At 46.5% G+C, this 71,680-nt stretch overlaps 2 protein-coding genes across 2 annotated transcripts in view; one reads left to right on the top strand and one right to left on the bottom strand.

The window, feature by feature from the left end:
* Nucleotides 1-19,867, top strand: part of PCSK2 (proprotein convertase subtilisin/kexin type 2) — a 266,931-nt gene extending 247,064 nt beyond the window's left edge. Inside the window, exons 11-12 of the mRNA XM_059406505.1 lie at nt 5,319-5,546; nt 16,691-19,867. Of these exons, the coding sequence (XP_059262488.1) occupies nt 5,319-5,546; nt 16,691-17,177 (715 nt within the window). The 3' untranslated portion in view covers nt 17,178-19,867. The remainder of the gene's footprint in view (nt 1-5,318; nt 5,547-16,690) is intronic.
* Nucleotides 19,868-28,016: 8,149 nt separating this feature from the next.
* BFSP1 (beaded filament structural protein 1) lies at nt 28,017-68,631 on the bottom strand. The gene is made up of 8 exons (XM_059407898.1): nt 68,246-68,631; nt 62,089-62,149; nt 51,967-52,062; nt 48,717-48,809; nt 43,717-43,824; nt 32,765-32,985; nt 30,142-30,227; nt 28,017-29,134 (listed from the first exon to the last, which is right to left on the bottom strand). Exons 1-8 carry the CDS (start codon nt 68,617-68,619, stop codon nt 28,179-28,181), a joined length of 1,995 nt encoding a protein of 664 aa, XP_059263881.1. The 5' UTR covers nt 68,620-68,631; the 3' UTR covers nt 28,017-28,178.
* Nucleotides 68,632-71,680: the final 3,049 nt, after the last annotated feature.

Below are 71,680 nucleotides of genomic sequence, written 5' to 3'. Positions count from 1 at the left end.
TGCAGGTCTGTTTTGTTTTGGAGCAATGGTCATGATTTTAATTCTTTCTTGCCATAAACAGGAAAAAAGTGATACCTGACAGGTAGTGGTTCAAGTCCATTGTAGGATCTAGTCCTAAAATTCCTGAGAACACCAACTGCCTGATGTTAGCGACAGCCCCGGAGACAAAAGTTGGCACAGGCAGTTTATTAAAGAAGAGCTTTCCAGAGAAACCAGGTTAAAGTAGAGGATGCAGGCTAAGGATGGGTGAAAATCCAAGCAAAGAAGCAATTTCAGAAGTTCTGGCCTCAGCCTGATCCCATGGGGAGCTCTGGAGTGTAGATGATGCCTCAGGACTTGTTCTTCCTCAAGGCAAGGATGCTGGGCTGCTATGTTCTGCACTGGTCTGTCACCAGCTGAGAGCAGTGCCCTGGGAAGGAAACTCCAAGGGATTTATGGCTTTCTACACCTGTAACAAAGCGTCCCTAGCAGAGAGCAGTTAAAACCAATGGTCAGAACAAAGCAGCCCTAAAAGTCCAGAGGGAGCAAGAGGGAAAGCCAATCCACGAACAGTTCCTACAGCTAATCTCTCGTTATTGTGATACCAGAAAGCTAGGAGTTCTTCACGACATAGGACAGCTGTCGAGGGCTGCTGGCCACCCAGAGGTCCAATCAGAAAGCTTTTCCAAAGCAGTTTGAATACAATAAACAAATTATTCCATGTAAATCTATACCCATCAGAACCACAAAAGAGGAACAGGCACCCCCAGGACTCCGAGGGGAAAAAAGGGAAGCCATTATTCCTTTGTCCCACCCAGTCACTACTTTCATAAAGTACTTTTCTGACAAATGCTTGAAAACGACTTCTTGAGTCCCAGGGAATATTGCTTACATTTCCCAGTGTGATCAACACTAGAAAAAATTTCAAGTGATTTCTTTGCCCCAGAGGGTGGGAGGCTGAGGGTGGGGTGGGGTCCGTCTGGGACCCAGAGCTTTCTGTTTCTAGAGGGCTGAACTAGGTTTGAGGGGTTGGTCATAAAGAGGCCGATTTTTGGCTTGAGAGAACCATCAGTAAAGTGACCCACATACGGGACTAAAATAATGTTTCCAAAACTGACCTTTAGAAAGATAGATTTTTTTTATATGCTCTTTATTGAAGTACAATAGACCCAGAGGAAAGGGCACAAATGTTAGATACAGCTCAATGACTTCCTACAAAATTAATAGACCCATGTAACCAGCATCCGAATCAAGCAATAGACCATTACCTAAGCACCGGGTGTGCTCTTTTGCGTAATAACACACCTGAGAGATTCCTCCATACTGTTCTATATGGCAATAGGTTGTTCATACTCATTGTGAATTACTCCACTGTATAAATGAATCCTTGGGTTGTTTCCAGTTGAGGGCCATTATGAGTCCTATTGCTATGAACATGCTTACACATCTTTCGGTGAACATAGGGATGTGTTTCTGTTGGGTTTCAAAAGGTTGAGTCATGAGGTATACATCTGCACAGTTCCTGTAGATACCCAGAAAGAATTTTACACAGTGGGGGTAACCATTGACCCTCCCTCTGGCAGTGTGAGTTACAGGTGCCCCACATCCTTGCCAACACTTAGTATTGCCAGTCTTCCACACTTTAGCCATCCATATGAGTGTTCAGTGGAATTGTATTATAGTTTTAATTTACATTTCCCTGATAACTGGGGAAGTCAAGCACTGGGGGTGGGGGCTAGTTTTGAAAATAATACATTCCTACATCTCAGCTAAGAGTCACTGAATGGAAATCTCTGGGGCTGGATGGCTCAGGAATCTGTCTTTTCAAGCCCTGTTCCAGGGACTCCAGTCCAGGGCATCCAGTAAAGCAAGAACTCTATGAATCTGTAAATCCGGATACTGTTGTATGGCAGGTGAATGTCTGCCTCTGGCTAGGTCAATATTGGAAACAAAATCCCAGATAACAAGAGCTAAACTGAGACAGGGTTTTATTTTTTTGTCATGGGAAAGAAAATACAGAGGTTGGGAGCCCAGGGCTACCATGGGGGGTGCCACTGGGAATCCAGCTCTTCCTAGATCTCTGCTTTTCCACCTTCATGTTCTCCAGATGCTGTTGGGGCTCTAGCCATCAAGTTTACATTTCAGATAGGAGAACAAGAAAAGCAAAGGGAAAAAGAATTCCACCAGCTGAGTCAGCCTGGTTTTTCAAAAAATCCCCACCCAGTAGCTTTTGCCTACTTCTCATTGACCACAGTCTTCAAGGGACCACCCCAGACTACAAAGGAGGCTGGGAAACGTAGCTTCGGAGCTAATGATATTGCTATTCTGAATAAAATTGAGGGTTTCTTAATAGGGAAAAGGGAGGATATGCATGAGGGAGACAATAGTTGTATCTTCCAGCATCTGAGTGGGTGATTATCTTATCTTAAAAGATAAGATAATCTTATCTTATAATAATGTGTTGTCTTATCTTAAAAGGACATGGGGCAGAAATCTAAATTTGTCACTAGTCCCCACATGATTCTGATGCAAACAGCTTAGGGTCACAGACTGAAGCCCCCTGGCTGGGATAACACAGGGACCCCACTGGTGGTTTTCTTGCCATTGAGAGCTCCCCCATCGTGACAGCCCTCCCTTTTAAAATATTGAGTTGTCTCTCTGTCCCCCTGGGCTATAGGTTCTGAGAAAGCAGGGACCTTCTTAAGGAGGACCTTCAACCAAAACAGTGCCTGGACCTGATAGACGCTTAATGGACCTTCATGGAATCATTTCACTGTGCAGTACCTTACCATATATCTGTGCCTTATTCTCCAAACTACTAAATGCTTGAGAATGGGGAAGAACATATTATGTTATTAGTCCTATAACACTGTTCACAGTGACCTTTATATTGCAGATAATCTGTAAATTTAGTTTTTTTTTTTTTTAAAGATTTACCTATTTATTTGACAGAGAGAGATTACAAGCAGGCAGAGAGGCAGGCAGAGAGAGAGAGGAGGAAGCAGGCTCCCTGCCGAGCAGAGAGCCCGACGCGGGACTCGATCCAGGACCCTGAGATCATGACCCGAGCCGAAGGCAGCGGCCTAACCCACTGAGCCACCCAGGCACCCAAATTTAGTTTTTTTATTATTTAATAAGTATGACCTATAATTCTTGCCCTACTATGGTAAGAATAAAGCTTTATGCAGATGGAAGAAATACGGTTTCACACAGTAGTGTATTCTGTCAACTTTGAAATTGCTCAGAAGGGGGAATGAGTATGGAATTAGTTTTACCTCTCAGACATACGTAAATGGCTGGCCAAACTGTGTCATCAACTCAATAGCATGAGAATATGGACTACCTCTGATTAATTCCAGAAGTGAGAAGATCTTGGTTCTGACTGGTTCTCTCTATCTCCCTCATGGGCCCCATGAGAATAAAACCACAGAGAAACGTCTACCTCCAATGTCTAACATCCCTCTCCAAGCTCCAGGAAGCATAGCACGTTTTTGTGGCCAAACTCTTAGCAAAGATGGTAGATAATTCACCTGTCAGCCAGATCATCTCAACACTCATTTATCAACACTTCTGTATTTAATGAATTCAGAATCCCACTCTGGCAAAACACTCACTGTAATCAACTTCTTGAAGTTTCACACCACCATTCACTTGGGTCCTAGGGACCATATATCCAAGATATGTTTATAAATTTCTCAAATGAGCGGTGGCCTTCCTTGAAACTTTCTCCTTAACCGCTGAAGGTCTACACTGCAAGAGGACATGAATCATTGGCGTCTTTTGGTTCTAATTCAAAACTTCAAACCACTGAATGCTGCATATGCTGAAATTTTATCAAATGAGTTATGTTGTTCCTAGTCTTGAATTATCTGACTTCCAACAAGAACGACAGTGCAGGGTTGTTCCAGCTTTTTGATTTGAAATAATTTTTGTGTTGCAACCCACAACACACACATACTCACACACAGAGTTTTATGAAAAATATTTTCTTGTATTACATGCAATCCACACTGTTACTCTTTTCTGTTCTATTCTGCTCATTTTTTAATGATAGTCCCATTCATTAAATCACTGGTTCTCAAGCTTAGCTGTCTGTCTACTAGAATGACCTGGGAAGTGTTCACAATTTCCAAAGCCTGGGTCCCACTCCCTGAGGTTCTGACTTAACTTGTCTAAGATGTGACCTAAGGAATAGGATTTTAATGTCCTCATCAGGATATTTTAATACACAGCCCACATAGATAATCTATGCAATAAATTGATTTCCTGTCCCATAAATGGGTCCGACTTGCTCTTTGAAAAACACAGGCAATGAATAATACTAGACACTGATTTCTCAAAACAGTGGCACCTGCAAACAGATTTGTTTATCCACTGGACAGTGTACAAGAGAGGCTGCTGTCCTGGGCGCTGGGGATGAATATATACTGAAGGTACAGTCTTTGCTGTTGAAGAAATGACAGCCTCATTTTCACAAATGGAGCATATCCATGTAGCCAACATCCAGATCAAGAAACAGCAGTGCCAGCACCCAGAAGCTCCCTTGCACCACTGTCCAATCCCTCATCCCAAGACTAACCACTAACTTGACTGCTAACAGCATAGATTACTTGGGTCTGGTTTTATACTTTAAAAAAAAAAAATGGAATGATACAATATGTTTTCTACTAGGTCTGGCTTCTTTAGGTTGACATTCTATTTGCAAAATCCATCTGTATTATTCAGAGTAGCTGTAGTTCATTTGTTCTTATGGTAGAACAGTATTTCACATCCTACAAATACATCTCCATTGGTTTATTCATTTTATTGTGGTTGGACATTTGGGGACATTGTAGTTTGGGCCCATGAACATTCCAGTATGCATGTCAGGTGGATATATACACACATTTATGTGAGATGCATACCTAGGAATGGAACTTCTAGGCCACAGCTTAGACACTTGCACAACATGAGAAGATACAGTCAAGCAGTTTTCCAAAATGTTTGCAGTAATTTACCTATCCATCTACAAAGTATGTGAGATCCAGATGCTTCACATCCTTGCCAACACTTAGTATTGTCAGTCTTTTTCAGTTCAGTTCAGCCATTCCAATGTGTGTTAAAATGTGCATTTGAAGTAAATTTATTTAAGTAAGAAAAGCAGGATTTTGAAATTTATATGTATAATGGTTCTAAATGATGTGTGGAAATCCTCCCCTTACTTGCAGGTTCATAGATGTTCCAAAATCCTACATGGGGTCTATATTCTATCTTAGTCATTGTGTCTCTTTCCCTCTCTCTCTTACCTTGTGCGCTCCCCCCTTGCCATGCTCTTGAATCTTTCTGCCTCCGGAATCCAGCCTGGGTCTGACCTGGAGAGACATGCAGCATCTGACTGTGCTCACCTCCAAACGGAATCAGCTTCACGATGAGGTCCATCAATGGCGGAGGAATGGGGTTGGCCTGGAGTTTAATCACCTCTTTGGCTACGGGGTCCTTGATGCGGGCGCCATGGTGAAAATGGCTAAAGACTGGAAAACTGTGCCTGAGAGATTCCACTGTGTGGGAGGCTCCGTGCAGGATCCTGAGTAAGTGCATGTGGAAAATATCCCAGAGAGGGTGCCATGGCCTGGGCAAAAGATTCCCTCTCTGTCAGCTTGAGATGCACTGGATTTGAATCAGAGACAATCAGCTTCCAGGCAGAGCTATAGAGAAACATAACTCCAGAGGCCCCACATACATAGAACACCATTAGGGGACTCAGAACCCCTACTCTGAAGTATGATCCTTTACTGTTTCAGTGGCTTATACCGTATTTTCTTTTAAATTTAAATTTAATTTTTTTTATTATACCGTATTTTTGAGTGCACAAGTCATCCAGTGTAACCAGGTCCCAGATCAGTAAACAGACCATGATCATGACCAATATCCCAGAAGCCCCTTATGTCTCCTTCCATCATTGTCTCCCCAAGAGTAACCTTAAAACTCCATAGATTATTTTGCCCATTTTATACCTAATGTAAATGGAATCAGACACTATCTTCTCCTTTATATTTAGATTCTTTAGCTCAGAACGCTTCAACCATATTTAGTATGTAGTCGTTTATAATCATTTATAGTCATTTATAATCATTTATAATCAACTACTTGTAGTCATTTATAATCGTTGCTGAATAATATTCTATTGTATGACTATAACACAGTTTACTTATTCAGTCTACTTGTGGGGCAACCTAAGGACTTAATTTGATGTTGAGTGAGTTGGATAGCCATCTGGAGGGAGGTGAGTGAGGCATTCACACAGAAGCCACCATGCTGGTCACCTGCACCTACTTTTCTTTTAACATCTCATCATGGCAAGAGGATTGGACAATGAGGACCCCTTTGTATTTCATTTCTCTCCTCATTGATTCATCAGTGAGATGGAAATATCAATGTTTATCACTATTTTCAGTTGAGATATTGTTTACATACGATGAAATGCACAGAACTTAAATGTATTACTTGAGTTTTGTTGTACACATCTGGGTAACCACCACCTGATCAAGTGTTGGAATGTTCCATCGCCCCAGAAAGATCCCATGTGCCCCCTTCCAGTTAGTTAATCCCCACATGTTATAGACACCCATTGTTTTCATTCCTGCCCCTATAGATTAGCTTTGCCACTTCTTGGACTTTATCTAACTAGAATCACCCAATAGAGATGTGTCCGGTTTCTCTGACCCAGCGTTATGTTTATGAGATCCATTCACGTTCTCGTGTATAGTGGGAGTTCATATACTTTCACTGTTGCATAGTGGTACGTTCTGAGAATACACCTGTGCTTCTGTCATTTAAACAATGATAAAATGCATCTCTCTAACCACCCCACACCAGCCTCATTTCTGTTGGTCATCTGAACTTGGCCAGAGTCAGACTGTCACCGTACATCCTCCCTCTCCACTCACCCTCAGTCTTGGATCCTCGGGAGTTGTGTAGTCGGTTACAGACCTAGATTCCAGTCTTGATTTCACCAAACTGGACGATACTTTTTACCTCCCTGACCTCTCTTTTAACAATTCTCAGCCTTTGTACCCTGGCCTCTGTGGCAGGATAGGTGATGTCTGTGGACCCCATCTCAGTATGAAATCTTTAGATGCACTAGATAAAATACATAGTACCACAGAGGAAGCCAACAATACTGAAAAACAGGTATAAAAGTTTTGGAAAACCAAATCTGTGATGAAGTAATACATGTCCTTTCTCTTAGCAACACAATACATAAAAAGCTCCCAGTGGCAAGCCTAATGGCCACAATCATTTCAGACCAGGGATGATGACCGAAATGTCACTGTAAGATACTGTCAGTCATTGTAATGGGATATGAATATCTCTGGGCTTTTCAGTGAAAAACTCTGAGGGAGTGCTGATACTGCTTTGGCAAGTGGCCTGCATTCAGAATCAAAGGAGAAGCTACGTTTTCCTTATAAGTTAGGAAAGTTAATACTGGGGACAGTGGGGGGGGGGGGGTCGTTCTTCTGTCTAAATTCTTACACCAACTGGAATTCTTTCCTTATGTCCCCAAAGCAAAAACCTCTTCTCTCTTTCCTCACCAGTAAAATGGAGCTAATAACTCTTTTCTCACCAAGATGCTGAGAGACCTTAGTGAGACAACAAATGTTAAACTGGTATCTAGTAGGCACTCAACAAATGTAACTTGGCCCTTCCTTCTCCTCCATGACTTTGGACGCTCCTAGTTCATGCTCATGGGAAAAGGAAAGATGATAATCTCCTGGAATTTTGGATACCGTAATTGATTCCTATCTGAATTCAAAATTGTGAGTCCTTGGGACCCACACTCTCTTCCCAATGTCCCACCCAAAATTGGACCAGCATCCTCATTGTTCACTTGCCAGGCTCCCAGAAAGGGGTACCAAGTGGGTGTTACAGAGCTGCATGCGTTTTCCCTGGACCAGACCATGACCTCATAAGCAGAGCTGCTGTCAGCACTAGGTGGAATAGGAAAGCATCAGAGCAAGTCCTTTCTCTAATAACTTTTTAAACAGGGCTGCATGGCATTTCATGTGCCAGTAAAATCAGCAGCTTGGCTACATTCCTGTCCCTTTTCCCAAGGCTGCCATGCACCTACGAAATTTCTGTTCATCCTTGTGCCCCTCTGTCAGGTCAGACAGTTTTCACTGTGTCCCAGACAAATTTGACTAGGTCAAGGTCACTTGGTCAAAGTCAAGGTTGATTCAGTCAAGGTCAAGTTTAAGTGAAAGAAGCAATTAGCTTTTATTGGGCACCTACTGTGTGCCATGTGCTTTACATCTGCCTAAACTTCCTAGCCAGCCAGCCTGTTGATGGTATGCCTTACCTCACGCAGGCAGGGTATGAATATTTTGTGGTATAAATGGCAGTGGTTCCATGCTGTGTCTCAGGGAGAAGTGTCTCCTAAGTGGCTGGTGGGAGGCCTTTTACATAAACTATGAGTGTTTCATCCTTGTAAGTCCAGAATATATGTATGATCATTGTTACCTCGAAACAGGGGAGGAAGCCAAGAGGCAGAAAACATGAGAAATGTGCTCAAGGTTACAAAGGTCTGACCAGGACTTGAAACAAAACCCATCTGCAAATCCCAGTGTGTTTCATTAGATGACATTGGCCTTCAGGAGCTCCTGCTGTGCCCTTGGGCCCTACGTTAGGCTCTACATCAGAGAGCCCTCCTCTCAGCTGGACAGTGTTATTACAGGTGAGGAAAGGCTCAATGATTTTAAGGGTATGCCAAAGAAGACCTAGCTATTGAACAGCCAAACTGGGATTCGAACCTAGGCTCCCTGATGCCAACACCCCACCACTTGAGGGGCCTCTCAGTATATCTCAATGATCCCCCACTGGAGAGGAAGTGAGGTTCAACCCACTTCAGAGGGTCTGAGGGGCTTCCTGCAGTAAGACCTTCCCTGGGGACTTTGAAACCCCTACCTATCGGGTGGTCCCACTCCCCCCAGACTCCATAACTGCTGTCCTAGAGACCTTATCACTGCCAAGGTCTACAAAAAGGGTGACAAAAAGAAGACAAGTCTGGGAACTTCTGTCCAAATAGGAAAAGGAAGGATAAATCCAAAGTCAACATCCAACAGGCATTGACCACTCTACTGCCCTCGTTAGAGTTCAAAACAACCCTTTACATGACTGGGAAAGCCCAGGAGACCTGGAACGATGGTGGAAATGTTCTGTATCTGAGTGTCCAGTACAACAGCTCATGGCTAGGGAGCACTAGAAAGGTGGCTCATTTGACCTAACTTGAGTTTGAGTTATAATAGCGACATATGGCTGGTGGCTGCCGTCTTGGACAGCTCAGCTCTGACGCCCATCTGGTAGTTACACCATCCCAGGAGGGATGCTACATAGTGCAAACAGAACAAGAAATGTCAATTGAATAACAATTCTTTGAAAGTGTGTCCAGAAGTTGAGCCTGAAAGAGAGCCGGGTCAGTCCGCTTAGACTGTGCCTCCCCCCGTGTCCCCTGCACACGGGTCCACCACTTGCTCCCCGCACACTGATGGCAGGACACTCCAGCAGCCCTGAGGGCTCCTTGAGGTGGCCCTGGGAGCTTGCAGGCACAGTAATGCCACTACTAAGGGCAGCTCCTGGACGGTCGCCTGGTCAGGCAACACTCTTCTCCCATAGGAGGCTGGTGTGGCCACTCTCCTCCACAGGGAGAGAACAGGAAGCTCAGGAAGATAGAGTAAATGGTTCTAATTCCCAGAACCAGCAACTCCAATGTCCGCCAAAGCCCTGGGCCCAGGACCTCCTTCCATTGTTGCAAAGAGGGAAAGATTTACAGAAAGGGACTTGGCAAGAGGGAAAAGCTATGGTGTTTGCTACTCTCCAGAAGCTCAGGTAGGGCCCATACATTGCCCAGGCGCCATGTCACGGAGTCACGACCCACAGTCAGCTGCATACTGGCTCCATCCACAATTAACAGAAAGGAGTGAACCGTTGCAGTGTTTAAGGCAACGGTCAGCTCAGTCAAGATAAATGTTGATGGCTGACCTTCTCTTCTGAGGTCACGCCAGGCAAGGGTGGATCGTTGACGATCTTTTTAAGTTCTATGCATTTGTGAGGCGGGGGGAGGGAGGGGAGCGAGGCGGAGAACATGGGTCTCTCTCAGTTTCTGAGCACTTGCCATAATCCCCATAAATGTTGAATTTGGAGCCAGAGGCAAATCCTTCACGTTATAGTTAGGGTGCGTGAGGCCCAGCAGCTCACAGCTCAGTAGAAACTTTATCTAATATCAGCAGCCCAACTTTCAGTGGAAGGAAACTGGGAAGCCAGTTGAGCACAGACCAGAATTGGGACCCCCTGCCATCCCAGGGACAGGAACCTAGTGTGTCTTGTTCACTGCTGTGCCCTCAGTGCCTAGAATTGCCACCTGGAAGTCATATGGGAGATATTTTCTGAGTGAGTGACTGTTTAGCCAACAGCACCTGGGTACAAGGAAGATGGCTAAGTGGTGGCAGTGAGAACCGGCAGATCAGCCAGGAGGATTAGGGACAGAGGCCAGCCTTGCTGGAAGGCCTCTGTGTCATCCTTGTCCACCCCATACCTGAATTGCGTTCTCAGACCCAAGTGAGTGAGCCCTAGGGCAGGTGGGTGTGTTGCAAAACTCAGAGGCTGGTAAGGTTGGTCCTTAGGGTGGCACCCAGGCTCTATGCAAAGAAGGACCTGGTCACTCTGAACCACACTCCTGCGGGACTGGGGTAGAGGCATCAGCAGCCATTTGCTGAGACGTGCAGGACTGCTCAGAGTCAGCCCCGAGTGGGGTGAGTGCCAACTGTCCAGTTTATAGGTTTCCTTGACATTCATCTTCCCAGAGAAGCAACCAATTTGAAAACCAATTTTCTAACGCGACTTTATCAGCCGAGTCGGTGAAGGGTGCTGAACGAAAATACAGAGGAAAAATACAACCTGCCGTGAGTGTCTACACAGAACCAGCCGGGTGCGGTGAGCAGAGCAAAGCCAGATCCGCTCACCAGCCAGGGGCAGCCACGTGCCCTCCCCCAACTCCCAACCCCTGGGATGCTGAAGCCTGGCGTGAGCTGTCTGGTACAGACCGACCCCATCCTCCCCTTCACTCTGTGCCGTTGAGGCTGTGGCAAACTGTGAATTTTAAGTGACTTTGGGAGTGGGTGTTAAAACCTGATAGGAATTCCAGTTGCAGCATGGTAGAGAGAGAAGTGGCTGTGCCCTGCGTCAAACCAGCTGTGGGACCAGGGACAGGGCCACGGCCAAGCCACGATTTATCCTGTGTCGGTTAATGTCCACCCGCCACTGTTACCTGGGAAAGAGAAAATATCGCAGAGCCCACCTGCTGAGTGTTCTTCTGTGATGGCCACAGAGCACAGATCTTAGACCCTCCAGGGTGGCCATTATTAGTACTATCATTATTAGTCTAATAAAGCAACTGCCGTGTCATAACTAATTATTTTTATCATACAGTTGAGGGTTGAGAACACAGAGAGCATTACACAGCTGTCCTCCTGGGAAGCAGGGCCCATTTCTAGACACGAGGCAATTAACCACTTATTTGCAACAATGTGCAATGAGTATAAAAGACAACCTCTGGTTCCCAAGTGTGTCTTTGATAGAACTTGAACACAAGGCCTCTGTACATATTCTCTAAAAGTTCGGAGAGTAACTCACACCTCTTGATGGGTTCCTCACTTTTTTGTAGCAAATGAGTTCTGGAATGTGGTCTGTGTCACTAAGGATCTAAGCAGAGTCTCATTTGGTTCCATAAACAACCATCTCCTATTTCAACCTTTTCTTTTTTTTTTAAGATTTTTTATTTATTTATTTGACAGAGATCACAAATAGGCAGAGAGGCAGGCAGAGAGAGAGGGAGAAGAAGGTTCCCTGCTGAGCAGAGAGCCCAATGTGGGGCTTGATCCCAGGACCCCGAGGCTTTAACCCACTGAGCCACCCAGGTGTCCCTTTTTTTTTGAGAGAGAGAGTGCAAGAGAGAGCCCCCAAGTGCACTTCTGCACACACACCAGGGTGAGGGAGGAGGAGAGAGAGAGGGAGAGAGAGAATCTCAACCAGGCTCCATACCTCACATAGATTCCAACACGGGGCTCCATCTCATGACCCAGAGATCCTCACCTGAGCCAAAATAAAAAATCCAGTGCTTAACGGACTGAGCCACCCAGGGACTCCCTATTTCAACCTTACAAATTGACCTTCCTGAACAAAGAAGGATATGCTTTTCTTCTAAATAAGGATTACATTTCTTTTCTTCTTTTTTTTTTAAAAGATTTTTATTTATTTATTTGACAGAGAGAGATCACAAGTAGGCAGAGAGGCAGGCAGAGAGAGAGAGAAGGAAGCAGGCTCCCTGATGAGCAGAGAGCCCGACGCGGGACTCGATCCCAGGACCCTGAGATCATGACCTGAGCCGAAGGCAGCGGCTTAACCCACTGAGCCACCCAGGCGCCCCATTCCTTTTCTTCTTGTAAAAGCAAAATATGATCACCGTAGGAATATCAAAACATACAAGTGAACCAAAAACAAAATCAAAAACAAAACAAAAAACAAAAAGAGAGAGAGAGAAAGAAGGAGTAAGAAACACCTGGCAGATACGGTCCCTTCGCTCTCCCAGTTGCCTTGATGCCTGCTGAGAAGTCTTTCTGAGAGAGGAGCTTGCCTCCTCCTAGCTTGCCTCCTCTGGAATTCACTCAAGCCTTTTAATTTCATCTCAAAGTGCCTTAACATTCCAAGAACTCGTGCTCTCTCAGGGGCTTGCTCACCCCACATTCGGTGGGCAGTTTGCACGCAGGGCAATGATGGCAGAGTTTTGCCAGGGGGTGATACCTCCACAGCTCGAAACAAGCCAGACCCCCCCCCGGGTGTTTGGAATGGCCTCCAACCCCTGCCCACACCCCAACCCCAAGGCTACGGGGACAGTTGATGAATTCTAACACAAAGTGGTGTATTGGTGCCCACTCCAATCTGGCTTCTGCTTTCCAGGATAAGGACAAAATGCCTATCCTGTCTCAGCTTCCTTCCTTCATCCCTCCCTCCAGACCTCTCACAAATGCATTCCCTCATCCCTTAGGCCAAACAACAGGCAGACTGGGCTCTAGTCTGCTCTTCTGCAGGGAAAGGGGCAGCCAAGAGTCAGTAGTCAAAGCTCAAAGCAGCTCTGGAGGGAATCTGGAAGAGAGACTGCGTCCACTGAAGCCCCCCAAAAGCTGTGTGTGTGTGTGTGTGTGTGTGTGTGAAGGTCGTCTCCGGTTTGGTCCAAAACAGATTTCTCTCCCTCTATCATAAGAGATCATCTCTGCCCTCATTCCTTTACAGGACCCCCCCCCCCCACTCTGCATTGCACATGGGCTGTGGATCTCATTCCCAGCTACAGTAGCCGTCCCATCTCTGGTTCTTAGCCAATGGAAGAAATATTTCCAGTTTTCCCCCTGAGGGAAAAAAATGTCACTTTTCTGCCAGAGATTCCACAAACTGACTTGTAAAGGGACTGTTACTTGGTTAACGCCAGCGCATAAGTGCCCTGAATGCAAATAGGGATAAAAAAAAAAAAAAAGATTTTTTTTTTTTTTTTAGAATCCTACTTGTGTTTTGGATCCTTGTCATAATAGGGAGTATTGCATTTGACAATGACTAGCGATGCTCTGTAATACCTAAAGTGACTAGTACCTGAGTAAGAGTCTTTAGTTATTGGCTTATGAATTTGCTTCTTGAATTTCTCAAGGTGGCCTGGCCTGAAGAGTAGGAAAGGGGCTCAAACTCAGCACAGTGTCTCTTCCTGCTGTGGGCTCTGTCATCGTCTGCTCTCCCTCCAGCTGTGCTCCTTGGAGAGTTCCAGATTCCCTGAGGCTCTATTCTAAAAAGAAAGCCTCCATTCTGGACTTGCCTGCCTGTTTGTGTAGAATCTCAACAATAGAACATGGCATTTCACTCATTCCTGAGGTCTGGATGTTCCAGAAGCTTCCAGCAAGGTTGCCAGAAAACCAGCAGTTTTCCTGGCTGCTTTTCCCAGAGCCTGTGAACCATGACAAAAACGGAATGTGCTCACCACAGAACCCCAGGAAATTTTCTAATGGGTTGGGGTTGGTGGCGTCAGGTTCAGATTGAACATCTGCAAATAATTTAGATATGTGCTATCCAGTAGAGAAGCAACTAGCCACAGATGGCTATTTAATAAAATTAAATTTAAATTAATTACTAAAATTAAATGTAATTAAAAATTCAATTCCTCACACTCATGACGTTTCAAATGCCCCATAGCCACAGGTGGCCGGTGAGTACAATATTGGACAGTTCAGATATAGAACATTTCCCTCATTGCAGAAGTTCTATTGGCCAGCTCTGGTCCAGACATTTGTGAATATGCGATGTATTTGAGTGTGTATGTCTATTTTATCTTCAGAGCAATTCTTCAGTATAGGAAGTAATATCTCCATTGTATGGGTAAAGAAAATGAGCTCAGATGGTTCAAATGCTTTGCCCATAACTGGACCTTCATTCTGCCCAAATAGCTCTCTACCTATGGGCTAGAGCCCGAAAGATTGGTGGTCACGTATCAGTTCACCAGTTACATTTCTGACCCTGCTGAGAAGAAATGGAATCTTTTTTGAGAGATCTAGCTAGGATCTTTGCATACTCTGACTTCCAGAGCCGGCCTAATGCTCGCTCTCCACCAAACTGGATGATTTCCCCAGAGCATGGTACCGCACCTCCACCACCACCACCACTAGATCTCCGTGGCCAATGGGTATTGCATGCATCAGTCGGCATCAGCATCCATGCAGAGGGCATATAATGGCAGCACTCCATGAAACTATTAAAGCATATATTTTGAAAGTTCCTCAGGAGAGTATTGACTTTCCCAGTGAGCCACCGGGTAAGTTTCAACGAGCCTTCCCCTCCCAGGTCTGTAGCTTTGCTTTCAAGGGCCATGCAGAACCAAAGCTGGGCTCTGAGCTGGGTGTGGGATCATCTTTTCATAAATGGGCTCCACAAGACGTGTTTTAAAATACCCACCATGTTACACTCCAAAATAAAATATCGTGTCAAGGAAGGATATTCACATAGTTTTTCCCTATGTGAATAGGGAAGGACCCCAGAGTACTAGGGGAGTACTAGGGGAGCTAGTACCATGATCCGGGCATTATGCTCCATGTTTCCACACGTGGTCTGATTTAATCTCACAAAACCCACCCACAATGACAGTGAGACTTCGAAGTATGCCAATAATTTGCCCAAGCTCTCCTGACCAGTAAGCATAGAAGAGAATTCTAACCCAAATGGATTTATTCCCAAAGTGTGGAGTCTTTCCATTACACATGCAGTTTAATGTGGTTTACTTTGTTATGTTTCTCACGCAAGAACCTTTAAGTATCTTGCCTTCAAGGGAGGCCATATCCAGGAAGGAGATCGGTTGTGTGGAAAGTCAGCTGAGGAATGCTTAGGCTGACCCTCCATGGGGCTCCAACTCTGTGACCAGAGAGGCTTCTAAATTCCCCTGATTTTTCAAGGGATACTCCTTCGCTAGGATTAATAACCCCATTTCAGCTTTTTCTGTGACAGTGATAACAATCACAATAGCAATAATTTTTTTTTCTTTTTATTTGTTCATCTGACAGAGACCCAGCAAGAGAGCGAGCACAAGCCAGGGGAGAGGCAGAGGGAGAGGGAGAATCAGGCTTCCCGCTGAGCAGGGAGCCCGATGCAGGGCTTAATTCCAGAACCCTGGGATCATCACCTGAGCTGAAGGCAGATGCTTAACCGATTGAGCCACCCAAGTGCTCCAGCAATAATTTTTATTTATCAAGATACTTAACACTTCAAAAGAAAGGCCTTATGAGGTCCTGTCTCAGCTCATAACTTTGGGACAACTTTGGGTTGTCCCAAAAGTAGACTCAGGGGGCACCTGGGTGGCTCAGTCGTTAAGCGTCTGCCTTCGGCTCAGGTCATGATCCCAGGTTCCTGGGATAGAGGCCCGCATCAGGTTCCCTGCTTGGCAGGATGCCTGCTTCTTCTTCTCCCTCTGCTGCTCCCCTCCTTGTGGTGCCTCTCTCGCTGTGTCTCTCTGTCAAATAAATAAATAAAATCTTTAAAAAAAAAAAAAATAAGAAAAAAAGTAGAGGTGAGATTTAAGTGCTGACAATTTTTTGAGAGAAGCTCCCAGGAAATGCCAATGACAATTAGAGATGTGAGACAGGGAGGAGGAAAAGAGCCAGACAGGAGTGCATTGATAAGCAAGTTGTCACCATAGGCAACAGGGTGGACACTGAGGTGTCCCACTGAGGGATGGATGCCAGGGTATATTCCTCTGTCGCTTTCTATTCAAATCACTGGTAAGGGGTGGTCCCTGAGGGGTTCATTCCCTGACACTTTGGGGCTGCCCTGCACATTGGCTGAGCTAGCTCTCATGATGTGGGCTAGCCAATACCTGAGGCGCGAAGCGGTCAGAACACATGGGAGCCACAGCTGCAGATAAACTCAGAGAGGGCGTGGAGGGAGGAAGTGAGAAGGGCACAGGCAGCCTCTACTCCATTTCCCCTTCACACAGAAAGTATGGGTAAGGGCCATAGGTAAGGAGCTCAGGCTCACGCTGCTGGTCTGTCTGATTAGCTCCAAAGTCCCTACTCTTTCTGGCACCTGCAGCTACCTTCAAAACCCCAAGTATAGTGTGTCTACCCCTTACCATATCTCCTCATCCCTTTTCCCTCAGGAAAATACCATCCACTGGCAAGTTGGTGCTGAGCCTCACCACCGACGCATGTGAGGGGAAAGAAAATTTCGTCCGCTACCTTGAGCACGTCCAAGCTGTCATCACAGTCAATGCCACCAGGAGAGGAGACCTGAACATCAACATGACTTCCCCGATGGGCACCAAGTCCATCTTGCTGAGCCGGCGCCCAAGGGATGACGACTCCAAGGTGGGCTTTGACAAGTGGCCTTTCATGACCACGCACACGTGGGGAGAGGACGCCCGAGGAACCTGGACCCTGGAGCTGGGGTTTGTCGGGAGCACGCCCCAGAAGGGGGTGCTGAAGGAGTGGACACTGATGCTGCATGGCACGCAGAGCGCCCCTTACATCGACCAGGTTGTGCGGGATTACCAGTCCAAGCTGGCCATGTCTAAGAAGGAGGAGTTGGAGGAGGAGCTGGACGAAGCTGTGGAGAGAAGCCTGAAAAGCATCCTTCATAAGAACTAGAGCCGCAGCCGGGCCTCGACTGCCTCCCTCCCTCCCTCATCTCTGCCTCTCTGTCCTCGGTCCACACTCTGTCAGGAACCTAGCAATTACTGTCACTCTCTCATAAGCAATTTCAATCTCTCGATCTGAAGCTTCACTCACTGTCAATGATTTTTTGTTGTCACAATGGACGCAATCTTTTTACTTCTGTGCCCCAAATACAGTGTTCCCACCAAAACCTCTGTCCTATTTGTGACTCTAAAGTTCTTTATTTGTGTCATTCGAATAGGCGATAGCCAGCAAACAAAACTGGGACAGCTTTCCCCTCCATTTTGTTCCTATCTGAGAAGAGAATGCATTTAAAAAGCCACATGCAGTGACTCCAAGAGCATTTATTCGTGGTCTCAGCTGAGGACCTGCTACATAAAAAGGGAAAGATAATAACAGAAGGTAAGCTCTGAATTTCTAAAGCACAAAAGATGCTATAGGTCCTTTGGGGGAAAATGTTTGGAACTTAGCAAGATTTTTCTGTGACGTAGATGAAGGTAGGGTGATGTACAATTCGCCATCCATGACAGCCCTAATCACTGGCTGGGGAAGAGAGGGTCAAAAAGCATGACGGCTGGAAATCGTTCCACCAACACCAACAGCATAACTTGTCCTACTCAGCCAGTGTGATCCATGTAAAACCTCAGTAGCGTGGCTGTCCTTTTCACCAGCTGCTCTTCTGTCACGTAGAATCTGCTAGAGAAGCCCAAATCATTCTGTGTGTATAGAATTCATCCCAGCCCCAATTTTCTGGGGTTCCTCACATAGCTATCCAAAAGAAAAAAAGGCAAGAGAAATCTGACAACGCGCCTAGAAAAGAATATCTCGGTGGCTTAGAACACAGGAACGTTCCTCTTCCTCAATCACTTTGGAGCTTCTGAATCTGATGTGAGTAGTGAGATGAGTATTTTGGGTGCACATACACTTGGGCTTTGATCTCTAAAACATATGGTTGTGGTTCTTTGATGTGTTGGGGAAATGGCCTCCATTCTGGAAGAGGTGTGTGAAGGGTGGAGGGGATGTGTCTGAGGATGCAGACCGTCATTTGTGTGGAGCCTCTTCTGCCAACGGGGGGACATGCTGACCCGTCCCCTAGCAACGGGGGGCTGAAGGAAGCAAGAGAAGACCTCCATAGGGAAAGCACACAGTTACCATCTCGACAACTGAGCAACCCCTGAAGATGTTTAACAGGCAACCCAAAGGTGACACACTCCTCCCCCTGCCGACCCCACAAGACACAGCACCATTTCATTATCAAATAGAAATGCTTTCTATTGCACCCGTCATCGCTTTGTTTTTTTCCCCAAGGATTGGCCCCTTTGTGGGTTTGATTTGATTCCGGAGAACTGATCGACCACTTCTGGCTGCATTTCTCCCTTCTTGTGGGAGCGTGTGGCTAAGCTCAGAGTTCCTTTCCTTAAAGCCAGCAACGCAAGGGCACTAAGTTCCATTCCTTGGAGGTGGCGACTTTAAGAAAAAACTCTGGAAAACCCATTTTCTTTCTTTTCTCTGCCCCCCATATTGGCATGTATGTCTGTCTTCTCGAACACCATATGACCTTCTCTCTATAATGCTTTAAAATGTAATAATATTTATGATTTTTAAAAGAAGTTTATTACCTGTTGCGAAGGTCTTTTTAAACCAGTTTAGATTTAAAGAAAAAATTAAGGGAAACCATCAAAAATTCATTTCATATTAACAGTCTGAAAATAAACCAAAGGACATTATGTGTGCATATGTGTATAAGTGCACACAGAAATATATATATATATATGTAGACTGTATACATGTGTGTATGTATGTGTGTGTATATATACACTTGTATAAATGTAGATACACACATATGCCTAAAATGTGTGTATGTGTACTTATTGAAAAAACTGACACCATATTCATCTCTAAAAGAATATTCAGAGAATATCAAGATGATTCTGGCTGAAGAAAAAAGCCGGTGGAAATTCAGGTGAAATGTTCATTGATTCCCATTGCCTCACTTCTGTAATTTTGCAGCTTTCTGTATAAACATTAAATGTCTTATATAGCAGCAAAAATATAAAATAGTTGTCCATATTTTCACAGCTGTGGTATAATTTATGAAATTAGAGAGTAACTTAGCAGCTTCTTAATAGAAATGGCCAGTTTTGATATGAGGATACAATATATAAAATATATATATAGTGCTATATAAAAATATTTGGTCTCTATTTCATTTTTTGCACCAGTATTAACGCAAAAATATGTCTGGCTAGTGAGGTTTTTATGATATCCCTGATCCTAATGCAAGAGACAGTTATTTATAATAATTTATTTTAAAAAATGAAAATAAATGAATTAATCGAGTTAACATTGTTACTCCCTGTGACAAAATTTTATAAGTAAATTTAAAAAGACATGTTGTAAATTAGGAAACTCAACAATAAAACATTACCTTCCAGAAACCATGTGGGATGTGATACATATTACTTAAAAACACTTTTATCTATTCCGAGAGCAGATAATAAAAAGTTGCCAAAGAGAGATCTAAAAAGCCTGCTTTCACAAATAAGCCTGAGAGATTTATAATTAGCAGATCAGTCACATACAAATTATGATCTACAGCAGCATTTTTCAAACTCTGGTTATATGCCGTTAATAAGTTGTAAAAAATTTTTTGGGAATCAAGACTAACGTTTTGGAATAGAATAAAACAGAATAAAATAGAAGCAAAACTGGAATAGAATATATCATGCATTTTAGTGAATATTGTTTCTTGAAATATTTGTTCTGTGTGTGTGTATAGAAAGCGAGAATGTGCGTGTGTGTGTGTGTGTGTGTGTGTGTGTATTGGCTCACAAAGTAAATATTTCTTACTGTGGGTCATGGTCAACAGTCTTTTAGAAAGACTCTTCTAGAATGTATTCATCAAGCTAGACTGAGTTATGCCGTAGTAACAAACAGCCCCCAAATTTTAGTGGCTTAACACTGCAAAGGTTTACTTATCATTCACATGAGTTCCTCTGAGGGTTCAGGAGACTCCCTGAGACCACAGACTCAGGGACTCAGGGTGCTTTAATCTTTGGTATTGTGGTTTGTAAAAACAACACGAGACTGCTAAGTGACCACACAGAAGAGAACCCACGGAGAACCCTCATCCTCTCTTTATGTTCAGCCTGAAGGAGATACACAGGCCATTTAAGCTACTCTGCATTGGCCAATACTGGTCAGTGACCCTGCCTAAATGCAAGGCAGCTGGGAAATGCAGGACATCTAATGGAAAACCTGATGAGCTTTGGAGAGAGCTTGACATTCTCTTAAAATATACTAAGTACTGACTCACATGGCCTCCTCTCTTCATCGACAGTAGCGTGAACAGTACTGTCACCCATATGACCACAAACTTTTCTAGCAATCTTAACAGTTATAAATAAAATACTAATGCATTGTATATATCATGCATGGTTCATTGAGAAAACAATGTTTAATTTTTTCCTAAGATATAAAACTTATCAAATCCAGTTAGTAAAATCTTAAGAGAGGCTATGACCAGAAACAGACATTGAAGGTGTAAGGTCCAAAGTCCGAGGTTGTGACCGAGACACTGCTTTTCTGTACTTAAGTTCAAAAATCGATTTCCAAAAGATAAGCTAAAACCGATCATTTTTCTAGTGTTATTAGTGTACTGTCATTATTAATTATCCCTTATAAGTTGACAAGAGTTGTTTCCATGTGATTAGTGCCTTTATTGTTTGGACTGAAAACCACATACTACAAATCCTGGGAAACATAGCTCAGCCTTTTAAGGGTTAGAGAGGGAAATGCTTAATTGGGGAACTGGCGCTCTCATAGCAAGAGCACGTTCTAGCATGCGAAGAGTTTATTTTGATAGAAATTTCTAAAAATCAAAATGCCAAGATTAAAGACAGTGGTTGTGAGAGAGAATAAAGGGTTCTAAAAACTCTTGAGAGTCTGAAATAACATCAGCACAGAATGTGACCTGGACCAAGAAAGATGATTTGGCTGCAACCAGCTGGGTGGTTCTCTGTATCCAAAGAAGGAATGACTCAACAGAAAAGGTGGGGAGAGGGGCAAACATTCAGCATGTGGGAGCTTAAGAAAATGGAGAGTCAGGGGAACAAAAGTTGGCAGATGGGATCTGGAGCTGTTAAAGGTAGGGAACCACAATAGGCTTGGTACAAAGGGGAATTCCAGTCTCAGAAGAGCTGAAGTCTATTGAGGACAGAGCCCAATACATGGGAAGCCAACCTCAGTCAATACCACCCACCTGCCAACAGTCAGATTCCATGTCTACCCATAGCCTCCTGAGCCTTATTTGGCTTCCAAGGGACATTAACACCAGGAGAGGGGATAACCAGCATGAGGGACACCAGTACCTGGATCTCTAGGGGGAAAGAGATTACTTTCCATTGCAAAGTAAGTAGTTCTTCAGTTTTTCCACTAGTCTCTTATGTATCTAGTTGCTAAGAGACCCTTTCCTTGGGTTCAAAAAACATCAGTTGACTTTGCTTGTGAATCATAAGGGACTGCGGAATCAAAGTTTAACCTGAGGCAAGTTCACCAAGCCAGCCTGCCAGCTTCATTTTTCTCTTAGAAGAGTCTCACTGCTTTGAACCTGAGGATAGAATGAACTGAGGGTGAGAAATACACTTGGCCCAAAGGAATGAAGACTTTGTATTGCTAAATTCTGCATGTTCAGCACTACGTGGTTTGGGGTAGGGTTGGGGTGATTGGAAATCTTGGACCACGGAGTTTTAGATGCCTCAACAGCCAAATGATTCTCAGAATTCCTTTGGTTGGATGTTAACTGATCCTGATTTCCAACATGAGGCTTCCGACCAACCTGCCCTCGCCATCCCAAGTGTGGGTGACCCACCTCACAGTGCCCTTCAAAGATGTCCCTTTGCACCCAAGAGGATACCCCAACAGCTACTCCAAACTGGACAGAAGGCAGGTGCTGCAACTTGTTTCTTTCTCTGGAGCTGCTGACTGGCCACAGGTGACAGATAAACTTGCTAGGAAGCTCCTGATCACAAGGATACAAGTTTGCAGGTGAAGGGGCAGGTGTGACTAGTGAGGGTACTAGCACTGCAGAGTTATTGACCAGGGATGTATCTCATGGTAGAACATACATCTCGGGGTGCCTGGGTGGCTCAGTGGGTTAAGCCTCTGCCTTCAGCTCAGGTCATGATCTCATGGTCCTGGGATTGAGCCTGCATCAAGCTCTCTACTCACCAGGGAGCCTGCTTACCTCTCTCTCCCTCTCTCTCTCTCTCTCTCTCTGCCTGCTGCTCTGCCTACTTGTGATCTCTGTCAGTCAAATAAATAAATAAAATATTTTTTAAAAAAGAATATACATCTCAACCCCAAAGCCCTGTTTGTTTGGATAAAATATAAGTCCATGTGGCTTTTTGTGGCATTTATTTGTTTTCATCCATCATGAGAAATTGAAGTCAAGCATTGGTACTAATCAGGGTACCTGAATGACTCCTTTATCATCAATGTGCCAAATGTCATGAGTTTTGAGGGAACTTCATTCGCCAACACTCCAACTATGAACTTATGGTACAAAAATTGCAGGAAAACTAGATTATAATGGGTGCTTGGAGATATTTTCTTACAAGCTTTACGTTAAGGAGAGAACCAGGTGGAATGTTCCAACATGAAAGGGGAAAGAAGAAACAAGTAGAGAAGCCAGGTTAGACATGTCTTCTGATATGTAAATTCATTTTATGATAGACCCTGTTGGAGCATGCCCTATATGGGGGCTCAGCAAACTACAGTCCAGGAACCCAATCCAGCCTCTGCCTGTTCTTATAAACACACTTATATTGTAATAACAACCATGCATGTTGGCTTTTGCATTGTATTTTACCATGTTTTCATGCTAAAGCAGAAGGATTGAGTAGTTATAACAGAGGCCGTACAGCCTATAGTCTGGCCTTTGTAGAAAACGCTTGCCAATCTATCTCCTTGGCCTCTCCGGGAGGTCACCTGTAGACAGTTTCTGCACCTGCCAAGGATGATTTGCTGGGGGTGTTCTCAGACTGCAGAGACGCCCCAGACCTAATGGGCAACAGGCAGAAGTGTCAGGGAATCAAGGCCCCAGGGCTGGAGCCACCCTGACCTGAGCGAGAATGGGAGCTGGTGCATACATATCCCAGCTTCCTTGCCTCCTGTTGGGACAATCTGAAGATTTCCTACCTGGTCTCTTCCGGGGTCCCCAGTGGAATGGGACCCCAGGTTCCCAGAGCATGGCTGGTAGATTCATGCAGCCCGTGCCAGTGCCTCCCTTTCCTGCCTCAGACCCTCTTCTGTACCAGTCAAAAAACAGGAATCCGACCCGTGATGTTAGTAAGGAAGAGTGACATAAGCACCATAAAGTGAGTATGAAGAAATATCACCTACTTAATTAGAAAGGCAAAAGAGACCACTAAAGGACACGGACAAAGCGATCTAATACATGCAAGTCAAGGGCACACTGTGAAGGAGAAGGTGGCTCTCTGGGACCATGGTGGGATCCCTGAGAAGGGCACCACCCACCCAAGTCCCTCGCATGCCTAGAGCGGATGCTTGAGGGCAGGTGGACGGCCTGGAAGGCCCAAACTTTTGAACAGAAGTATCAACAGTTTGGTGAAGGCTTCTCTGGGGAGACTGTAATGAGTCTGGTTCTGGAAATTTTGGAAAAGTTGAAAACTGGGCCATGGCAGCGGCCATGGGAAGGAATGGCTGCTGCCCGGGGTATGAGGACAAACAAGGAGCAGGTCCCTTCCCCCACCTCCAGCCTTGCCCTCTTCCACTCCCAGGGAGACACTGGCAAAGCAGGGACATGGTCACAGGGTGCAGCTCCAGCACCAGAGTGTGGGGAGGCAGGCTTATAGCTAAAAGATGGGTGCTTCCTAATAGCCCTATATGTTCCTGTGATCACAGCTCTAGAAAACCCCCTGCACCCAGGACCCTGCCTAGGGGCTGCTTCGGGATCTCTAGGGTTGGATCTCTGAAACCAACTCTGCCTAATGGAAACAAATAAGCAATGTGTGCAAAGCATGCAGAGTAGCTCTCAGAACTCAAGGGAAGTCTGAAGAACCAGCCTCAAGGAGCCTAGAGGAAGAGTAGAGATAGGAGCAACCCTAGGAAGAGAGAGACAGAGGGAATGAGTGATGGGGACATCAGACCCCCCCTCCATCACCAGCCAGCTCCAGCATTTATTTCCAGCCTCGGTTTTATTGGGCTCAGATTTCCAATTCCAACCGTGGGTTTTGTTTGAGACACTTGCCCACCCCACAGCCAGAGGCAGACAGGATGTCTTGACAGTGTGATCAAGGTTGTATCTAGTGTAGGAGAAGCAGCCCCTTGGTCCAAAGTCAGGACTGCCACCTGAGGACTTGGGGCTGTTGCTGGGCACATGCCAACCAGGCAGCAGTCTTAGGTTGGGTCCTCCCAGATGCTGAGTCTGAAACAAGGTCAAGTCATTTACTGGAAAAGAGCATCTATATATAGGGAACAGGAAAGTAAGGGATGGAAGGAGACTGATTTGGGGCATATGGGTGAGTGGGTTTCTTTGGGGGTCTCTAGGGCTCACTGGGGAGAGTAGAACACATGAGAGTTATTCCAATGGAGGGGAGAGGGAACTGGGGTATTTATACACCAGGTCCTGTCTCTCCTGGTTGAGGGCTGCTCCTGGGAGCACCAACGCCGCAGTGCTCCCAACATGCCAGGTGTATAGACTGAGCACATTCCAATGACCACAGCAGCCCCTGACACAGACTCACATGCACTTGGCATGAGAAGCCTGGGGAAATAGAAATGAACCAGATCAACAAGGATCAGGGGATCTGGGGAATTAGCACCCAGGGCAGCTCACATGACAGCAGTTACTAGTCACTGACTGAAATGCTTGGTGAATGGGAGGAGGGGCAGCTTGGATTCAGTTTCCTTAGGGGGTAGATAGCTTCAGGAGACTCTCAGTCCCGGACTTGAGGCTGAGTCAGGGAGAAGGCAGAGTCTCTCTGGTGCAACAGTTCAGACCAGCCTCCTGCAGCACTGGTACTTAGGAACCTCGGGGCTTGTCAAATCTCTGGTGTTCTCTCATCATCGATGCTACAGGGAGGCCTGCACTAAGCCCCCACGTTCACGACAAGAAATACCTTTCATCAGATTTAAGTGCTTGTTTCCAGAGACCTCAGGGAGAGGGCAAAGCTAGAAAATGACCCCATTCTGCAGCTCCCTGGGGAAAACAGAACCAAGCATGGAAAGTGGAGAGAAGCAGGTAAAGAAAGAGCAACCAGGATTCTGGGGGACAGGGGACAACTAGCCCAACTAGACCCCAAAGTGTCCATTGCAGGCAGCCCCACATTTCCCAGGGTAAGCCTGGTTCAAGGGTGAAATGAGGCTGCCGAGAAATGGGTGTTTTCTTGGTTCCTGCCTCCCTCCTTGACCTCACCTCCTCCATTGTCCCTCTACAGTCCCTTTGATTTCTCCTCCTTGAACAGGTTAAGTTCATTCCTGCCCCAGAGCCTTTGCACTTGCAGTTCCTCTGCCTAAGATGCTCTTCCCTTGACTCTGCACATGACTGGCCCACCTTGTCATTCAGATCACATGTCACCTCATCCATGGGGTCTTTGCTTGACCACCCAATCCAAAGTGGACCCCTGGTCACTCTTGCATGTCACCCTGTTGTTCCCTTCCTAGTCTCATCTCCCCAATGTTCTTTTATTTAGTTATCTATTTGTGCATTGCCTTCCTCTCCATGCCAAAATGTCCTGTCTGTGAGAGCAGAACCACATCTGATTTTCTCTGCTGTGTCCCCAGTGCCCAGAACCCTGCAGGGCACAGAGCAGGTTCCCCAATCCATTTTTGATGATAGATTAAATATAATATAAAAATAAACTTTCTTTTCAAAAAGATGTTCCTGCCTTCTAAAATATGAACTGAACATACAGTCCACACATAGTCTTATGTGGTTGTCATGTTGAATATAATATACTCCCTGATCCAAATTCCTAGTACATTCTGGGCTCCAGCTAATGGTTTCCATCATTCTCTTTAGCTTTTAAATTATAAATATTTCAGAAGTGTGTAATGGAGTGGGTCCTCCATTCTGCTTTTGGAAAGAACAACAAAAGCATATTTCTTTCTTGAATTCAAAACCTCAAATGAATTCAGAACAAGATTTTTTTAACGCTCTAAATAGATAGGAAAGGTAACCATTTAGTATTCTTCCTATTATTCATAACAAAGAAGTAATAGAACATAATTTACGACTCCATCAATTTTCTCGAAAAATGTATCGCCGTCCTGCCAGATACTTTTGTTTAGGTATATACAATAATCCATATATTTAAGCACATTTACCAGTGCCCTTATGAGCCTCTAAACAGGGAAGGAGGAATTTCTCAACTGGTGTAAGTAAAAAAAAAAAAAAAAAAAAATGCAGAAAGTTAGTAGAAAAACAGATACCTAGAGGCAAAATAGAAGTTTCTGTAAAGATTGTAGTTTGAGGGCACCTGGGTGGCTCAGTCAGTTAGGTGTCTGCCTCCAGGTCAGGTCTCGATCCCAGGGTCCTGGGATGGAGCCCCACATTCGGCTCCCTGCTCAGTAGGGAGTCTGCCCCTCCCTCTCCCTTTGCCCCTCTCCCAGCTTATGCTCTCTCTTGCTCTAGCTCACTCTCAAATAAATAAATAAAATCTTAAAAAAGAAAAGAAAAGAAAAGAAAAGATTATAGTTTGAAGTAATTTGTTTCCTAGGAAGTGACACAGTAAGTACCAGAATGCACACGTGTATGAGTCCGTGTGCACATGTGTGCAAGAGAGTGTGCAAACACACATATATCACGGTGTACTGCATTACAGTCACCGAGATCATTATAAATCTGAGAAATCTCCCCTTATCAGCACAGCACGCTGTCTGGCACACAGCATATGCTCCATAAATGGTGGACTGGAGGAATCAATTTAGTAACTCCCCCACAAGGAATGTGTCAATGACATTTGATTCTGCTTTTTGGAACCTGACCCAGGATCGCAATTTCTGAGTGAGAACATTTTCACTGACTCTGACACCGGGACACTGGGGACATAAGCTGGGGCAGCTGGCACGGGTGCCCCACTTCACTTTGGTTCTCATGGCCCCTTACCATTGCCGAGTATCTCCACACCTGAGGTCCGAACACCTGCAACCCTACTTCTGCACCTGTGGGTTTTCTCGGCGCCTCCCCACCCCCTGCACAAGCTAGCGCCCTGCAAGCAGCCCTCCGCACTGGCTGACAGGAGTTTATGGCTGGTGAGCCCCGCTCCCTCACCAGCTCTGAAGCGTGTGTTCTACTCCGTCTCCCAGCATCCCTCGGGGCGACTGAGCTCCACGTGCCCACAACGTTAACTGATACAGGAGCGCACAAGTCTTACTGGCTGCCTTGCCGCCCCCGTCTTCCTCTTGCACTCCCTTCCTGGTCCTTCCTGGGATCACATCCCAAAGAAATCCGTTCAAACCCTTGCTTCAGGATCAGCTTGTCGGTGAACCCGAACGAAGACAGATACCTTTCACCCTGTACCGCCGACAAAACACTCCTACACCTGAGCACGTTTGTGCTTGAAATGCAACAGAAAACCACCAGCTGCTTCAATGAGCATGCTTCTGTGTGAAGTCCAGACACTTCCGGACTCTCTAATGAGTCTCTCAATGACCCATGGTGAAGAGCACATCTCTTTCCATAAAGGAGCAGAGTTTGATGGCCCCTTGAACGTGGCACCCTGCCCTGAACACGGCTGACCCACCTACTCTCCCAAGGCTCCTGTTAATTAGACAAAGGGTGTGCGAGCAAAGAAAACTTTTTAATTAAGGCTTCACTGGCAATGTCAGACGGGCCAACTATGGTCTAAACCAAACAAGGAACCCTCACTCTTTTATCACGTGTCCTAAAATAACAAAGCACTTCCCCTACAGTGGCCGCAAAGACATTGTCTCCCATCGAGTCCAGGCGTTTTAAGAGCTCTTCTCTCCCGATTTCTTCTTGTTTGCCTTTGTCTTCCCAATCATGGTCTCCACAATGACAGCTGTTTCCTCATAGGTCTGAATGCTCTCGGTTGAAAACTTCTCGATGGACTCCATCACTTCCACCTTCTCATATGCCAACGTCCTGGGGGGACTTCTCTCCTGTGGGCTGCTGCTCCTGGCCCCATGCTCCTCAGATCCACCCTCAGCCACCCCAGGCCTCTGAGACTGGGGTGGAGACGGTCCCTCCGGACCAGGTGTGACCACGGGACAGGGCCTCTTGGACACCTCATCCTCCTTTTGGTCCTCCTGTTTCTCCCCAGGCCCTTTCAGTCCTTCAGCATTAATCTCATTCTCCTTGCTGGCTGCATGCTGGTTAGGTGGCTGTCCGTCTTCCTTCCCCTGAAGATCCCCCTGTCCGTTCTCCAGCGGGGGCCCGGGCTGCTCAGGAGATGGCTCCACAGGGCTGCCGCGATGCAGAGAGTCATCCTCGATGGAAATGATCACTCCACCTCTGGCTGGGATAGAGGACGAGCAGAACCCAGGGTCCACATAACTGGCATCCCCAGAGACCAGCACATACCGCCCTTTGGTGTAGAGGTCAGCTGGGGGCTCGGGGTCTTGGGGGCTTTTCACTTTCTCCTTGACCTTCTTGAATAGTTTCCCAAAGGCTTTGCTTATCTGCCCTCCATCCGGTACGTCCTCTGGACACGCTTCTGGGGCTGGGGGACTGGTTTCATCACCTTGTGATTCAAGTGTACCTTCGCCGCCTTCTTTAGGAACGACCTGCTCCAGCTTTGTGTCTTCTGGACCCTGCAAGGGTAGGTCTTCCAGACTTTCGTCAGCTTTGTCTTTAGCTATGATCTCCTTTTTCCTTGGAATGTTCTTGGGGAGACCTTTTTGTCTTGGTTTTGCTGTTGTTATATCCTGCACAGCCCTAGTGAGATCTAAAAAAAGGGGAGAGTTTAAACTAAAGTCAAGTTTATCGATGAAAGAGGAAGAAAACGTATTTGTTGAAAAACAGGCTGTCAATAAATAAATTATTAATATTTAAATTAAAAAATTAAAATTAAATAAATAAAAGAAAAATAGGCTGTCTTGGAGACGAATGCCTAGCACTGGGGTAGACTTTGCAATACGCAGGGCAAGCTGTTTGGGTCTGACCCATAGCACCCATACCCACATTAAGGTCCCACCTCTACAACGAGCTGTGTGACTTTGGACAGGTCGCTTGACCCCTCTGGGCTTGCAGAGGGGAGAGAAGGTGCTGCCTGTTCTGACACTCACAGTTTCCATCACACTGAGTACAACTTACTGGAACATTCTATGGCAATAACACTGGGTGTCCATACCCCAGCCCCTGCTGAGCTCATGATTAATACCAGTTAATGGAACTCATTCTACAGAGTCATCCTCGCCTTGGACTTTTCTAAAGGAGAGACAGCAGATCTGCCTGGGTCTCCCATGTGTTCTGAATGTCTTCGGGTACTGGAATCATATTGATTTCCTTTGCTCCATATGTACTGCAAGCTAAATAAATACAAATACCCCTCAAGTGGCATCCCCTTCCTCCTGGGCAAAAAGAGCAGGCAATTATTAAATTCAGAAATAATAGGAATCTTGAGCCACCTAGACAGCTCGGTTGGTTAAGCAACCAGCTCTTGATTTTGGCTCAGGCCATGATCTCAGGGTCCTGAGATTGAGCTCCACATCAGGCTTAGCACTCAGCATAAAGTCTGCTTGAAGATTCTCTCTCCCTCTGTTCCCTCCCCTTTTCTCTCCCTAAAATTAATAAATAAAATCTTTAAAAAAAAAACAACATAGAGAGAACATTTAATTTCCAGATGGATCAGAAGAAAGCATGAATGCCAAGTTCAGGAAGAAAGACATTTGACTTTTTTTTCTTGCTCTTCTATGATGGAAAACAGCAGAAGCCAGGGTTGAGGACCATTACCTTTCCCACCAACCCGAGAGCTGAGAGAGGTTCCATGGCTTGGGGTGAACAGCGTGACGGGAGTTTCAATGAAGGCAGAGCTCAGCCTGGAGAAAGAACCAAAAAAAAAGGATGGTCACCAGCTTTAATTCATCAAACTACATAGTCAGTCAGGGCAAGGAGTGACTCTCTGATATGAGCAAAAATGAGGAAAGCTTTCTCTGGATCAGACTATTAATGAACCACATATGTACTTACACACTAGACGAGCATGGGAAGGATTTCTTTGAGCTGAAGTCATAAACTATGAAACACACATATAGGAGAATTGTAAAATGGGAATTGCTTATAATCTAAAAAGGTCATTTCTCTGTTCAAAAGAGTTTTTGTTTTGTTTTGTTTTTTAATAGAACAGTAGCCAGCCCAGGGTGAAGTATTTAGGGCAATCAAGATATGATAACTCCAACTCTTTTTTTAAAAAAAAAATCATATGCATTATATAAATAGAGAAAAATTGATAAAGCAATGGAGATAACATTTAAACAAGTGGTGAGTCTGTGAAAACAGTGTTCAGGCGTTCTGTGTTCTATGCTTGCAACATTTCTATCAACTTGAAATTAGAACGAAATTAGAACTCTGTGAACAAACTAACAAAAGGGCTATCTGATGAACTTTCTGTAAAGCCTTGCCTCCAAAACAAAAATTTTCAGTCACTTGTGCTAGTTCAAGATTTATTTTCATGTGTGCATAATGCACTCACTATAACATAAATATAATTTAGGACTGTGCAATAATCCATGGATGATAACTGCAGAAAGAAAAAGAAAATCTTGCTTTCTCTGCTCAACATCTGAGCACTGGCAGTCAAGATAGAGCATCCAGAGTGAAGAAAAGAACTGCTCCTCGTGGAGTAATACTGGGTGCTTCTTTTTAAATTCAATCTAGTCCCCCCAAATCAGCAAGACTGAATCAAAGAATCCATACTTAATAGAGAGTGAGAGTCCTTCTACGAAGTAACTTCTGTGAGTCCTCAAACTGATCTCTGAACAGTATCTACAGATACAGACATGGACACAGACACATATAGATGATGTAGGTGTAGACCAACATAATACAGATGCAGACGGAGATAGAAACGCACATGTACCTGACACAAGTGTGCATGACAATGACATCGGCGCAGGTATAAGGGTGCCCATACCTGAAGATGATGTAGATCTAGATGACGTAGATGCAGATGAAGAATAGGGGTAGGTATCGGTGACAAAGATGTAGACGGCATTAGATGTAGGTGTACGTGGTATAGAAGTAGATGATGTAGATGTAGTTGTAGATGAGGTAGATAATGCAGAGATAGGTGTGGATGAGGTAGGCCTAGAAGGTGTAGATATAGATGGTGTAGATGCAGATCATGTAGATGTAGGTGTGGGTGGGATAGACGTAGGTAAGGTAGGGATGGGTGTAGGGATGGGTGTATGTGTAGATGTTATACGTGTAGACACAGATGATGTTGGCATAGGTGTAGATGCTAAAGAGGTAGTTGGTGTAGATAATGTAGCTTTCAGTGTAGATGTACGTGTTCCCATGGATGATACGGATGTAGATGCAGATGTAAGTGCAGGCGTCAGTATATACAGACGTGTAGAGCGATGATGAAGACTGTAGGTGTAGGTGATAGAGACATGGAGAGAGAGATTGAGAGAGGGCTAGGGTATTCAGGATAGGGACAGGAAATAGAGGTAGGGGACAGCAAATAGAGATAGGGATGGGGTAGGGTGAGGGATAGGGATTAGAGATGGGGATAGGGATAAGGAATGGGGACAGGGACAGGGGATAGGGATAGAGATGCTTTCCCTGCTCTCCTAAAGTTGATGGAGCTCAAGTCACAGCTCCATGATGAACAAGACCACCCAGTGCATCGACAGTCACACTACTGACCCAACCAGCTGATGAAAACGATAGTGGGGCGCCTGGGTGGCTTAGTGGGTTAAAGCCTCTGCCTTCAGCTCAGCTCATGATCCCAGAGTCCTGGGATCAAGCCCCAAATCGGGCTCTCTGCTCGGCAGGGATCCTGCTTCCCCCTCTCTCTCTGCCTGCCTCTCTGCTTACTTGTGATCTCTGTCTGTCAGATAAATAAATAAAATCTTTTAAAAAAAAAAAAAAAAGAAAGGAAGGAAGGAAGGAAGGAAAGAAGGAAGGAAGGAAGGAAGAAAGAAAACAACAATAGTAGCAGCAGTAACACCACCACCTCCAAGCTCTTGCTGAGTGGGGCACTGTGCTACGCACCCCACCTGCCTCATCTCATTGAGTACTCCTTGTCATCCTACTGGCTAACATGTCTACATTCCCAGAGGCTTGAGGAGCCAAAAGCAAGCTTCTCTGTGAGGTCTTTTGCGACCACCCTACTAAAAATTTCAAACACCCCCACCATTGCCCTCTGGCCAGGCCCTCTCTCGGGTCACCAGGTACTCCATGGTGCTTGTCTTCTGCTCCAGAGTCATCCATCAGCTGCCTCCCCAACTAGGATTTTAGCTCCACAAGGCCATGGAGCCTGACCCGTACCCATCACCTGGCACACAGGAAGCAAGTGGCTGGAACAGGGAGAGGGATGCAGTCTCAGAGCGGGGCCCATCTGTGACCTCACCTGTTGCCTTCATTCTCAATGATCCGATGGTACCGCTCCAGCTCGTTCTTCAGCGTCTGCTGGGCGACCACCAGCTGCCGGCAGTCGTAGGAAGACCTCTCCAGGCTCCTCTCGGCCTCCTCAATCTCCTTCCGCAGGGTTTCAATCTGTTCATTATAGAGCTGAATCTCATCATCGTAACACTCGTGGGCATCTTTAATAGCTTGTTCCAGGGCCGCAGTCTGTGGGCAAAGACATAGTCATGAGGAAAGCCCTCCTGCCTCTCCTAAAGACACAGGCTTGGCAGGAAGAACCCAGCCTCAGGTACCCCATTTTGTTTGCTTTGCTCCTTTGTTCCTCCTCCAGTTTCACTGTCAGCAATGAATCACTTTGGAATCCTGGAGCCAGAAAGGAACCTGAATGCTAGCCCTGTCTGAAATCTGCCCTTAACGGAGCCCTCACCAAAGACAGGCAGGCTAAGGATGGCAATCCTAGGGAAAAAAAAAAGAAAACTGCTGTCCCCGGAATCAGATGTACAATTTGGATAAACTGTATTATTCATATTCTGAGTTAGCATAAATCTGCCAAAAAAAACAGAAGCACACATACTGAATAGATAAGATGCTATTTTTGCTAAAATAAGGAAGAAGGGGTGTTCTTTGTCCTTATTTAATCACTATGACACTTTACTTTTGTCCTGATTTCTAGTTAGTAGAGTTATATGTGTGGGCAGCTGAAGTGTACAGAGTTACACTATTAACACACTGACACAGGGCAAGTCAAAAATAAGGTAAGAAAATAGAAATATGATAAATGTGGACTTATATTCACTTTAAGAGCGTCTAACAAGAGTCATGGGTGTACTCACTTACAAGCTTAGAATTTGTATAGTCGTGACGCTTTTGCAATCTCATTTTCCGAGTAGAAAAGAATTCACCATGCATTATCAGTCCTCAAAACAAAATGAAACACACCAAAAAACCACTTCTACCTAGAACGGTGCACCCCAAAATTAAAGGAGTCATGGGGGCTGGACAAGTATCGGAGTTCAACTTCCTATACGTCTGCTAAAGGCATTTCCTGCACGCAGCTGAATGTGCTTATTGAACAGTCTAGAGGATGAGAATTCCTACGACACCTGATTGCCTTGAACAGTGAAGTTTCCTAACTGGTGACACTTGAAAACTTAGCTTACAGTGGTTTCTGGAAATGTGTCTGTTGTATCAGCAAGGAAGGAAGGAAGGAAGGACAGCGGGGCAGAAGGAAGGAAGGAGAGCAGGAGGGCGGGGAAGGAGGTGGGAAGGAAGGAAGGAAGGGGAAAGAAGGGGTACGCCTACTCCACACTTCGGGAAGTCATCTGCCAGCCCGTGTCATCCCCTTGTCTGATGTCTGTGCCGTCTCCCTCACTGAGGGGTCCCAGCAGTAGTGTGACCCCACTCTCCTGACCAGAGCTACAGAACCGGGGCTGGGTCAGACACAGACCCGCCTATCACATGCTTCCTCTCTGGGGAATTTGGAAAAGGACCTCAGAAATAGCAGTGAGCTGGTGGCAGGTTCACAGAACCCTGGGGCTGCCATCCTGGAGTGGCCATCTTTCGCAACGTGCATGAAGAAGTTAAGAAAAGCAGTTCTTCAGACAGGCAAAGAAAGGAAGCCAAAGGGCAAAGACAAACAGAGATGAGAGAGTTTGTGGGAGAGAAGGGAGACAGACGGTGAGCAGCTACCCCAGATCTAAGTTCCTGGTTCCTGCCCGGAACCCTGCTCTCAAATTTCATAAACTGTATTTTATATCCTGCTTCTCTGGGGGGGACAAGGAATAGAGTGGAGAAACCTGGCAGACACCACCTTAACCAAGTGACCCCAGTTACATGCCCACAAGATGTTCCCCTGATGAGAAGCGCCGAGAAGGACACTCACTTCTATGGGTTCCAGCCAGGAACGCACAGCCACAGCCTAATCCTGAAAAAAATATCTGGGAGCCCAAAAGGAGGGTCATTCCACAAAATAACTGGCCATCAGGTCATAAAAGACAAAGAAAGGCAGGAGCTATATCCCAAATTGGGGTAGACTAAGGAGTCACAACACATAAATGCGAGCAGTATCCACAGAAAAAAAATGTCGATGGGGTAATTGGTGAAATTGTTGCCAAGTCTATTACAAGGATGGTATCATCGCTAATTTCCTGGTTTCAGGTTATTAATTAAGGAGCTACCATTTGGGGAATCTGGGTGAAGATATGTGGGCAACCCATGGGCTATCTTTGCAGCTTTTGAGAAGTCTAAAATTTTTTTCAAAATAAAATTAAAGCGTTCTGTTTCCTGCTTAAGCTTGCTTGACTGGGTTTCTGTTCCTCCGAATAAATGAGCATATTAAATTCACAGTTACCTGTCATGTCAAATACCAAGGTCTCCCACTAATTCCCGGTCCGGCTACGTGTTCCGACTTCATTTATAGTGTTCACACACTATAGGGAACGCTTCCTAGAAATAAGCACTTTAAAAGACCCCTTCAAGGCTAGAGGCTCAGAGACAAGAAGCCATCCAGGAATGGAAGAAACCCAAGGTCACACATTCCTTTTCTACAGTGCAGCCCTGAGCACAAACCTGGGGGACCCTGGCTGCCCTGGGGGCCCTGCTGCACAGGCCAGACCGCCCAGGGTCCCCCGGGGCAGCAGGGAGGGCTGCCTTTGATCAAAGCTTACCTTTCTCCAGGGACAAGAAAGAGCCTGTGCCTGCAGCACACAGACTTTAAAAGTATGCATTTTCCACAAACAAATATCAAGGGGGGGAAAAAAGAGACAGAGAATGGATCAGAGAGACTTAAAAGACACAGAAACCAGTTACAACCTGTGGACCTTATTTGCATCCCAATCCAAACAAAGGCTAAAGAATGAAACTGTGGGAAAGAATCTCCACTGGCTGATTCTGTATAATCTGGAAAAGATCAAACCAAACAGATGGAGACCAATTCAGTGGTTGCCTGGGAGTTTGGGGAGAGGTGGGGGACGAGGCTGGCCAGGACGGCAGCCCCTGGGAGAGGGGACTATCCTGTATTTTGATTGTGGGGATGGGTAGAGCTCTGCGTGCCTTTGTCGAACAGATAGAACATGTACGGAAAAGGGTGACAAGGGCTGTTTGCAGACAGCACTTCAGTTAGTGATGAGTTGATCGGAGATCAGATCCCTGATTTAGTGATGCTAAGGAATTATCGTTAATTATTACAGGTGGGTTCACGGACTCATATTCTATAGAAGGAGCTCTCATCTGTTCAAACACGGCTGGATCAGACGATTGGGTGTCGGATTGTTTCAGAATTACCTGGGGGTGTGTAGGGGTGTAGGCGATATAAGAGGGACCATGTGTTTCAGGGCATGGGGACCAGGGGCTCATGAGACTGTTCTCTCACTTGTATATACTTTTGAAGCATTCCAGAATAGAGCAAAAACAAGAAAAGATTATGTGTACAGCGAGTCTATGGCCCACTTTGGGTCTGGGTTCCCCAGCCCCAGGTGGGAATAATGGTTTGTGCAGGCACGTTCTCACCCGCAGCAACTCCCCTGCTGCAGGACCGCCTCCCGGGGGACGGGGCGATTATGACTTCTGCTTTACAGAACAGACCCTTAGGCAAGGTGACCTGCCAATCAATACAGGATTCAGAGCCACCTTGGCAGGGTCTGAGACGCTTCCTGAAACTATGGACCCTCCTGGGTCAGCCACCTCCCAGCTGCAGGAGAACAGGACACACACGCACATACACAAAACACACACGTTCTCTCCCCCGCACCCTCCGCCTTTGGAAGACCCCCCACCCCCCCTGCCAACTTCCACAGAGCAACAGGCAAGCATCACCAGCATGTTCTCACTGGAGACCTAAGGGACTCGGAGTAACCCCCCACGCAGACTTCTTCCTCCCTGGCCACATCCACCATCCACTTGACAAACTTTTAAAGGTAAGTAGGATAGCAACACATTGTCATAAACTGGGAAATTAGAAACTAGAAACTTCTAACCTTCAAGGGCAAGTGTGATTGTTTTCTATAACTCACGAGCAAACCCGGTTTGCTGGTGGGAGTGGCTGGGTGGTTGGCTGGTGACTGTCCTCTGGTGGAATCTGCGGAGGAACACCTGACCTAGGACAAGGCGCTAGGGACGACTGAAAGGTGTCTTCCAATCTCTGACGGGCAGTGGTGCTCTGCCTGAGTCTGCTTGTGTCCACCAAGAATCCACAGTCTCCAGCGAAGGGCTGACTGAGTTTATAAAACTGGATTTACATCTACGTCACTGTGGTTTTTACAGATCAATAATTTAAACTCTTCATCACAGGACACCTGGGTGGCTCAATCAAGTAAGCATGTGCCTTTAGCTCAGGTCATGATCCCAGGGTCCTGGGATTGAGCCCCACATGGGGTTCTTTACTCAGCAGGGAGCCTGCTTCTCCTTCTCCCTTTGCTGCTCCCCCGCTTGTACTCTCTCTCTCTATCAAGTAAATAAAAATCTTAGAAATGAAATCAAATAAGTAAATAAAATCTTAAAAATAAAATATTCATCAAAAGGAGGGATATTCAAGAAAAATATTAAGAGCCCCACTTTCACCAGCATAAAGGAGGCCAAAGAGAGGTCTCTGCTACGAGCAATGTTGGCACCAGCGTGGCTGCCTGGGAATGAGACGCGACTCCTCCTAGGACCCCGCAGGCCAGGGTGGGAGGTGGCTCACTCAGAGACACGCCCAGGGCAACACCAAGCACAGGGAGGCCCTCGGGTGCTGGAGGATGTCAGAGAAGGCCAGTCCTGGGTACCGAAGAAGAGAAAGTTCTTCTGGAAAGAGGAGAAATGGTGAGCAAAGGAGCAGATGCCAGAAACAACAGGAGAGTCAGGAGAGGAAAAGGAGAGAGAGTAGCCCCCACACGATTCCAGGTTTGCTGGAGGGGAGCAGCCACACAGACACCAGAGAGAGAGGCCGGTGGAAGGGCTGGGCTGCGCTGCAACCTGACCTTCACCTTGAGAGCAAGGGTGACTGTTGTGTTTCTCCTTGGGCCGTTTACAGCCTCTGTGAGCAGCTGCAGGCAAGAGCCACACCATGCCTTGCTCAGTATTCCCTGAACCTCAGCTGGAGCTTAGTGGTCAAGATTGAATGAAGGAGTCAGTGTTTGAGCACAGGGTCCCAGAGACCCAATAGGGACCCAGGACAGTGCCTGGCAATGAGCCCCTACCCGGAGCGGTGACCTCCTGCTTCAGTCCTCTTAGGCCCCCCGAGGCCTTTGGGTCAAGTCCTTTTTTAAGCAGGAAACGGGTTCCTTTTTCTCCACATCCTCACCAACATGTTGTTGTATCCTGTGTTTTTGATTTTTACCATTCTGACAGGTGTGAGGGGATACCTCACTGTGGATTTGATTTACACCTCCCTGATTTTGTGCTCAACATCGTCTGTTGGTCTACAAAGAAGAGACCTACCCCAGTGTTCAGACAGTCTTCATCTGTCAGTCACCTGTATGTCTTCTTTGGAAAAATCTCTTTTCAGGTCCTCTGCCCACTTTTAATTGGATTAGTTGTTTTTTGGTATTGAGTTGTTTCAGTCCTTTATCTATTCTGGATATTAACCCATCATCAGATACAACATTTACAACTATCTTCTCCCATTCAGTAGGTGAATGGGTAAAAATGAATGGAATATTACTCAGTCATTAAAAAAATGAAATCTTGCCATTTGCAACAACAGGGATAGAGCTAGAGGGCATAATGTTAAATGAAATAAGCCAGTCAGAGAAAGACAAATACGGTATGATCTCCCTCATATGTGGAATTTAAGAAACAAAACAAATTATTAGAGAAATTAAAAGAACAGAGAAAACAGACTCTTAACTACAGAGAACAAACTGATGGTTATCAGAGGGGAGGTAGGGGGGATTGGTCAAACAGAGGGGATTCAGAGTACACTTGTCTTGATGAGCACTGATGCACAGAAGTGTTGCACCAGGGGCGCCTGGGTGGCTCAGTGGGTTAAATCCTCTGCCTTCAGCTCAGGTCATGATCCCAGGGTCCTGGGATTGAGTCCCACCTCAGACTCTCTGCTCAGAGAAGAGACAGCTTCCTCCTCTCTCTATCTGCCTGCATCTCTGCCTACTGCCATCCCTATATGTCAAATAAATAAATAAAATCTTTTAAAAAAAAAAAAGGAAGTGTTGCACCATTACACTGTATTCATGAAGTTAACATATGCTGTATATTAATTTTACTTCTATTTCAGTAAGAGGGAAAATTTAGTTCTAAAAAAAGGAAATGGAAGAAATCAAGTGTCCTTTGCCAAAATCTACCACTAGATGGGGCTAGGCAACTTTAATGAGAAATGATAACTGGGGGAGGTTCACTCCTTCCAAGTAATAACATGACCTTTTTCACTTTTCCTGTCTCAGAAACTCTCAGTCAATGCGATTAGGGAGTCAGAAGCGCCTGTCCCTTTTCTTCCACCTCTAAGAAGTGCCATCCCAGTGGTGTCAGGCATGGGCTATGTTTGGCTTCAAAGAAAGGGCTGCCAGCTCTAAGGGAGGGTGCTATTCCTTCCATCCTGTGGACTGGAGTTCTCAAACTTGACTCTGTACAACCACCCGGAGGGATTGTTACAACAGAGATTGCTGGGCCCCACCCCAAAGTTCCTGACTCAGTAGGTCTGGGATGGGCTTTTGAGTGTGCATTTCTGATGTTCCTCGTTTAGGGACCTCACCCTGAGGACCATGCTATGGAGGGTTCTGGAAGCATCAGATCCTCTAAACAGAGACAGAACCAAATGCTATGGTTCTGCCAGGTGGGAGCCTTCAAGCTACAAGGAGTTCTCCCTCACCCCCTCCCTCGTCCCCAGGCATAGCACTGGCTCTGCTGAGGGGCTAAGCCACCAAATCTCCCTCGGAGCCCTCAGCCTGGCTCCACTGGGAAGCCTCTAAAACCTTTAAAATCAGCAAAAAAGCCATCCATGAGCATTTCTTGAATAGGCTATGGAAGGCCCAAGCCAGGGACTCAGGTGGACCAGATGTAAAACCTTCTGACCCAATCCGGGGCCCACCCCTATACTGGTGTTCTCAAAGTGTGGTTCCTGGATCAAAATACCATCACCTGGAAACTCAGAATTGCTCATTCTTGGGTGCCTGGGTGGCTCAGTGGGTTAAGCCGCTGCCTTAGGCTCAGGTCATGATCTCAGGGTCCTGGGATAGAGTCCCGCATCGGGCTCTCTGCTCAGCAGGGAGCCTGCTTCCTCCTCTCTCTCTCTCTGCCTGCCTCTCTGCCTACTTGTGATCTCTGTCAAATAAATAAATAAAATATTAAAAAAAAAAAAAAGAAAGAAAGAAAGAAATGCACATTCTTGGGCCAAACCCCAGAACTACCGAGTCAGAAACTCTTGGGTGGGCCCAGCCATACCTGTGTTTTAATAAGACCCAATTAGATAGACTTTTGGTCCCCATGACCTTTGCCCCTTGGCTTTATGCCCGTGAAGATGTTATGTTACACAGCAAAAGGAACTCTGCAGATTAAGGTTCTTAATCAGTTGACCTTAAAAAAATAGGGAGACTATTACAGATCATTCCTGATCATATGAGCCCTTGAAAAGGGGCTCTCATAAGACAGAGTTTAGATGTCCAAGAAAAATTCCACGCACTGTTGCTGGATTTAAGGATGGAGGGGGCTGTGTGCCAAGGGACATGGGAAGCCTCTAGAACAACTCCTGGCTGACAGACAGCAAAGAACTGGGGTCCTCCATACTGCCTGCCCATAGAATTGAATCCTGCCAACAACATGAATGAGACTGGAAGATTCACCACCGAGAACCTCCAGAGAAGAAGGCTGGCCAACACCTTTCTATCACCCTTGTGAGACCCAGAGCAGAAAAACCAACCAAGCCTGCCCAGACTTCCAACCCCATGGAAATGTGGGATAAAGCATTGCAGTTTCAAGCCCTTGCATCTGTATTCATTAGATGAATAAAGACATTAGAGCAGTGAGAGAAAACTAATACAACTTGTGTTTCTTCAGACCCACCGCTAGATTTCTTTACTATAAGCACATAAATTGTGATTTAGAAAATGACTACTATCTCAACAGAATTGGTTTCTTTTTAATTATACATACTTTATTTTTATTCTATGCCCTTAACATTTCTCTGAGAAGCGGTCCATGGGCTTTACCAGGTGGCAAGGCGGGGGTCAGAGAAAACCCCCGATTTAGAAAGACAACAACAGGGCAAGACCAGTAAGTCTTGGCAGTAACCATGGGTGGGGACAGGCAGCCAAGCAGACAGACTGATTTCATAGTCTCAGCAATTATGTTAATCTGTGAAGCAAGGTCTTTCTTTTACATCTAACAAGCACATATATGTACACAGAGACAGGCACCTTCTTGCCCTGGAATTGGAACTTACCACGTCAGGCTGGGCTCTTGCATTTTCTCAGTGCAGCCACGCGAAGAGCCATAATTTACATCACAAACCATAGACGTCACACAAATGTGTGGTGTGTGTGTGTGTGTGCATTTGAACAAATATAGATATTTCAATATGCGAACGTATATATTTAAAATGCAGGTTTCAGGGCGCCTGGGTGGCTCAGTGGGTTAGAGTCTCTGCCTTCAGCTCAGGTCATGATCCCAGGGTCCTGGGATCGAGCCCCACATCGGGTTTTCTGCTCTGCGGGGAGCCTGCTTCCTCCTCTCTGTCTCTCTCTCTGCCTGCCTCTCTGCCTACTTGTGATCTCTGTCTGTCAAATAAATAAATAAATAAATCTTTAAAAAAAAAGAAAAAAAGGAACTGACAACACTAGACTAAGCTAGAAAAAGAAATAACCAAGTGCATAGTTAGTAATGGTGGGATTTGTTTGGTGAAACCTGCATTTTAATATATATTTTTTTATCTTGCTTTTTTTTATCTTGTTTTTTTTTAATCCATCCTATCACCCAATGTCTTTTTTTTTTTTTTTAAGATTTTATTTATTTATTTGACAGACAGAGATCACAAGTAGGCAGAGAGGCAGGCAGAGAGAGAGGAGGAAGCAGGCTCCCTGCTGAGCAGAGAGCCCGATGTGGGGATCCATCCCAGGACCCTGGGATCATGACCTGAGCCGAGCCGAAGGCAGAGGCTTTAACCCACTGAGCCACCCAGGCGCCCCCATGTTCCTTCTTTTTTTAATGCTCATCAATTCTACTGAATTCATTTTACCACCCAAATGGTAAAATGTTTTTTACCTTTTTACAATGTAAAGACTGGTCCACGTCTCCGGGATCAGCAGGCTTGAGTCCGCTTCTCCAGTCTCTCATTTACACACACATATGCACACATATACACATACACAAAGATACACAAATGTATATACATAGACAAATATACACATATACATACATGTATACAACATGCATACACACACACATACTCATGCATACCTACACACACATAAACACATATATATACCCACGCATACAAACATACACCCCCCCCACACACATACTCATGCTCACTCTATTCTTCCCAGGCCTCAGAGGAAACCACAAACTATCAAGTCACCAAAATGGTGTGTCTGGTCCCTCCCTGAGCCATGGTTTTTCACGAGAAGCATGAGTTTAAGGGCAATACTCGATTTCTCGAGCAGTGAGCTTTACCTCAGGAAATAATCACCAGACCCCAGTTTGCTTTCAGTGGCTCCTGAGAGTTGCTGCAAAGTGACAGGTTTGTGCAATGAGCAGTGGGACAGAAAGATTCTGGAACCCCATGGTCCCCAAATGAGATTCTGGGCAGATCTGGAGGGCACTGAATCGCTACAAAATCTCCAGATCTATTGAGGCTTTAACTTTTTATTTTGCAGGCATTGAAGGGTTAGAGACAAAGTAACATACAATGTTCTATGTTTCCTCATTAGTCCAATTTTGCAGACTTTTTGTTCTCTTGCCCCTTATGTGTACTTCCAAACCAACTATCAATTTATTTTTAGATTTTGGAAACACAGGTGCACAGTAGATGAAGATTCAGTATTTTAACCCAACATGCCCCATCAGAATGGTCAGTAATGAGAGAAAGAAAACTGGAAGGAATCAGGGGGATGAGCCATGAGTTCATTAACCAAGAAGGAAAGCCACGGGAAAAGGAGTTCTTCTGATGACTTTAGTTTTCAAATTAAGCTTCATCAAAAAAAAGGGGGGGAGGGGTGGGGAGAGGGAGTAGAAATGAAAGCTTTATGCTACAAAATTCTGAGCAGAGGCAAACACTGGCACAACCACTCTTTGCCAAGCCATAATCAAATTCCAAAGTAGAGGGCTCCTGGGTGGCTCAGTCGGTCATGCGTCTGCCTTGGGCTCAGGTCATGGCCCCAGGGTTCTAGGATGGGGTCCTGTATCGGGCTCCCTGCTCAGCAGGAGTCTCCCTCTCTCTCCCCCTGGTCATGCTCACTCTTTCTCTTTCTCTCTCAAAAACAAATACATTTTTAAAAATCTTTTTTAAAAAATTCCGAATTAGAGATTTTAAGTCATGAAACGAGAAACAGGAAGTACAGATTTGACCAACTAGAGGATAAAAATTCCAACTCTTCTTATCCATCTTTTATTTTTAAGAACAAGGTTAAACTGGGCAAAACAAATCACCTTATAGAAGCCTTGCTGGGGGAGGAGTGGCATGAGGGGAACCTCTGAGACTCCTGGAACCGGCATGACCCATTATCCCTGCTTGCCTAGGACTCTGCAGTCTGGGCATGACGGTCCTTCTTCCTGGGACACCCTCGGCCAAAGCGGGACAGCTGGTCACGCTCCTCAGAAGGGCCAGTTTCTGGCTCAGAGCACGGGACACACGGGTGTGTTGAGTTTCTGAGAATCCCCCGCCCACCCCTGTGGGATACTTACACGCTTTTCTGCACATACAGACCCAGAAATACAGTGTGTGGTAAAACCTGATTCACGTGTGGGGCGTGACTGCCCAATGGCGAGCAGCCGACAGAGGGGGAGGAGCCATACCTGGGCCTGCAGCTCCGTTCTCTGGGCCTGTAGGAGGGACACCACCTCCCGGCCCTCCTCCAGCTGACTCTGCAGGACGGCGGCTTCCCGTTCCGTCAGGAGCTTCTCCTGCACAGAGAGGCCAGACTCAGCATTCACAGACGCCTGATGTGTGAGGAAATCCAAAGGGAAAAGGGACACATTCGTGTCTCTTTGCCCAAACTCACATGCTGAAGCCCTGTCCCTCAGTGGGATGATATTAGGAGCTGGGGCCCTAGATGAGGTCCTGAGGATGGGGCACTCATGGGGGGGTTGTGTCCTTACAGATAAGGAGGCTCGCTCTCTCTCTCTCTCCCCAAGATGCACCAAGGAAAGGCCACATGAGGACATAGCAAGAGGGCGGCTATCTACAAACCAGGAAGCAGCCCTCATCAAAAACTGAATCTGCGGGGCGCCTGGGTGGCTCCGTGGGTTGAGCCACTGCCTTCGGCTCGGGTCGTGATCTCAGCTCAGCAGGGGGCCTGCTTCCCTTCCTCTCTCTCTGCCTGCCTCTCTGCCTACTTGTGATCTCTCTCTGTCAAATAAATAAATAACATCTTAAAAAAAAAAAAATACTAAAAAAAAAAAAGCTGAATCTGCCAGCAGCCTATCTTGGACTTCCAGCCTCCAGCACTGGGAGAAACAACTGTCTGGTTGTGCGGCCCCATCTGTGCTGTTTGTCACAGCAGCCCGAGCTGACTCAGACAGGCCCGTCCATGGCGGCCACCCTGAATTCATGCCTTTGCATTGTCTTCAGAGCCTGAGCCGTAAATGCTAGGAGGGTAACTCACAGGACACCCATAATTTAGACCTGGCTGTGCCATAAACAGGCCAAGAGCCTTGGGATAAGTCACTTTCTCCTTCTGTAAAAGGGAAAGCTGGGAATGCCGACACTCGCCGGCCTCTGTGGTCTGTCCATGCAGATGGCACGATCAGTCTGGGCTGTCAGCCACACCAAGGCCACAGCTGCACCAGGCAGAGGCCGTCGGGCTTCAAGGGACTACAGGGAAGTGGGGGCCCCGGGGAGGCTGCTGTCCCGCCCTGGCCACATCCAAGGAGCAACATGGGAGAAGATCCATCCTCAACCTCTCCACACCACTGAGCTGAGCGGGCGCCATTTCGCCAAGCGGCCCCTCCACAATCTGTTCAAAAACAACCAAATCCCTTGGCAAAAAAGCCTGACTCTGCTCAAGAGGAGTGCCTTCTGACACAGAGCATGCTGCCTCACCTCCGGGCACAAATCAAACTCCAAGCATGAGCCCGGGGCTCCCCTCTTCAAAGCCACATGGGAAAGGCAGCCCCCCCCCCCCCCCGACACACACACACCATTTTCCCTCACTTTGCAAAGTGGCTGGAGCAACAGCAGAGACACAGAGACAGCTACAGCAAGACAGACAGACAGACATGCACTGAGGGAGCAAGTGTGGGCCCGGAGCCACTGTCCAATCCTCTAGGGGGAAAGTGGAATCTGAGATATAAATGCAGAAGGCCCTCCTAGGCCCTCGTGGTTACTAAGTCCCTACTGATGCTCTCTACTTATAAACTTATAAAGTGAGCCCCCCGCCCAACATCCAAAGATGTCATTCCAGGACCCTGGGGGAATGAGAGAGGAACAAGACCGCCCTGTATTCGAGCACCCACAAGTATCACCAAACTTCACCTCCCCCATAACACAAGTGACGCTGCTGGATCGCCGAGTATGGACTCTCAGGTTGCAGACTCTGGGGATGCTCAGTCATAGGACCAGCCCTCTCCTGAAGGCACCCAACCCAGACCAGGGCCCTGCTTAGCAGATCCCTCCCCCTAGACCTCCTAGCACGGGCCTCGATCCTCTCACGCTACCCTCCTCCACGGAGACACCCTGCAGGTCTCCATTGGGCACCCTCTCCCTGTTGCAATGAATAATACACCCAGCTTTATTTGACCAAAGATGGTCCCCGGCAGCCTCTGGCTAGAGGGCGCAGACATGGTGCTTTACTGACACCTTACCCGAGTAACCTGTCTTCCTAGAACACTAATTAAATCCTCATTTTGCAAAGCTGACTCACACATTTTCTGGGTAGGAGTCAACAAAACAAACCTGAAAGGGACCATCTATCTCATATATAGAATTTTTAAGCGAAGATTAATAAAGAATGTGATGCTTTTCTGAATCTCTGGTTCTCCCAGGAGGGTCTTGTTAAAAGGGCAGATTCTGACTCGGAGGGTCTGGGCTCAGGCCGGAGAGTCTGTATTCCTAACTAGCTCCCAGCTGACGCCAAGATCACGGACGATCACTGATGTTCTCAAACTGAGGCCAGACAGTCTCTATAGTCTTAAAACTCAGAATTTTGTTACAAGGAAACAGATGATAGGATTAAAAAGTGTGCTTTGGAGTAAAACACCTTTGAACCAGAGGGAAAAATGAAGATTGCACAATGAAAATAAGGTCTGGAAAGAAATCTCTGAAAAAGAAAATTAAGCATCAGGAAAAGCTATTTTAGGTTTTTGTGGAAACCTCAGTTACACCAATTATGGGGAACAGGTCCCTGAAATGGTCATTGGCAGGCAATTTGGACAAGACTGTCCCCAAGAACAAACAACTTTCCTACCTCAGAGATGTTACTTGGCAGAATTTTAAAATGTCTTCTAGAGGGACCTGGGTGGCTGGGTCGGTTAAGCATCTGACTCTCGTTTTTTTGATCAGGTGAGGATTTCTGGATCGTGAGACAGAGTCCCACATCAGGTTCCAAGCCCAGCTCTCTCCCTCTGCCCCTCCTCACTGCCCCTACTCTCAACATGTGGTCTATCCCTCTCTATAAATAAATAAATCTTAAAAAAAAAAATAGTAAAGTATCTTCTACAAGCAAATGCTAGGGTCTCTTCAGCTTTGATATTAAAAAAATTAAGTTAAGGGGCGCCTGGGTGGCTCAGTGGGTTAAGCCTCTGCTTTCGGCTCAGGTCATAGTCTCAGGGTCCTGGGATTGGGCCCCACATTGGGCTCTCTGCTCAGTGGGGAGCCTGCTTCCCTTCCTCTCTCTCTCTGCCTGCTTCTCTGCCTACTTGTGATCTCTGTCTGTCAAATAAATAAATAAAATATATTTTTTTAATTAAGTTAAAACAAAAAGCCTTGGGGCACCTGGATGGCTCAGTCAGTAACCATTAACGGTCTGTCTTCGGCTCAGGTTATGATCCCAGGGTCCTGGAATCGAGCCCCACATCAGGCTCTCTGCTTGGCAGGAAGCCTGCTTATCCCTCTCCCTCTGCTTGTGTTCCCTCTCTCTGTGTCTTTCTCTGTCAAATAAATAAATAAAATCTTAAAAAAAAAAAAAAGCAGGGGTGGGGGGACTCAAGCAGCCAGCTACCCTGGCCACAGGTCCTGCAGTTTGTCTGCTCTCTGTCCTGGGAGCTTCTAATGAGGGAGTCAAGGCTCCACTTGTCAGGCAGCTAATTAATTGACTTGGTATGTGGTCTAGGCAGACATGTAGGTGAGTCCAAGTGTCACTGGGATTGAGCACCACTGTACTAAGTCATCCTTGCAAAATACCCTTGCAAAATCTTCCAGCTGACCAGTCCACCAAACCTTGTACCAGCCCACCAGAGTCTCTGGAGAAGGACCACAATGACCTTTTTGTTGTAATCTGCATTATTGTCCATTGATTTTTACATGTCTCACGTTAGGCATCTCGAAACCCATTAAACCACATTAGGAAAAAACTATGCCAGCAGCTAGAGAGCTAAAGGAAGAAGGAAGGTGGGACATTATATCAGAAATAAGGTTTTTAGGGGCGCCTGGGCGGCTCAGTTGTTAAGCGTCTGCCTTCAGCTCAGGTCATGATCCCAGCATCCTGGATTGAGTCCCGCATCGGGCTCCTTGCTCAGTGGGAAGCCTGCTTCTCCCTCTGCCTGCTGCTCCCTCTGCTTGTGCTTGCTCTCTCGCTCTCTCTCTCTGGCAAATAAATAAATAATAAAATCTTTAAAAAAAAAAAAAAAAAAAAAGGAAAGAAAGAAAGAGAGAAGGTTTTTACATCCAAATCCACATTTTTTAAAAAATCAGTTTCTGTAATCTCTATTTTTCTCCCAGTAGTTTTCATCCCACAAACTCACATAATCATTAACAGAGGCTGACTCTGAAAATACAGCCACGAATTGTGGGGGTTCCCTGTATTCAAAATTTATGGTCAAGTTGATAAGGCGAATCAGAAAATTTTTTTTTTTAATGGGCAAATGATTTGATTAGATAGCACAACAAAGAAGTTACATGGATGGCAGATAAATCCACAAAAAGACATTCCACGTCACTAGTCATCAGGGGACGCCGTTAAAACCACAGTGAGAGGGGCACCTGGGTGGCTCAGTGGGTTAAAGCCTCAGGTCATGATCTCAGGTTCCTGGGATCAAGCCCAGTATCTGACTCTCTGCTTGGCAGGGAGACTGCTTCCCCCTCTCTCTGCCTGCCTCTCTGCCTACTTGTGATCTCTATTTGTCAAATAAATAAATAAAATCTCAAAAAAAAAACAAAAAAAAAAAACACAGTGAGATATACAACGCCTGTCAGAAAAGCAAAAACAAAACAAAAACCCGACATACCCAGTGCTGGCAAGGATGCCAAGCAAAAGAAACTCTCACATTTTCATTGGTGATGCGCAGCAACAATGCAAATAGCTTTGGAAAACAGTCTGACAGTTTCTTATGAACTACACAAGCAAGAACAGCCCATAAACTCAAGAGCAAATGCCTAAGAAAATGGTCAGGGACACCCTTTGTGTCCTCAACTGTCTAGACCTCAGCATTCCCAGTCTGAGGAAAAGAACAGAAGGGTAAACTTCAAATGTGAACCCAGAGCGAGAGCAGGGGCAGTGAACCCAGGGCAGCTCAGCGCCTAGTCTGACTTGATGTCTCACCTGGGTCTCTGTTACCTGGGTCTCTGTTACCTAGGCCCGTGGGGGTGCGAGGGGCCTCACCAGATAGGGTTTCCCTGAAGCCGGGGCTCCGAGTCTTACCTCCCTCATCCCACTTGTAATGGCAGATGCTTGAGGGGTGGTCTGGATGATCTGCTGCAGGATGGTGACATAGGTCTGAATTTCCAGAAGATTCTGTCAGGGGAAGGAAAGTGTTCTCATTAAAACTTGAGCTGCTTGCAATGTCCACAATAGCCAAACTATGGAAAGAGCCTGAATGTCCATCAACAGATGAAAAGATAAAGAAGATGTGGTATATATATACATACACACACACACACACACGCACACACACACAATGGAATACTATGCAGCGATCAAAAGAATGAAATCTTGCCATTTGCGATGACATGGATGGAACTAGAGGGTATTGTGCTGAGCGAAATAAGTCAATCAGAGAAAGACAATTATCATACGATCTCTCTGATATGAGGAATGAAACAAGATGGAACTAGAGAGGGAGACACACCATAAGACACTTAATCTCAGGAAACAAACTGAGGGTTTTTGGCAGGGAGGGAGTTGTAGGGATGGGGTCTCTGGGGGGTGGACACCGGAGAGGGTGTGTGCTATGGTGAGTGCTGTGAATTGTGTAAGACTGATGAATCACAGACAGGTACCCCCGAAACAAATAATATATTATATGTTAATTTAAAAGAAAACACACACACAAAAAAAACACAACTGAGCTGCTTGAGATTTTGCCTCCGGGACCAGGTGACCCCAGTGATGAATGCTTTCATGTGTTCACTGTCACAAGCAGGACAGACCGTGACCTGAGGAGTGGACAATTTAATCTTCACAAGAACAAGGGGACAGATGAAGAAACTGACTCTTGGTTTATCTCACCATTTCCCTTCAGTGACATGGATGCTTTGCTGCTGGTCTTCTTAGAGCCCAGGATGGCAGAGCGAGGAGAGGAAAGCAGAGACGGAGAACAAAGAGGTCCCATAGGCTACAAAGGACCATTTCGGATCCCAGAACAGGGCAATGCTTCAAAGGATGATCAGTTGATCCCAGACTAAATCACTTACAAGTTGGATATGGTCTCAAGTAAGTGATTTAAACCTCCTAAGACTCAGGGTTTTGCATGAAAGACAACTAACAGTCTGGAGACGGGGCCTGATCCTCTTTCCCAGCAGAGCACCTATGTCCAGTTCTGGGCATGAGAGCCAACGGCACCACACAGAGAACTGCCTGTGGCCATCTGGTCTGGGAAGCAACACCCCCCAATCCCACCTCGCCCCCAACCCAAAACCAATGACTCCTTGGCACAGGAATACAAAAGGCCAACCCTCTTGCCTCAAGGTGGGACCAACCCTGTGGGACAATTCACACTCCAGACCCTCCATGGGATCAGGCTGAGGCCAGACTCCAGCTAAGCCCACACCCTTGCTCAGCTCCCACCCCTGTGCCCCTGTTCCCCCTCATTTCCTCCTGGGAGCTCACCTCTAATACAGCCATCATGCTAAAATCACCACCTGGGCTCTTCTCCTAGGGAGCCTGCCCTAGGATGCTAACTCACAAGGCTGGTGTTAGGACCCATGAGGGAAGCTTTGCCGTGTGAGCTCTATTGTTGTTCTAAATGGCCTTAAAGAATGCTTTTAGTTGCTTAGAGCACCGCTCCCAGGATTCCTGCAGGAAATAGCAGGGGCAAGAAGACAGGTGGGGAGGAAGAAACAAGCCAGGCCTGGTGGAAAGGCAGAAGAAAAGTCAAAGGGAGGGACACCCCTTCAGTGTGAGCAACTGGGCCTCCCACTGAGTGCAGCAGGTCTACGCGGAGGCAGGAAGAGAGTCTAACGCTACCGAGCACGTACCAGGCTCCAAGCTGTACCAGGTGTCTCACCGACACTCACATGCTGCCTCAGTTTCCCCAGAAGCAGACTGTTTGAATGTTGTGACCCTCCAAACGTCACCTATAGAAGCCTTAACCCCCAGTGGGATAGGGGTGTGGAGGCGGAGTCTTTGGGAAATAACTAGATTTAGATGGGGTCCTGAGGGTGGGGCCCCATGAGGGGATTAGTGCCCTTAGAAGAAGTGACACCAAAGAGCTGCTGTCGAGGAAAGCCCAGGTGAGCACACAATGAGGAGACGACGTCCGCAAGCCAGGGAGACGGCCCTTCCGGAACCTGACGGGCTGGCACCCCCTAGATCAGTGGACCAGCCTCCAGAACTGTAAGAAACAAATTTCTGTTACTTCTAAGCCACACAGTCAGTGGTACTTTGTTAGAGCAGCCCAAGCCGGCTAGGACACAGGCCCCAAGAGATGAATCTGAGGGCAGTTTATGCGGGTGAAGATGCCAGGAAATGTTATTGGAGGATAAAGTAAGACAGGAAAGGGAAGGCAGCCAATAAGGAGCGTGTTACCAGTTGGCACCGTGGGCACCCAATGCTCACGCCTCCTGGGGCTCCCTGGGAGCTGTGCAGAACAGCAGGTGAGGGGGAGCTGGGGCGTGAATCCACCGGCATGCATTGGTCACTAGCTGGGGCTGCTCCAGGGGCATCACATCCCGTGAACTAGAGGCCCCCTCCACTGCCCAGAGAGCATCCAGAGGCAGAGTACAGATACTGGTAGCTGGAGGGAGGCCACAGCCCACCAGAGAGGTCAGCCCCCAGGACCATGGCCAGGCTCACAGATCCACTACAGTTAACTGCACCACTGTGCAGAAGGAGAGTCTGGCATTTAAAAGATGAGGCAGCTCAAAGTGGGAAAGCCACTTGCCCGTGGTTACACAGCTCCAGGATTTGATCTGTCGAGTACACCAAAGCCCCCCAAAGTCAGGAATGTGGGAAGCTAGCAGGAGTGAGAGGCAGAGCAGAGCACTACATGACAGAAAGCTCCGGAATGCCAACTAACTGGCTTGGAGGCAGAGCTAATACATATATATAAATATATATGTGTGTATGTATACACACACACACACACACACACATATACACACACGCATATATGTTACATTTTCTTCATTTCTGCATTTCTTGAGCTGAAACAATTGACGAACCTAGCTTACTCAAGATGGATCCATGCAAAATCACTTTGTGAATTGTAATGTACTCAACAGACATGAGTTCCCAAGCTCTCCCCTCAACACACACACAACTGCCTCCTCCTCTGTATACGTCTGCCTCACTAAGCACCACCCAGCAACTGATCCATCACCCACTTGGTTCAATACGCCCCAAAGGAACCCCCTACAGCAGGCTCAAGTGTCAGCCACGAGTGCCCTGGCCTTGTCTGGCCAGCCCCAAACCAGGTTATCTGGGGGATGGGCTTCAGAAGGTTTATGGTTACCTTTTTGTACCTATCCTTTGCTGCACTGATGTCGTCCTGTAGGAACTGGGCTTCAATCTGAAGGCGTAGGTTATGGAGTAAGGCTTCATCAGCTTCCTGCAAGGAGAAACTGAGTCACACACCAGACTTGGAGGGACGGCATGGTGGAAGGATTGGCACATGGGTGTGAAATCACCAGGTGTATGGACCACACAGAACTCCTGGGGTCTTATTAAAACACAGGGTCTTGTTCAGTAGGTCTGGGAGAGTGTCTGAGATTGTCTATCTCTACTAAGGCATTGGGTTAGCCCATTAGACCTGGTTCAGAACAATTCTCCACAGAGCTTGATTTTGCCCCCAAGGGGACACTTGGTAATCTGGAGACATTTCCCGTTGTTACCACTTGGGTGCTGGAGTGTGACAACTGGCATCTGATGGGCAGAGACCAGCAATGAGGCTATGTATAAGACACAGGACAGCCCCACACAACAAAGAATTCTCCAGTCCAAAATGTCAATAGTGTCAGGCTGGCAATACCTTGATCTAGAAAGATCATGGAGAAAATCAGGATATAGTTACATACCAACAGCCTTAAAATTTCAGTTACATCTGTATCTGTTCTGTATCTCATGATCAGGAAATTGAGTTTCTAAGACCAAGAAAGTCTTACGTGAACACCAAAACCTTCATTTTAATAGTTTTCTCCCAAGGACTGCTGACACTTACCCCTGACGCTATATATCTTTAATACAAAATCACTTTTTTTAACGATTGCGGTGGTAAACAGTGTTTATTCCTTTAAAATTGGAAATGACACTTAGGACAAGAGGCTGAGGGTTCTCACCAAACATTCTGATAGTTCATTGGCTTTCATCTCATTGCTCTTATTTGAGTAAACCAAATAGCTGAAATACTGTGCTCTTAATAAGATAGCATTGTCGGAGGGCCGGAGTGGCTCAGTCAGTTGAGCAGCTGCCTTCAGCTCAGGTCATGATCTCAGGGTCCTGGAATTGGGTCCCGCATTGGGCTCTTCGCTCAGTGAGGAGCCTGCTTCTCCTGCTCTCCTGCTGGTGCACGCTCTTTCTCTCTCAAATAAGTAAAATATTTTTTTTTAAATATTTTACTTATATATTTGACAGAGAGAGCACAAGCAGAAAGGCAGGCGGTGGGGGGGCGGGGAAGCATGGTGGTGAGCTGAGCGAGAGCCCGATGTGGGGCTCCATCTCAGGACCCTGAGATCATGACCTGAGCTGAAGGCAGAAGATTAACCCACCGAGCCACCCAGGCGCCCCATAAATAAAATCTTTTTAAGGAAAAGTAAGATAGTGCTGTGATGGCTGAAACTGCCTTGATGCTATAGCAATCCCTCGTGATATTACTGGTGAACATTCCTTGGGTTCCTCAAGATTGTCACTCTCTTGAGACACCTCTCCAGGAACATGTGCCAATACCTGGGGCCTTGCCAAATGAATTTTTTAACTGACTTATTAATGACTTGTTAAAAAGCATGATGAGGGGCGCCTGGGTGGCTCAGTGGGTTAAAGCCTCTGCCTTCAGCTCAGGTCATGATCCCAGGACCCTGGGATCGAACCCTGCATCAGGCTCTCTGCTCGGCAGGGAGCCTGCTTCCCTTCCCCTCTCTCTGCCTGCCTCTCTCCTACTTGTGATCTCTGTCAAATAAATAAATTAATTAAATCTTTAAAAAAAAAAAAAAAGACGTTTCCTCTAAAAGAAAAAAAAAGCATGATGAATGGAAGCCAGGTGCTTTCAATAAAGGTGGATATGTGGTTGACTAACGTATGTAAGACATTCTCCATCCTTGCGTCAGCAGACTTAAAATAGTCAGGCATGAGCACTGGCCAAGATATTTTGAAATATACCCCACTCTTGCACTAAGAGAATTTAGATTTCAGGGGGCATTTTGCCTTGGCTCGTGCAAATAAAAATGAAACAAGCGATCCTAATACACAATGTTCAAATCTCGGGCATAATTTAAGATCTTCTGGTAGCTACCATAAACAAAATGAAAAGAAATGGGTGAAAGCAATTCTAATAATAAATTTTATTTTATCCACGCTATCTCAAATATTATCCTTTCACTGTAATCAATAGTTTTAAAGTTATTAATGAGCTATTTTGCATTCTTTTTTTTTCTTTCAGGCAAGGTCTTTGGAACCTGGTGTGCATTTTACCCTTACAGTGCATCATGATTGAACTTCCTGTGTTTCGATCGCTCCCCAGTGCATGTGGCTGGTGGCCCCCGAGAGGGACGATGCAACTTTACAGGATGAATTTTGGGCACAAGGGAGCATCCCCTTCTTTTTGCGTGTCTCCTCCAGGTTTCTACTCCAGGGGGAACTCCCCCCAGTTTCTCTCCTCTCATTTCTGGTTACTAAATCCTTCCCTATGAAGACTCTGAAGTCCCTTGGTATTGGAAAAGTATTGGAAGCCAATACTGAGCAACCAAGGAGGGAGGGAACCCTCAGAGAGAAAGAGAGAAGGACCCCAACCTGGAGCTGGTTCCCTGCCCACTGCCCCTGGACTCTTCTCTGCTTTCCCCAGGGTCTGCTCACTTCCGGGCCTGGAGTTGACTTCTGCTGCCCACTGGGAGACGGAAGAACACAGTGAAAGATCGCAACCTTTGAAAGACCCGCACAGGGTCTGAAGTCCTTTTTTTTTTTTTTTAATCAGAAGAGAATGAACCAAATTACAAAGCAGGGATGCACAGCTTCAGGTACAGGGCTCTGAACTGTCTGAACTAAGTTAATGTGAAAAGTACCTCTGGGCGTTCAGTGTCTGGGCTCATACTTTGGATGAATGAATGAATCAGTCCCTGACTTTTGATGAGCTCTGCGCTTGGGGCTTCATGATGGGTCCTTGAATTCTCTGTCACAGGGACAGTAATGCAGAGTTCAGTGAAACCTCAACAGCAATGCTTTTCCCTTCAGAAGAAGCAAGCTGTGGGGCGCCTGGGTGGCTCAGTGGGTTAAAGCCTCTGCCTTCAGCTCAGGTCATGATCTCAGGGTCTGGGATCGAGCCCCGCATTGAACTCTCTGCTCAAGCAGGGAGCCTGCTTCCTCCTCTCTCTCTCTGCCTGACTCTCTGCCTACTTGTGATCTCCGTCAAATAAATAAATAAAAATCTTAAATAAAAAAAAAAAAAGAAGAAGAAGAAGCAATCTGTCCCCTCTCCCCCACCCAAAACTTGATGGATTGATACACTTGTAACAAATCAAGGTGTTCATTCCCCAGGGCAAGTGAGTCGGTCCCCTCAAGGTGAAGGGTGAAGCCCCTTCATGAGAAAAATGGTGACACAAGGAAATCCCAGGAGTCTTTCCAGTAATGGAAACGGGCTGCGGAACCAGAGGTGCCGGGATAATTTACAGACTCCAGAGGAAAGGCAGCCAGGTCTCAAGAAGGACAGAGAGCAAGGCAGTCTCAGGACTCCAGCAGCAGGAGGCAATGGCTCTGCCCTCAGGATGACGGGGTACAAATGAATTCACCTTTGCGTCCCAAGTCTGAGTCACATTTCCGGGAGAGTGCTGTGATGGCCAACATGAGTCACATAACACATAACCATCAGCTTCACTGACAGTCCTACCAGGGCCCCACTGATAGAAGGGACCATCCAAGTGTGTGGGAATGCAGCTCTACTCCCTTCAGGAGCCGTGGTTTGTTGTAGTAGTGATTCTCAACCCTATGGACAGGGACACCCCTTGGGGGGCCATGGCTCAGTTTGGAGCAGAGTTGGTCCAAGACCTTGAGTCGGTCCTTCCAGATAGCCTCCTACCCTCCCTTCTTCTCACCCTCCCACCACACCCCTCTTAAGACTGCTGAGGATGAAGTGAGGCAGAGAATTATCAAAACATCTTCATTTTGGGGCGCCTGGGTGGCTCAGTGGGTTGAATCCTCAGCCTTCGACTCAGGTCATGATCCCAAGTCCTGGGATCGAGCCCCACATCGGGCTCTCTGCTCAGCGGGGAGCCTGCTTCCTCCTCTCTCTCTCCACCTACTTGCGATCTCTGTCTGTCAAATAAATAAATAAATAATCTTAAAAAAAAAAAAAAATCTTCATTTTCACCAAAAACTCATCCAGGATTAATCCACAATCACCAGAGCTAAGGAACTGGAAATAGGGTTTCAAGGAGTCTTTGTGTCATGACTTTAAAAGTAGTCAGACACACAATTTTAGAAATAGAAGGGACCCTTGAGCTCACTGGTCCTCAGATTTTTTTTTAAGATTTTACTTATTTATTTGTCAGAGTGTGTGCACATGCAGGGGGGGGGGCAGAGACAGAGGGAGAAGCAGGCTCCAGGCTGACCAAGACCTCATCCCAGGACTCTGGGATCGTGAGCTGAGCTGAAGGCGGACGCCCAACTGACTGACCCACCCAGGTGTCCTGGTCCTCAGATGTCTCTCAAGTTACACGTGTCATCTTTCAAACAAATATTCCAGGATGCCAGAGTATAGGGGGAAAACAGAGGCGTGCTTCTGGAAGGACATGATTGCAGTAGGGTAGGGGGCCAGGCACCGCCCCCCACGCCCCGCCACCCCGCAACCTCCCAGCAGCCCTCTTCCCTCAGAGGGAAATGCAACTGAGTCTCTCCTTACAGATGGACAGGCTTAGGCCAAACTGACCAGTGGGTCACGCAGCTAGTTAGTGGAAGCTAATGGGAAACGACAGAACTGGAATCTGTCTTCCCTCTACGAGTCAAGAGTTGAGTGCCGTGTCCTGACCCCACCCCGCAAGGTGCCTGCCCTTCTTCCTCCATCTCCCTCTTAGGCTCTCACCCAAACAAACACGCTTGGTTCCCATCAGCCAAGCCTTGAAAACGACTCACAGGTGATAACAAAGACTAGCTGATATTTATCCTTAAAATAGGGGTTACAGAAATGCTTCTGCAGCACATTCTCTTGCTTTGAGGACAATCAGCTGACAAACTGCCCCCAACACTCGCGAAGGTGAGCAGGCACCACTGGAACGGACAGTTGCTGGTGTAGCCGGGAGGATTCGATCGGGAGTGCTCTCTTTTGTTCGCACCAGAACTCAGAAATGTGTGGATGCTTGTGTTTTTATTATGCTTTGGATGCTGTCGGCTGCATTTTTTCAAAAAGCTCCCAGCAGCAGCATCTAGACTTTTTCCAAATGTAGACTCTGGGTCAATAGTCTAATTTTAGAAAACATTCCAACCCGGACGTTTGTATGTGTTGGCGATCTAGGCCAGCAATTCTCGAAGTGTGGTTAATGGTGGCTAGGGATAACGAGAAACGTAAAATGATGCAGGGAGTAAAATATCTGGCAGGTCCTAAACCTACTGGGTCAGGATTTCTGGGGTCAGGACCCAGGAATCTGTATTTTAACATGCCCTCCACATGCTGCTGGTCCACACGGTGATTTCAGAATCACTTACCTAAATCATTTTTTGAGAAAAAGACTAGAGAAATCACTAAAGTCCAACATGCCTTTGAAGAATCAAGTTGCCAATCCATTTACAGAGATGCTAGAAATCCCACTAAAAACCCAACTGTCTGTATCTTTGCCCAGCCTCAAATCCAGCATCCAAGTGGGTATTCAAGTTCAATGAGATAGCTAGTTAATTAGCATTTAATTAAAAATACACTTCAACCTCAGATGTCAAAAACCTTCCCCAAAGTTGTAGGTTTGCATCCTTCCGGGTGCTAAGGCTGGCCCAGAGCGCGGTGCTGAGTTTTCTACAACTCTGTTCTGGGCTTCCCATTGCCTTATCCTCCGTCTCTCTGCACACCTCCTGGTTCTTCCTCTGCCCTTCTGTTCTCCAGCTTTTCCACTCCTAACCCTCCTGAACTCAATCTTCCCTGTTCCCTCTCTTTCTCTGCTCCAGATCTGAAAGTTCGGGAAGGTCATCTCCAGCCCCAGAGTTGTTATTATGCAAATGAAGCCTTGTCACCGGGAAAGCAAAGCCTTCTTGCCTCTTCCCCAAATGCCCTTGCTTCTTGCCCTTTTCCCGGATATAGTAAAGATACACAAATTACATGGGAAAGCACATAAGGCAGCTTCAGGCACTTCTTAAAAAATTGTTTTTAAGTCAAAGCATTTGACTAGAACATACAACATTTTAAAATCCTGGGGATTTTGGGGCACCTGGGTGGCTCAGTGGGTTAAGCCTCTGCCTTCAGCTCAGATCAGGATCTCAGGGTCCTGGGATCATCGGGCTCTCTGCTCAGCAGGGAGCCTGCTTCCTCCTCTCTCTGCCTGCCTCTCTGCCTACATGTGATCTCTGTCTGTCAAATAAATAAATAAAATCTTAAAAAAAAATAAAAATAAAATTCTGGGGATTTCAAATAAAAAAGGAGAGAAACCTTAAAGCCTCCTTATAGTTTTCTTAAGATAAGCAACACTGTGCATTATGGGGACAACTAACCTTATATACATAGATAGAAAATGAGTCCTAGAGGTTAGCCAAACCCAGATACTTAAAAGTCATCAAGAATTCTTACTGCATCAAGTCTTAAAATCTGCATAACTTCAGCCATAGCATGTAAGTGGTATGTTGAGGAATTATCTTGCATTGGCTTTTTTTTTTTTATTATTTCTTTTTTTTTGGCTTCTAAGAATACAAGAGCTCTGTTCTGAAGGTGTAATGACATGGGCAGTATTAACAGATGACAGTCTGGGGAAAGCAGCAGCAATCCCTCTTGTCAACATACACTGTGATATTTTCCAAGCACGGTTCAAAGACTGGGTCAATGGTTTCTCTTGTACCCCATTTTTCATGGCCATACCTAGGGATGAATCCCTTCCACAAGAGCCAAGGAAAGGGGCTCTGACACTGAGCTGATAGTCAAAACCAGGTTGATCTGATATAGGTAGACCCTCAAAGATCTGTGAACCAAAATCACAGCTACGACCAGCCAACAAGACGTGAATGTATTCTTCCATTTCTACCTTCTCACATGACCACCTCAATGGACAGAGAACATCTAGCCTTCCCCTGGCCAACCCCTTGAGTTCCCCTGAGGCAAGGACTGGGTACATGTTGTTTATTCCAAGAAGTTCTGGAAGGGAGGAAGTGATCCAGGGAAAGGAACAAAGGCAATGAAGGTGTCTAAGGGGCAGATTACCACTGTGGACGAGCACACCTCAGTAGTGCTGAGGACCATTTAAGAGACTGCAGAACTCACCTCTGAACTGTTGCTATGAGCTGTGGGGCAGCTGGGCACCTACTCCCACCCCTCAGCGGCTGAGGTTTGCTCCTGGGGTGCTAACGCCCACACTTCTGGACTGTGCCTCCAGCAGATCATGCATGTTCCCATGGCCAGAGACATGTAGGAAGTCACTAGTGTGTTCAGCATGTCTGTGTGACCTCACAGGATAGGGATGGAGCACCAACGTCAAGTGTGAAGCGCCATCTTGACCCCAAGACTCTGGCTTTGTGTCTGTCTCCTGAGAGACAGAGATTCCCTGAGTACCCTCGGGAGGCAGAGAATGAGTCAGGTACACAAAAGACTCCTGACCACACCTGCCAAGGGTGGGGTGTGGGGCTCGAAAGGCATTGACCCTCCCCAGCGTGAGCCTCCTCACTGGCAACAGAGGGGCTGGGCGAGGTCGTTTCTGAGGATGGAATAAATAACCACAAGACTGTGCCAAGGCTCGGGGCTGGTGTGTGGCCATCGTCACCTCCCTGCATCAAACACCGTGCTCATGATTTCTGCTACCACCGCACACCACCTGTATTTTTAGTCACCCATTATTTTTCTTCAAATTGATTCATTTTTACTTATATGCATTCAAAAAGGAACTTTTCGATGTCACCTGCTATCGAGAAGAGGTAATCATAAAAATAAATCCACAGCTGTTAGAAACTCATTCCTCCACACACCACCGAAAGTCCCCTCTCACTCCACCAGGGCCATGAATCCCACACTCTGGGGAAATGAAGCTGACGTCCCACACATAAAGTGCTCTGCAAGAATAATGGTGACAGGCAAGTCACAGACACTGCGCGTCACGCCATTCTTACTGGGCGCTTCGACAGACATCCACTCCTTGGTGGGGGCACTGTTACTGCTCTTACTTCAGCAACGGAAGCAGCCAAGCCTCAGAGAGATGAGGCAATTCACCCAAAGTCTCACAGATACTCGACAGCGGCATCAAGGGTCCTGTTATCAGGCTGCCCTCCCTTTTTGGACTGGACACTCGCTTGTGAGCAGAAGTGTCCTTCCCTGCCGTGCTGATGGCCTGCGCTGGCCCTGGCCCGAGCTGCTGGTAACATCTTTCCCCAGAACTTCTGTAATATTCTGATGGGACAGATACTCCAATGACCCACGCTATCTGTCCCAATACACACCAAAGGGAGGCCTTTCCCTTACCTGGCATTTTCTCTGATACCTTATTTTTCTACCCAAGAATAGGTATTGCTTTTGTAATAAGAGAACAACAACAGAAGGCTGGAGCTTGTTTTTAAACCCAGTGTTATTTTCCACCAAAGCTAAAAAGAGGGTCCATACTCTTTCTCCCTCCTCTCTGAAGAGTGGCAATGATGGGACTGCATGAGTGACAACGTTAGAAGTCAGTCCAGCGAGAGCCCCACTTGCAGTGAGGACAAATACTCACAAAGCAAAATGTGGCAGTGTTGGGAGGGGCTAACTGACACCTAAGTGAGGGGTGTCACCAGCCACCTGTGTCTCTGAAAGCAGTAGTCTGTGGATAAGGTGGCAGCCCCATCTGGCAGCGGGGATCCCCACCCAGAACGAGAATGGGGATGACCTGTAAGTATCAGCAGAACAGCTGGGTGATGTCTGATGCTAACAACACCCAAATCCCAGCTCAACCTTTAACAGGGTTGGGGCCTTCACAGTCCAACCCAATACAAGACCAATCAACAAGCCTGTGCACTGAAGGTTCTCCTAAGCTCACTCTCACCCCAAACCTTTGTGTTTCTATCTGGGGTGTTCACACGGTGGCTGGCCTGAGACAATCCCAGTTCCTGTTAGTTGACCTTGGTAATTATTGGCAGTACCTCCCTTCTTCACACAGTGTCCTGTTCGGGCGATACATCATTTGCTCACACAAAGAAGGGCACAGAAGCATCACGTGGATGGTAACACAGACAAAGCAAAATTCAGTTTCCCTGGGTTATAGTTCTAACTTTCCTACTGGTTAGCAGACTAATCCTAGACAGCAGAGGCTGGACAAAGCTAGCAACTGGTAAACACCCTGAGCCAACCCGGACTGTCTGTAATGGCTGCCTGAAGCTCAACGTGGAGAATCCTAAGGCCACATCTAGGCACAGCAGGGAAAGGTGCTGTGTTTGCTCAGTAATTCTGATGAAGAATTATGGGTGTGGAAGGGAGGGAGAGGGGAAAAGGAACCTCACACCCTAAATAAGCAAAATTTCAATGAAACAATCTCTCTGGGTCTTTCTGCTTGGACATTTGAGCTCTGAAGTGTCAGCTATTTGCCATCCCTGGTTTCGTCCAACCTCTGAGATACCAAATTATTCCATCTGGGAGTCGAGGTCCCCTGGCTGAAGCAGAAACTCCAATCAGTTAGGATGATGATGAGCTTCTGAAGAAGGACATTCCCTGCAAAGGACAACCCCCCAGAACTCTCCAGGAGGGTCTCCAGCCAGAAGGTAAGAATCCCAGATGCCCCCCCCCAGGGCTACTCTCCAGGCTCCAAGAAGGGAGAGCTTAAAGAGAAACAGAAATTTCTTCCTCTGTTCTCTGAGAATTCTCTTGCACAAGAGCAATCTTGAAACTTTCAGCCAGCGGAGTGGAGATATCCTTGCTCCCAGTAACCACTGCCTAAAGCAAATTTCCTAAGTTTGGTGGGTTTGACACCAATACATCTGAATGGCACAACTGCAGCCAGTCACCAGAATGCAGCCATGTTTGAAGAGCCTAGCACAACCCATGAAGCTTAACAGTCTAGGGTTCTCTCGCGAGACCTCATGTGTTGTGGGAGAGGACAGGGTGTCTCGGGTGCGTGAGTTCACACAAAGATGTAGTTGAAAATTAGGAATCAAGAAAGAGAATGACAGAAAAAGAAATAGGTGAATCCTAAAAGGACACAGAGAGGAGGTGTGTGCTAGTCATTTCAGCCACTAAGTTCCATTCTCAAACTCAAGTCCGGACTCAAACTCAAGTCCATGCTCAGCTCACCTTGTTAAGCCGTTCCAGCATTTCTTTTAGGAGCAGTTGACACTCACATTCGTTTTCATACCTGCAAATGGGACACATAAGCAAACGTTGGACAGCTTCCGTGATTCCACACGTGATGATCACACAATCAGCGTCAAGCTTCATCTGAGATGAGTACTATGCTGTCTCTTTAAGGAGAGGTCCCCAAGGTTAAAATAATAGCTAATGCACTGCAGAGCCCATGGCTCCCCAACCTCTTCCACAGCCTGGCCCATGTGCAGAGGGCTGCGGTGGCCACCACATATGGGGTGACTGGGAACGGTGAACGTGACAGGAGTCCCCCAGCCAGGCAGCTCAAGGTTGAAGGAACTGTATCTTCACACACCCGTAACCCAAGCACAGCAGTGGCACAGAGGCTTCTCTGCATGACCTACAACAAACACCCTTAACCTGACCTCGTTTGAGTTGGCTAAATGGTTGTATTTACCTGCGTGTGTCAGTTTTTCTGGATTATGCCATATAATCCTTACAAAACCCTGGAAGAGAGCAGTTATCATTGTTTTCCACGTGAAAGATGGAAAATGGCCCTTGACCTCCAAGCAGCTGTTCCAAACACTTCTTCCCCACCTCTGTGTCCTCACCCCTACACACCAAAGCCCTGCTCTGGGCCAGTGGGCAGGGCGGGCTGGACAGGCCAGTGTCTGTGCCCCTGGGGCAGTCCTCAACCTCTGACAGAAGGTGAGTGGGTACATAAATACCGCGGTTCCTTCGCCCTCAGCTAGGACAGCTGAAGGGTTTCTCCACCTGGCAGGCTAGCTCCAGGAGCCCATGATGTTAACCTGTTGGATAATGCACTCGGTGTTTTCTGCCTTCCCCTCCTGCCTCCAGTCCTCACTCCCGAAACTTTCTTCTTCTTTTTTTTTTTTAATATTTTATTTGTTTATTTGACAGAGAGAGATCACAAGTAGAGAGAGGCAGGCAGAGAGAGAGAGAGAGGGAAGCAGGCTCCCTGCTGAGCAGAGAGCCCAATGCAGAACTCGATCCCTAGACCCTGAGATCATGACCTGAGTCGAAGGCAGCAGCTTAACCCACTCAGCTACCCAGGCGCCCCCAAACTTTCTTCTTGAGGTCAACTTCCAAATAAGCTACTAGCCCTCAAACTCTTTGATCAGGCACCGCTCCTGGAAGACTCCAAACTAAAAGAAAGCTGGAGTCAGGACTCACACTGGACTCTGACACCAAAAACTGTGCCCCTGGTAGCCACACCACGCTGCCTAGGTAGAGCAGAGAGATCCCCCCCAGATTTAAACATACGCAAAATTGATAAAGCAACAGATACTAGGAATGTGTGTAGCTTTCCTCCTAGTCATCTTCTTCCCTGGACTTATAGAAAATGATAGGGATCAAGGAGGGAGAGAAACCCCAGAAATCATTCTGTTCAGAGAGTTTCCCTCTAGGGGGAGTTTTATCCCCTTAAGAAAGACAAGGCTTGGGGCGCCTGGGTGGCTCAGTGGGTTAAAGTCTCTGCCTTCAGCTCAGGTCATGATCCCAGTGTCCTGGGATCGAGCCCCATATTGGGCTCTCTGCTCAGCAGGGAGTCTGCTTCCTCATCTCTCTCTGCCTGCCTCTCTGCTGACTTGTGCCCTCTGTCTGTCAAATAAATAAATAAAATCTTAAAAAAAAAAAAAAAAGAAAGAAAGAAAAGAAAGACAGAAGGCCCTTTCCCAAATGACTCCCCCCTTGTTCCCTGTAAGCAGTCCCCAATATCCATCCCGGCCTTCTTCCAGGAGTCACAGCCCTTGATGTTTGGTGGGCACAGGGCTGCCTAAAGAGGAAACTACATTTCCCAGCCTCCCTTGCAGCTGGGTGTGCCCATGTGACTAAGTCTTCACCAGCAGGATGTAAGCATAAGTTTGCAAGCAGTCTCCAAATATCTTTGATAGGAGATGATGTAGGTGTGTCCTTCTGTATCCTTTCCTCCATCCTGCACCTGAAACAAATGCTGCTTCCCTGAAGCACAGGCAGAGCCTTCTGAGCCTCAAATACTACAGAGTGGTATGCTGAGCTGTAAAACCAGACCTGACACCAGAGAGAAATCCATCCTGGATAAGCCAATGTCACTTTGGAGTTTATGCCCTTTGTGGTTGAAACTAATCCTAATTAGCACTCCTCCCAACCCACAGAGCCTAGCTTTCAGGACCCTTGCACACCCCTGCCATGGACTCAAATCAAGTACTTAAAGTGATGCTGGGAACCCCTGCTGCTGTGTCCGCAGAACGAGAGAGTCCTAACTTCAGGGAAGAACAGTTAGGAATATGTGCACTGTGCACACTCCAGCTCTAAAGCCACCGAAGACACTCAGCTGTACCAGGAGGCAAAGCGCATCTGTACAGGCTTCACACTTCCTACTGTCGCACTCCGCAGGTTCTTTTGTGTGTGGCTCTAAAGGAGCCAGAAATTACTTTTTAATGGGTAATTAGATTTGAGAATAAACTGTTAACAAAATCCAAATTTTCCCATTCTGCTTTCCTCCTAGAAACATCGAAAAATTTCTGTAGCTTAAAAACATGTTGGATAAATGCAATAACATGTTATCGTGGGTACGTTCATGCTGTAAAGTCTAGATATTAAAGTGACTTTATTATGAAGACTTCACGATAAACTCATATATATTTTTTTTTCACACAAGTGCATATATATATGAATGCATAAAGTGAAAAAAAACACTTTGCCTTCAATTATCTAATTGTTTTTTAGCAATTTGGACAATTGACTGTAGGCATCAATGTATTTTGATAGTTCCGTTTGTTTTTATTTCATTCTTGTTTTCTTTCTTTTTTTTTTTTTTTAAGATTTTGTTTATTTATTTGACAGAGAGAAATCACAAGTAGATGGAGAGGCAGGCAGAGAGAGAGGGGGGGGGAAGCAGGCTCCCTGCTGAGCAGAGAGCCCGATGCGGGACTCGATCCCAGGACCCTGAGATCATGACCTGAGCCAAAGGCTTAACCCACTGAGCCACCCAGGCGCCCCTCATTCTTGTTTTCTTTAGTCTTTGTCTGATGTGCTGGAAACCTGACTTTGAAATTATTCAACTATCCAAGTAGAGAATGGGCTTACCAAGACTGCATATACCTTCCCACTTCTGCATTATTTTCACCTGGCTTTGGCTAGCCATCAGCTCACCTCTGGGATGTAAAACCACACTTGGTGTGTGTGTACTCATTCCTGTGAGTGGATATGATTTTTATAATCATTTTCAAATCCCAATACCTCAGTCAGAATATCAAAGTATTTTCAAGGGGGCAATGGAAGGGAATAAATTAATAAGAATTATTTAATCAATCACAGAGCCAGAAGGGACAACTCCATGATGGACACCTAACTCAGAACCAAGTGAAATCAGGAAAAGACCAGGAAAATTCAAATGGCCATTCCTTCAATGAGGGGCTCAAGGGAGTCATGACCACCCAGACAAATCACAGCAGACGGGGGCCTCATGATTAGGTAAAGACCATGTGGGGATCCAGGGTTTCCTGCTGGCCCATGGAGCTGCCCTGGGTGTATGAACCAGTGTACGCTTCCCTTTGCTATAGAAAACATGCATTTCGTTTGAATGAGAACCTATCTTGGGTCTCGCTCTCCAGGAATCCAAGAATGGATCCTCTCCAAGACACAGTGTTCTAAAAAGTAGAGGGTGAGAAAACCCAGATTTAAGTCCGGCCACCCACTGGCCCTCCTGAAGCCTCAATTTTCCCATCAGGGGCTCTAACAGGTGGATTTCCAGATCCCTTCGTCCAGCTCCAAATCTGTTTCTATGGATCAAACCCGAAAACAGGACTGATAGGAATGAAATCAGCGAGGGCCACCTGGGTAGCTCAGTCAGTTAGGCATCTGCCCTCAGCTCAGGTCATGATCCCAGGGTCCTGGAATGCAGTCCTGCATCAGGCACCCTGCTCAGCAGGAAGCTTGCTTCTCCCTCTCCCTCTGCCCTTGCCGCCTCCTCTCCCCCTCCGCTCATGCTCTCTCTTTCTCTCAAATAAATAAATCTTAGAAAGAAAAGGAATGAAATCAATGAGCATGATCTGATAAACATGCTCAGTACACTTCGTTGAATAACCGACCCACCATTCAGCTTAAGAATGTGGGACTCATGGGGCGCCTGGGTGGCTCAGTAGGTTAAGCCTCTGCCTTTGGCTCAGGTCATGATCTCAGGGTCCTGGGATCGGGCCCCGCATGGGGCTTTCTGCTTGGCAGGAACCCTGCTTCTCTCTCCGCCCCTGCCTGCCTGGGCGCGCGTCCCCAAGCCCGCCCCCTCCCCCAGAGGGGGCCACACAAAAAAAAAAAAAAAAAAAAAAAAAAAAAGAATGTGGGACTCAGACATACAGCACGTTTGGAAAAGACCCTCTGGGTACCCTAGACCAGGAGTCCCCAAACCTGAGTTTTCACTGAAATTACCAGTGAGCTCATAAAACTTAACATTTCTGGGCCTCTCCTGGGGTACAGGATTGGGCCTGGACATTTGTATTTTTAAATTAATTTAACTTTTTAAGTTAAAATAACTCCTAAATGAATAAATCTCTTCCATGGTTAGACGCATTTTTTAAATTACATTAAAAAAAAAAAAACTGTTCCATTAAAAGTCTCCCCTGCTCCCCTGCCCCAGTTCCCACTCCCTGGTCCTCCCCATGAAACCAGTCTCACTAGGTTTTTGCGCACATCTGCTTGTGTTCTCTTTTTCCTTATGCAACAAAAAAGTATACTCTTCTCCCTCTTCTTTTTAAAGCAAATGACAGTAACGCACTATTCCCTTGTTTTACAACTGCGTGGCATTCCATTGCATAAATGAAGCATAATTTGATAACCTATCTACCTACAAATAGGCATTTAGGTTCATTCCACACTTTTGCTATCTCAGATCACACTTCGATGAGGGCATGCCATTTTACACCTGCTGGAGCATCTAAAAATGAATTCCTTGAAGTGCCCCTACAGAATAAAAGAGCACGTGCATTTAACCTGGGAGGGCGGTGGCAAAATGCTGGCAAATTGCATCCTTTCTTCTTTTTAACAATTCCTCCGGTGATCTTATCATCTTACTCAGTCGGCTCTGGACCAAGGCTTCTGAAACTTCAAGCTTAACTCCATCTCTAACCATCTCCTGGGTGATGGCAATGTTGCCAGTCCACCGACCACACTTCAGGTAGCAAGATTCCGGAGCATATACACGTTGAAATAATGTCCAGGTATCAGCTATGATGCAGTAAAGATGATTAAGACTTCACATGCCCAGGACCCGAATTCCATCCCGGTGTAGCAATGCACTAGCTAAGTGACCTTGCCCCAAATTTTGACACTGTCTAAGCCTTTGTTTCCTCACCTGCAAAACAAATGCAGTACCCTCTATTCCAGGATAAGGCTGTGAGGACCAAATAACATGGATACATCTCAAAAACACTGTGCTGAGCAAAAGGATCCAGACATATTACCCCCATCTGTAAGATTCCACTTTTGTGAAATTCCAGAACACGCGAAATTAATCTATGGTGACAGTAATCAGAACACTGGGTGCCTCCGGGTTTTTTGTGGGGGAGGGGTGCAAGGTGACTGGGAAAGGACAGAAGGGAACTTTCTGGGGCGGTGGAAATACCCTGCTTGTTTGGATAGCTACATGGCTACATTGTCAAAACTTATTGAACTATGCACTTAACACCTGTGTATTTCTTTTTTAAGATTTTATTTATTTATTTGACAGACAGAGATCACAAGTAGGCAGAGAGGCAGGCAGAGCGAGAGGGGAGGAAGCAGGCTCCAACACCTGTGTATTTTTTAGAAAAGATTTTTTTATGTAATCTCTACGCCCAAGGCGGGGCCCGCACTTACAACCCCGAGATCAAGAGTGGCACACTCTACCAATTGAGCGCCAGGCGCCCCCCCAAACTGTGCATTTTATTGCATGTAAATTTGACCTAAATTTTAAAGCGTATTACAAGTAAATGAAACCGCGAAGTGCCAAACTGCGAAGGGAAGGGGTCCTAGGTAAGGGAGAGGCACCGCGCCCGCGCCCTCTGCGGGGACGAAGTTCTGGGTCGCAAGGCGTCCACCCACGCCCTGCCTCCGTTTCCATCCACTCCACCTCCACCCCTATCCCACGCCTCCCGAGCGCGCGGCCGCCGCTTACTTGCTGCGGAACTCGTCGAGCGCGCGCTGCGCCTCCGCGCCCTGGCGCTCCAGCCGCGTGCGCTCAGCCGCCAGGTCCCGGGTGCGCTGGCGGTTGCCCTCGACGTGGCGAGCCAAGGCGTCCTCCGCGCCGGCCAGCTCGCCCAGGCGCTGGAAGGCGTCCAGCTGCCGTCGGAGAACGGCGTGACGCTGCTCGAGCGCGCGGGCCCGCTGGACGTGGGCGGCCACGCGCTCGCCGAGCCCCTGCAGCGCCGCCAGCCCCGGAGCTGCCGGCCGGCCCTCCACCAGGCTGTCGGGCTCGGCGGCGCGCGGCGCCTCTTCGGCGCGCTCGTACTGCTCCTTGCGGGTCTGGAAGACGTAGCTGCGCCGGTACATGGCTCCTGTGCAGGCGGGCGCGCGCGAAGCCGGCTCCCGGAGGCCGAGCGCCCAGGCGGCGGGCCGCTAAATAAACATCGGGGGCCGCCCCCGGCACGCTGCTGGGACGTTCCAGAGCTGATCATGGGTTGAGCTCAACACTGGGCCCAGCCTCTGGAAGAATAAAAGAGCAGCGGGCCTGCTTTTGTCCGCCGGATTAGCGGACCGTACAGCCCTAGGGGTTGGAAGGTTTATTGGGCAATGAGGTTTTTTGTTCTGTGATTGTTAAAGCCGGTTGCTTTATGATTGAATGGAGGGTCAAGAGGACAAGAGAGGCAGGACTGCTTCCTCTGGGGATTGTGAAGGAAGCCCAAGGGAGCTTGTTAAACTTAGACTGGCTCAAAAACCCAAGGACCTCTCTCTTTGTCTCCTCTCTTTTCGTCAAAGTCTCAAGGTCTCAACTGCAGACCATTTTAACAATACCATTTTTTCCTGTTTACTTAAGCAGTTCTTTTGCATAATCACAACATGACATTTAGGAAGCCTCCTTTTGTTAGGGATTCTCAACCACGGATGCAAAATAAATGGCCCATTCCAACAAAACTCTGATGGGTGCTGCAAGCAAGTTCTTACAAACACCTATGTATATTTGTGGGAAAACATTCTTTGTACAATAACTTAAGAAACAGAAGCACAGTTATCATTATGATATTGCCCTAGTTCTTGTAGGTCCTGACATCTTTTCTGGAGTTGGAGGGAAAGTAGAGCCCCATCAGGATATCCACATAATTGATTATTTGACTAAAGAAAAAATCCTTACAACCTAAAAGATTGAAGAAATTGGCCATCTCCCAATTACAGAATATGAAAGAGGTTTTTGTTTTTGTTGTTTTGTTTTGTTTTGTTTACCACTGTGTTTCATTTTAGTTTGTATGAGGGAAATAGCAAAGCTAGGCTTTAACAAATTTAAAAGTTGTGGGTGTTGAAAGAAACTAGTAGCATTTGATGTAAATGTTCCTAAGTATAAATATTTTGTCATATCTCCAATTTAAAAATGATTATCAAAACAGCTGTTGTCCTAAAAATAAGGATTAGCAGTACCATATAAATAACAAGTATATAGATTGTACAGAATTATGTAATTATACTAAAAATTAAAGTCATAGTTATCAAAGATCAAAAAATGACACAGATCTTTGATGGGTTTATTTCTCCAAAAAGACTGTAAGATAATGGAATGAATTCAGTCTACAGTGAATCCAAGGTAAGGTCCAAAGTTGTGGTAATGGTATGATTGTTGTCATATTTTCTTTTAAAAATAGATTTGAGGGGCGCTGGGGTGGCTCACTGGGTTAAAGCCTCTGCCTTCGGCTTGGGTCATGATCCCAGGGTTCTGGGATAGAACCCTGCATGGGGCTCTCTGCTCAGCAGGGAGGCTGCTTCCTCCTCTCTCTCTGCTTCTCGGTCTACTTGTGATCTCCGTCTGTCAAATAAATAAATAAAATCTTTAAAAAAATAGATTTGAAAATAGATTTTATGACCAAATCAAGGAGAGCCACATGAGTATTTTTTGTAGATACACATATATCCTGCTGATGACATGGTGAATTGGTTTCAGGCTTCCTAGAGAGCAAAACCAAAGCAGAATAGAGATTATAAAAGCATTCATTTCCTTTGACATCATGTATCAGTCAGCTATTGCTACAGAACAAACTGACCCCAAAATTGGCATACAAGAAGAAATATCTAGCAATAAATAGACTCCCAGGTCTGCAAGTCATCAGGATACCTTCTCCTTCAAGCTCCAGGCCTTCTAATCAGGTGGGACAGCTCTGCTGCAAATGACTCTCACCCTCCTAGAACTAGCAATGACAAAAGGCCAAGAGTGAGCCCCCCCAATCTCATTCCAAGCCTTTGTTTTCATCGTGTCCATTAACAACATCCCATTTGTCAAAGCAAATCCCATGGCTACAGCCAAAGTCAAGGGACATGGAAGAGGCATGGCCCACCCCAAGGCCATGGCAAGGGTATGGGTGTGTAACTATCACACTGGAGTGAAGAATTGGGACCAGCAACCCCGTCTACCACACACAGTAATCCCATTTGAAAAATAGATATTCCAGGAACATAACAAAGGAAAAAATATTATTTCAGTGATCCAATGGAACAAACAGAAAATATCGACTCACAAAGCATAGTTTCAGGGAGATGAATATTGAGCAAGGTCAAATCCCTACCATCAAGGAGCAGGGAGACAAATTCCTGCTCAACTAATTAAGACCCAAGGAAATCCGAAGTAAGTTCTAAAACAGAGATCTTACCAAAATGCTGTGAACCTAAGAATCAGCAGTAACTAGTGTGGGTAGATAGAGAAGCTAGAATTTCAGACAGAGCAGCATAAACAACTGGTGTGAGGTGAGTGGAGTGAGCCCTGTGCTCCCTGAATATAGTGAGCTCGAGCTGCAGAGAGCCTGGCGAGAAGGCTCCCAGAAAGGAAAGTTCTAAGGAAGGGCTGGGCTTCCCATTTGTTGCAGCGGCTGGAACATGGGCATCGATCCACTCCTTCATCCGTGCCCTACCAAAAATGGCAGCAAAGAATTTATTTTTAGATTAAAACTCCACAAAAATAAGGATGAAAAGATCACACTGGACAGGATGTGCCAACAAATTTTCAGAAGGCTAAACAGAGAGATTAGTGGCAACTGACATAGCAGAGTGAAGAAAGCTGAAACCTACATGCCACTGAGGGGACTGGGAAAGAAAAACAAGCTCATTCAGGCAACAGACGCTTAGGAATTGGATGTACCAGATAGGGCAGAAGCCGGGTTGGTGGGGGGCAGGGCGGTGAAGTGTAGAGCTGAAAAACCGGAAGTTTAGCCCAGGGTATAAGGAACAGTTAGAATTTCAAGTCTCCAACCCCATTCCTGCACAGCTAGGCAACTACCCCACCCCCGGGTATGACAGGAGACAGGGAGTTACTCTTTGATGAATTTGAAGAAGAGAGGTCTTGAGTTCAAGGTCACCAGCTAAGGACAAGATAAGATCACACGGGGGGGGGGGGGGGGAGGGCGTTAAAAGAGCA

The sequence above is a fragment of the Mustela nigripes genome, chromosome 7, assembly GCF_022355385.1.
Source record: "Mustela nigripes isolate SB6536 chromosome 7, MUSNIG.SB6536, whole genome shotgun sequence".
Taxonomy (NCBI): domain Eukaryota; kingdom Metazoa; phylum Chordata; class Mammalia; order Carnivora; family Mustelidae; genus Mustela; species Mustela nigripes.
This window is presented reverse-complemented; position numbering and strand designations above follow the sequence as displayed.

Bases quoted from the DNA above. Each gene is read 5' to 3' on its own strand.
- BFSP1 (XM_059407898.1), bottom strand. From the start codon at position 68,619: ATGTACCGGCGCAGCTACGTCTTCCAGACCCGCAAGGAGCAGTACGAG. The intron at 62,150-68,245 runs GTAAGCGGCGGC...TCCCATTTGCAG, and splicing joins CTCGACGAGTTCCGCAGCAA to GTATGAAAACGAATGTGAGT. The intron at 30,228-32,764 runs GTGAGGTCACAG...TTCTTTCTCCAG, and splicing joins ATTGAGAATGAAGGCAACAG to GCTGAGCTCTGCCTTCATTG.